This window comes from Mustela lutreola, chromosome 5 (genome assembly GCF_030435805.1).
Source record: "Mustela lutreola isolate mMusLut2 chromosome 5, mMusLut2.pri, whole genome shotgun sequence".
NCBI classification, from domain to species: Eukaryota; Metazoa; Chordata; class Mammalia; order Carnivora; family Mustelidae; genus Mustela; species Mustela lutreola.
This window is the reverse complement of record NC_081294.1, coordinates 52186048-52258136: the sequence shown is the minus strand read 5'-3', so window position 1 is coordinate 52258136 and position 72089 is coordinate 52186048. Positions and strand designations below refer to the sequence as shown.

At 36.6% G+C, this 72089-nt stretch overlaps 1 long non-coding RNA gene across 1 annotated transcript; it reads left to right on the top strand.

The window, feature by feature from the left end:
- Window positions 1-48745: 48745 nt before the first annotated feature.
- On the top strand, window positions 48746-65690 carry LOC131831350 (uncharacterized). Its single transcript, XR_009353609.1, has 3 exons — window positions 48746-48891; window positions 59186-59252; window positions 65561-65690. It is a non-coding gene; the product is annotated as an uncharacterized LOC131831350 (long non-coding RNA).
- The last annotated feature ends 6399 nt before the right edge of the window (window positions 65691-72089 follow it).

Genomic DNA, 72089 nt, shown 5'->3' with positions numbered 1-72089 from the left:
AGTTACTTTTCAATTTCAGAATTAGCTGAATCCACAAGAAATAATTTGCCTATTTTTTTTTTTAATTTATTTTTTTTTTAATTTTTTATTTTTTATAAACATATATTTTTTATATACATATATTTTTATCCCCAGGTAGCCATTTGCAACAACATGGATGGAACTAGAGCGTATCATGCTTAGCGAAATAAGTCAAGCAGAGAAAGACAACTATCATATGATCTCCCTGATATGAGGAAGTGGTGATGCAACATGGAGGCTTAAGTGGGTAGAAGAATAAATGAAACAAGATGGGATTGGGAGGGAGACAAACCATAAGTGACTCTTAATCTCACAAAACAAACTGAGGGTTGCCGGGGGGAGGGGGTTGGGGAGAAGGGGGTGGGATTATGGACATTGGGGAGGGTATGTGATTTGGTGAGTGCTGTGAAGTGTGTAAACCTGGTAATTTGCCTATTTTTAAAATAAGTGTGTGATTTTGTGTGAGCAATAAATAAAAACAAAAGGGGAAAAAAATAACAAATGGAAGAAGGGCTAACACTTTCCTTGAGAAGAGCTTGTGAGTCACCAGAAAAATGTAAGAGAAAACCCAAATATTTTAGTACTAAATTTGTTTAAACTGTATAGCAGTTCCTCTACTCTAATATATGGGAACAGGTAGAAAAAGTGTTGCCAATATTTGCGATTGTAATCCCCAATTTTATCATTCCTTCCCTTTGAAAAATCATGCTAACTCTGAAGTTGTTACACTCCCTTCTCTTTTGAAGCACATTAAGATGTGAAGAGAAATATAGTCTTCAGAGCTCAGCATGTCAAATACCATGCAAAACTAAAATTTTATATAAAAGTCTTAACAGAAAGACTCCTGGACAATATTAAGTAATTATTTGTTCATGCCATTTTTATTGAAAGAAGCCTCAGTAACCATCCTTTGCATAGATCTTTATTTTTATCTAGTTTCCAAATCCAAAACCAAATCTGAGATTTCCTCATTTAACAGCACACTATATGAAAGGACTCACCTGCTCAGGCCTACTATTTTCACTTTTTCATACCCGTTTGCAAAATTCATGTCTATAAGTATTACTGTATTTGAGTTTCCAGAATTTATTTCATACAGAATCTTTACAAATGTACTGAATAATCTAATCAGATTATTTTTAGACCTGTTTAAATCCATTTAAAGTTCTTCTGAGGAGTAAATAGGAACAAAATCATCAAAAAAATTTTAAGAGAAAATTCTAAGGATAGAGATTGTTCTACCAGATATAAAAATGTACATGAAGAAACTATAGTAAATAAACTAAACAGTTCTGGCCCAGATGCAGATGGAAGCTTAATGTAGGATTATCTGTAAATGCCCCTAAAATTAGAGGCATCTTAAATGTCCAAAAATAGGGGAGAAATTGAATAAATTTTAGTACATTCATATCATGAAATTATATGTAGTACTTTAAAAAATGAAGTAAATTTTGACCCATTCACATAAAGTGATACTTGCCATGTATTGCTACATCAAAAAGCAAACATAAATAGTATGATTACTATTTTGCAAAATACATATAATAACAAAATAAAATATAGGCCTGAAATGGTACACATTTCAGATACATAAAGCCATCAACAAAGATCACACCTTTAATTTTATCTTTTCCATATAATATTTTTTTGTTTATGTATACCTTTTGCAAAAATTTTTTTATAAAACAATAACAGAAAGAAAAAAAGAAAAGTGATATGACTTAGCTTCCTGGATACAGAAGAAATGAAACAGTGACACTAACCCCAGAATTCTGTTATTGCAGTTGTTATTGTAATTATCACCCACGAAGAGTTGGATTCTCAAAATTGCTGACATTTCATTCACTTGTCTTGGAAGTTGAAGAGGAAACGGCAGCACAGTGCTAGAAATTCATACTCACTTTCTTCATCTTTCTAATTATATAGTTATCCAGGAGTAAAACTTCTCTTCAGAAATAAGATAGATACTTAGTTCACTATCTTAGGCACTACTCCAAATAAAATGTTTCTAAGTTTACTGTAACCTCAACAATAAATGATAAAAAAAAAAAAAAAAAGGCTGTGAATCAACTAAACAGACATTGGCAAGTATAAAAGACTCTCTGGTGCGTGTTATAAATCCCAGATCATTTTACAATATTACGAGTTTAGAGACCTACACCCACTTTTTTTGTTTGCTTGTTTTGTTTCAGGCAGAATTCATTTTGTGCCTGCTAGATACCCTAGGGAGCATGTGCTTAAGTATGTCACATCACATTGATGGGAACCAAAGTTCTTCACCTGGCTCTCTGCCTATAGCACTTGGAACTCTTCACTAGTCACATAATTCTCACAGTCCTATTGTTAAATGAATCACCTCCTATTCCTTCTGTTGAAGCCATGTGTAAGTTTGGCTGTGTGGTTTTGCACAACAGTTATGTAAGTAAACATCTCCAAATCCCTATTAAGCATGCTCTTTTCTCTCATTTGAAAGGTTCTCTCCCGAGGCCCTGCCCCTGCCCCCTGACACACATGGCCTTAGCAAGAAAAGCAAGTTTTAAATAAAGAGTAAATTTAAATGATTCAAATTTCTTTATTTCACTCCAATAACTGTACTATTATAAGTTAGTGTTTATGGAAACATTCAAGAAAGAGCCTCATGGTCAAGAAAGAAGTATAGTTCTGCTTTGTATCTTTGTATGAAGAAAGAAAAACAATTCTTCCATATATGAATAGCACACAACTTTGGGCATCTCTTTTCTATAGGTTCAAAACCTATTTTTCTCTATCTTTATTCTTTTTTAGAGATTTATTTACTTGAGACAGAGAGAGAGAAGGGAGAGAATCCTCAAGCAGACTCTATACTGAGCACAAAGACAAATGTGGGACCCAATCCCAGGACCCCGAGATCATGACCTGAGCTGAAACCAAGAGTTGAACGTTCAACAAACTTAGCCACCTAGGCACCCCTGAAAACCTAGCTTTCTATTTAAAGGATGGAAAGATCAGTTATTGAAACACTTCTAATAGTAATTATTACATTTACTATTAAGCTTTGGTAGATGAAATTAGCATTTCTTATTTTTCACTTAGCTAAAATAGGTTTGCATTTCAGAAGAGTAGGTAAACAAAGATAAATTTGACAGTTGTGTAGTGTGGGCATGCATCAGTCTCCAGATTGGTTGTTGAAAAAGAGGATTTCCCCTTTTCTCTTGAGATCAAATGAGAGTAGATGGTGGCAGTAGGGCCTAAGTGTCCAGTCTTGGATGGGCATAAAGATGGCAGAGAGGTTCTATTCAAAACTCAATGAAATAAATGTCCAAGAGGAGAACAGCAAAGCAGTTTCAGGGAAACACAGGTCATGTTTGAACTCAGCTAATTACTGAGCTGAGACAAGTTACTTAAGTTTTTTATATTTCCAATTTTTCATCTGAAAATTAAGAGTAAGAGCCAATTTTTTCTTAAGAAGCCTAAATTAGGTAACTTAAATAAAGTGCTTAGCACAGTGCATGGTACATGAGAAATGTTCAATGAATACTTTTTAATGTTACTGATATTAATTCTACTCATTAATATTATATCATCACTATAGTAAAACCTTTCTGATACTGAGTTTCTAAATTTTTATGGATTGAGATTAATATCTCTTCTTCACAGTGAGGTTAGAAATCAATAATCCAAAGGAACTTTTACTATAGCTACTATTACTGGAAACACTGACATTATAATGTTTTTATTTAGGGAATACCACTATGTCACCATCATTTGAGAATTTACAAAATAGCCATGTAAATGGCATACATCAGGGAACACATGTCTCTCTGAATGCACTGTACAATTTAGGATTTAATGGATGAATTCAAGATTCCTAGAAGAAATGATGCCAAGGCATATTAGCATGAACAGTCATTATAGTCTTCAGATAATCTTATCTTAAATACTGCACTCTAGAGTCACTGAGGTTTAAAAAGATTCAGGTTTAGAAATATTGATGTTAAATCAGTCAGAATGCACAATTACTTCTCCTTGGCTCTACGAATCTATGCATAGGTAAAAACAGGTTGATGTTGCAGTATTCAAATTGTGTATGCTCCCTCCTCTTCCCTGTTTCTTTTTGAATATGAAATTCCATGTGTCTTATTGTAATAATTAAGCAAGAAAATTGTTTCCCAGTATACCAGCCCATATATTCCCTCACGCATAAGTGAAGGCCTAACTAAATATTTACAAACATTTGACAGTTGATTCTAGGATTCTACTGGACTAAAATACAATATATAATATATATTTAAAATATAATATATAATACTTTTTAATGTATATAATACATATATAATACAAAATACATATATAATACAAAGTACATATATAATATAATACATATATAATATATATAATACATATATGTGTATGTATATATTATATTATATGTATTATACATATAATGTATTATATATGTATTATTTATTATATATATATTATATGTATTATATATTATATATTATACATATAATGTATTATATATGTATTATACATATAATATAATATATTATATACATTCATATATAATACAAAGTACAAATATAGATTGTATCCCAAGCTATGACAGGCCCATTCCAAATCAAAGTTTTAGAACCATGCTAATTAGGGATATTCTGGTTATTAAAAATTCTAATATTGGGGTGCCTGGGTGGCTCAGTGGTTTAAGCCTCTGCCTTCCGCTCAGGTCATGATTCCAGGGTCCTGGGATCAAGCCCCGGATCAGGCTCTCTGCTTAGCAGGGAGTCTGCTTCCCCCTCCCCCTCTGCCTGCCTTTCTGACTACTTGTGATCTCTCTGTGTCAAATAAATAAATAAAATCTTTAAAAATAATTCTAGTATTAGTGATTCACATGAAGGAGTTCTCAGTGCAATTGTGCATGAACTTTTCCTGCTGGGTTTAATATTTCTAAGTGCTTCAGAAGACACCCAATCCTCCATTCTCATCAGAAAATATGAGTTGACTACCTCCTGCCTATTATACTCCAAGAAGCAGTGGCAACCACTAGAGGCTGTGCTTGCAGGAGTGAGATGGCGTAGGGAATGCTGGTTTTGGAGCTGGAAAACCTGGATTTCCTTATTCACTAACATTAGATTGTAGGTTTCCTGAGAGCCAGAAATGTTCAGAGTAAACAAGTAAATTGGTTAAGTCATAGAAAAGGTAGAATCTAAAACAGAAAAATAGACATTGGGGTGAATTGTGAGTAAGAGTTAAAGTGACTTATTGGGAGGCAATTCTCTATTGTTTTCTAGCATTTCTGCACATATTATAAGCAGAGAAAATGATGCTTTGCTCCAGATTATTTTTTCAAGGATGTTTCTGTAGTAAACCGTCTGAAAGGTAAAGATAGTCTTGCCCTAGAGCATAGGGCAGGGTGCTTCTCATAAATAAGAGATAGGGAATCCTAGGGTGCCTGACTGGCTCAATCGGTACAGCATGCAACTCTTGATCTCATAGTCACGAATTTAAGCTCCATGTAGGGTATGGAGTCAACTAAGAATAAGTAAAATAAAATAAAATCTTAATAAAAAGACATGTGGGTTCCTTAAGTTCCAGATTCCTATCCTATGATGCACTGTGCTCTACAGGCAAGTGCCATCTGGCCCTCTTCCTGTTGCCCTGTGGAAACTGGGGTATGGAGCAGGGATGTAAATGTTATGCTGCTGGTTGTGCTTTGAATAATAAAGCCCTTTGTCTTTGACCAAAGTGTCTTATGTCTTCTGTGTCCATCTAAAGAACTGCAGAAGGGGTTCCTGGGTGGCTCAGTGGGTTAAAGCCTTTGCCTTCGGCTCAGGTCATGATCCCAGGGTTCTGGGATTGAGCCCTGCATCGGGCTCTCTGCTTGGCAGGGAGCCTGTTCCTCCTCTCTCTCTCTGCCTGCCTCTCTGTCTACTTGTGATCTCTGTCTGTCAAATAAATAAATAAAGACTTTTAAAAAAAAATAAAGAACTGCAGAAGAATAAAGCATTAGTTTGCAAGTAAAGTATTAGACACCTCATAGCTCTTGACAGAATATAGAGAAATAAAGGGATGCAGCATAGAAAAGAACTCTAGAAAGATAAAGGAGCAAACACTAGCCTGCAATTCCCTTCCTTCATGTTTAATAAAGGTTCACTTAGCATTAATTCATTTATTCATATACTGAGCACTTTCCAATGGGCAGGAATACAGTACTGACTATGACTGATAATGTCTCTTCTCTCTTGTTACATACCTACTAATAACCAGAGACAAATATAAATAGGTGAACAAATATATTTTACAATTTCAGATGGTCATAAATGTTATAAAGCCAAATAAAAAGTATAATGTAATTAGGGACAACTTCTTTAATTAGAGTAATCAGGGAAAGCCTTCCCTTTTATTTAAATTCAATTTAATTAACATATAGTGTATTCTTTAGATTCAGAGGTAGAATTTAGTGATTCAGCAGTTGCATATAACATCCAATGCTCATTAAATCAAGTAGCCTCTTTAATGCTCATTGTCCAACTACCCCATCCCCTGATCCAAGGGAAGGCCGTTCTGAAGTGATAACATTTGGTATAAGGTCTGTCATGTAGAATTTGGGGGAAAGAACATTCCAGGAGATTAGGGAAAAGGAAGGGAAAGAAAGAAAGTCAGGAGAGAAAAAGGGAAAAAAGAGAGAAACAGAGACAACATGAGTAGAGACAAGGAAACGTGAACAAGAGACATAAAAGCAGTGTTGCTGGAACATGAGTGATGAATGAGAGGAAAAGTAATACTGGATGATTTTAGCAATTTGTGCAGAAGCCAGATCATATTGTAAATTACAGACTACAGTAGGCAATCAGATGAAATAGATGCTGTCTCTTTTCCTTTAGGAAGTTAAATGGGCTCACTTTCTTCATTATTTTTAAAAAGACACAAAGTTTACTGATGCTCTGAGTATTCACAAAATAAGGAATATATTTGCACTGTGTAAGGCAGGTGTTTGGATTTACAGAAAAAATGAAAAAAGTTTTTGCCTAGAAGCCTCTAGAGAACAGAGCTAAGTATATTTGCAACAAAATACTATTAATATTAAACACTAATACTTATATTACTACTAAAAATGACAATATAAAGATAAGGGAAATGATGAGGAAGAAGACAAGAAGAAAAATAGCAAATTATAGAGTCATTACCAGGAATTATGCTTAGTGCTTTATATACTATTTTAAACATCAAAATTATGTTGCAAAAGGCTTTGATGCTCCTTTCATTATTTGGAATTCAGACTCAGAGAGAAGAGGTTTTTGCCTGAGATTTTCCAGCTAGCTTATATCTGAGCCAGGATTTGAACCTTGGAACTATCTTGCTCTAGAACCAGAAACTTTGCAGAATAGGCAGCCCATATTCTAATGCAGCAACTCCATGCTGAAGATGTTCTTTCCTTATAAAGCAGGCAGCTTTGTCATCAGTTGATAGAGAATTGTAGTATCCCAGAGATTGTTAGGTTTAGTCATGGAACAAAATGATTGGTTGTTTTTATCTGCATTGTTTGTAAAGTCTGGCTCTAAATAGAGGCTGAAATACAGCACACAACATTTTTTTTTTTCCAGTGGATGCCATAGCAGACAACAGATGTACAATGTCTATACAATAAGATGGACAAAAATGCCTAAATCGATCATCTAGCATGAGAATATAGCTGACCCATGCTTTTTTTCCAGGTGCTTCTGGACTTTGGTCCTCTGGAAGAAAAAATAATGCATTTTTGGAAAATATCTCTAAAGAGAAAGGATTATTGTCATCCTAAAGAGAATGATTCATAAATGTACAACGTCAAAGGTAAGAGAACAGAAAAAAATATCTGAAAACTAAAAAGGCAGGTTTTGATCTAACAGAAAAATAGAATATCATATCCAAGGGGATCTGGAATATACTTCTTAGGTAATTAGTAACTAAGAACACGTTATATTGGGGAGATATGTCTGAAGCAGATTGTCTAGATGAGTGTTCTCCAAAACTGTTGCAACAAACGCATATTTCTGGAAATGCCAACATTTTATGAAGTTAAGACTTCATTGTTTGGAAAATCTCTAGCAAAATTTATCCAAATTTCTTCTTTCTTATAAAATAAAGAACTCTTATTTAGTTTTATGTGGGGTTGAAGATGGAGGCCAATGGTTTGGTAGGTTCTCCACTGGTGAATTTCAAACATAAGAATGGGAATTTAAGGCAAAGAAAGAGAAAAACAAGAAGCAACCAAGCTCTCTAAAACAAAGGAATGTGGGGAGAGGTGTCCTGGCTCTTTCTCTGGTCCTGTGGCTGGCAGTGTGTTTATTGGAGATAAACAATCTTTGTCTTTGAAGTAGATGCCCCTTTGAAATGGATGTCTCAGCAGTCAAAAGCTTAAGTCAGACACTTGCATCACAAAAAGAAAAGCTAACAGTCAAGGCTTACACTACAAAAACCTGCAGATGAAATTTACTCTGTGACACTGCCTTACCCACCCTGGTGTACCTACATCTTAACTCTTTTTGGGGAGGGGAGTGAAAATATAAATCTTAATGTGTTTAAACAATTGTGACTATATCTCTGTTACATACCAGCAATTGCATGCAATTCTTGATACACACTTTGTGTGTTGTACATCTGTGCACTGTACATTTCACTTAAAGGTTTACAGGCACATTTAGTCACTGAAGACTGGAAATTAATGTCATAAATAATACATTCATAAATAAAACAACTATTAAGAAATTACTATGTGACACTGTGCAAAATGCTGAGGATGTGGGAAACTAAAAGACAGAATGATTGACCCTGAATATGCCATGGAAGTCTTCTTAAAAGAAACTCAGTTAGGTCTTGAGGGGAGAAAAGGAGTTTTCTAAATAGAGAAGAAATAGAAATACAAGACAAGTAGGAAATGTGATAAATGCAAAGAGACAGTAGTATGTCCCAAGAACTTCAGCAACTTTGATAACAGCTGAGGAACAGAAGTCAGTTGGATACATTGTCCTGTGACAGAATTACACTTTTGAAGAGGTAGACAAAGGCCAAACTATGCAAGGCTTTTTATGTCATTCTACTGCACGTAGGTATTATACTCTAGGCAATGTGGCACTATTAAGCAATTTTAGACAACGAGGAACAAAATCAGTTTTGTTTTCTTGAATTACCTCTCTGGCATTAAGGTGCAGCCTAGATAAGGGAGTTTCACTGTGAAAAGTGGGCAAGGTAGGGCATAAAACCAGATAAGAGAACATCAAACTGGATTCCACTCAAGAGGCCATCAGCCACTGCAGTAGTAACCTCTGACTGACAAGCAAAAGGTTACTAGGATTTATTAATAAAACAATACCACTTACATAAAACTATCAACAGTCATAGGAGATAAAGAAATCCTGGCTCCCACACCAATAGAAAGCGTTTGAGGAAACCAATTCCATGAATTAATAAATTTTTGAAAAACTTCCCATTTTCCAATTTTTTTTTTGTTAAAGAACTTTATTTATTTATTTATCTATTGAGAGAGAGAGAGAGAGAGCACACATGTGTGTACATGCATGCATGCACGGGGGGGGGGGGGCGGGAGACGGAGACAGAGACTCTTAAGCAGGCTCCCCACCCAGTGTAGAGCCCAACACAGGGCTTGAGTTCACTACCCTGAGATTATGACCTGATCCAAAATCAGGAGTTGGACACCTAGCCACGCAGGTGCCCCAAGAACAGCTTTTATTTATAAAGAGCACAAAAATACAGATACATCTTTGATCTATAGCTCCATGCTGAAGATAGTTTTGATTTCTTTGCCATTTTGAAGATATCTCACTATTTTGAAATAAGAGAACAGAGTCTGCTCAAGTCTTCATATCTGTAGTCAAGGAGGTTTCCATTTTCCCGGGGGGCCAACATTCCTGACATTGAGAAGAGCTAAGAAACTGTCTACTATGGTATTTACCATTACACTTGCTTGCAGTATTGTGACTGAAGCTAGTATCATTTTCACTGAGGTAGTACCATGGATACTAAGAGCCAATGACTGCAACATCAATAAAAACCTGCACAGTCCTGATTTCAGAGTGATTTCTTTGGGAGAAAATAACACCTTTAGGATTCCTTAGTATCCCTAAAATCAAAACAACTACAACAGCGTGTAACCAGCTTCATGAGTTTTTTTTTTTTTTTTAAGATTTTATTTATTTATTTGACAGAGAGAGATCACAAGTAGGCAGAGAGGCAGGCAGAGAGAGAGGAGGAAGCAGGCTCCCTGCTGAGCAGAGAGCGCGATGCAGGACTCGATCCCAGGACCCTGAGATCATGACCTGAGCCGAAGGCAGCAGCTTAACCCACTGAGCCACCCAGGTGCCCCAGCTTCATGAGTTCTTGTAACAACCTTCTACCACACCAGATTCTGAAGAGATTCTGAGCTTTTAAACAGTCCTACCTCTGCAACCTTTGTGGAAGAGCTGTAAAATATTTCTGAATGAGATTCTTAGATTCCTCTTTTCATCAGTATCTTCCTCTTGAGATGGTTGGAGGTTGGTTATCTTTTTTATTGTGGTTTTGCTGTCATTTCTATCCCACCTGTCACTCTCATCCATTCCACCCTGCCGATTAGATTTCAGGGAGGACTCAGTCAGTGTGTGAAGAATTAAAACTCAAGTTCTCTCCATGCTGCTTTTGCCTACCATCAATATTCTTTTACAAAGATTCCTGCCTCTGATTTTATTCCATTAGGAAACCTTTTTCTTTCAAACACATGAAATAGATCACCTCATGAAGAGAATGTATCTAAGATACTCTGCTCTAAAGGATTTTTGGCAAAATGCATCACTATCTTATCAGATAATTGCAGAGGCTGAGTATACAGATTCGGGGGAGGGGAGTTGTGTGACTGTGCTGAATACCCAGTAAGCTTAATAAATATTTTATTAAAAAGTAATGATTGGAGCATATGACTTGTAGAAAAGAATAAAAGTATATTTTTGTTTATTTTTATTTGGACTTCATTTAGTTCCCAAAGAAAATTAGGAGTGGCTAGTGGTATATACACTCCCTCTGCTTTATTAACTGTTCTACTGAAAGTTTTGCTGATGTCCTAGAGTACAAATTCAAAGGAAAGGACATTATTACACATAGTACTTTCTCCTTTACTGAAATTAAATTCAGCTTTTTTTATTTCTGTAAGAACAATATACTCGATGAGATGAAAAGGCAGTAATAATTTGAGAATCAGGCAGAGAAACAATCATGTGGCTCAGTCTTTGTTTTTCACAAATGGAGAAAAAAATCATTGAGATAAAAATCAGGGTAGTGAACGTTTGAAGGGTTTACATGGCAAATTTTTTCAAGAATTATAGGCATGTCCTAATGTCTAGAAAACATCTTGACTACAGTCTTATAAAATTAGTAAGAATCATGAAATCTCAAAGATCCTGAGATCAGTTTATGGAATGATCATTTTTAGAGAGCATTTAATCCAATGCTTGAACATCACAGTAAGGAAACAAACATCCCAGAGCACTAAAGTGACTTTTCCAATGTCACATTTAATAGTGGCTATTTGGAGGGGGCTATATTTCAAAATTATTACTGTGTGGTGTGCTCCCAGGCAATTTATTCTAGGGGAAAAGCCATGGGCTAGGACGCAGGTTTTCTCCCTTCCACAAAGTAGGTAGGTGTGTGTATAATTTAGAACACACTGATTTCCTGAATTTTGTTAGAAGGTCGAGCCTTGATTTTTGAAAATCTAACAAAAACACCTAAAGTAACAGCATCTGAACCAGTGTCAGAGATCAAAGACTGGAAGGTCCCTTGTTTAGAAACTAATGTGATGTAATTCAAATCATATTTCAAAACTAGGTAGAACACTTTATGTAATTACTTCCCTTAAGGAAGGGAGACATGAGAACACCTTATTTCAACTAAAAAGGCCTTTATTATATTCAGTTGAGGCTCCACCGGTTAAAAGACTAAAAAAACTTCCTTAGGTTTCTGAAATATTTAGTAACCCAGTTTCATAAGATCCCATCACATCACAGCAGGATGCATGTTTGAGAGCTCTTCAGTATAAAAGTTTAGACCAGGGAAAAAGAAGAGCCAATCCAGTGGAGGAAAGTATTCTCTTTTTTAAAGTTTTACCTTTAGTAATTAAATTAATCAAGTAGATATATTCCTTTTCCTTCCATAAAATACAAATTTAAAGACCATTCAAATACAAAATGCTCTCAAAATCATGCTAATTGGCTCTCTGGTAAATCAAGAGATGACTTCTTGATGAAGAAAATAATGATGAGCTCTCAAGGGAATGTAAGGAAATCTGATTTTTAAGAGTAGTCCCACTTATATTTTTTTCAAGTTACAAATAAGAAGAAACACTTTAGAATGGAAGCTTGAGAAGGGTTCCTGAAAGGGAGAGTAATGGTGATAATGCATCATCTCTAAATCTCAGAGTAAAAAGGAGGAAACCTCTGAATTACAACTTACAAGTTGAGTAAGAAGACAAACTCTCAGATAATAGGATGAAGCAAGGTGCCCCACTTAGTTTCACAGTTATGGTTTTCCCCAAATATAAAGACTTTGTAATTGCTCATACTCCATTATTGTATGTGAAAGAGAAGACCATTTCCTACCTCTGTGCTGCAAAAGAAATGCTTAAAATTTATAGCGCAGAGAAATAGAAATGTTCCTGGAATCCAGAAGCCTGGCAGTCTCAGTTGGTTGCCCCATCTGCCTATTTCTTTGCAACAGAACCTCCATTTTTTTGGATATTTACTCTCACATGGTTCAGGGGGAAAAAAAAAAAAAAAGAGGATAATTATGTTAGGTCTCAAACCCTTTGGTTGTGATTGATTAGTTATGAATGTGTGACCCAATCCTGACCAAAGAGCTAGACAGGAAAGTCAATGTAGCTTCACAAACAAACAAACAAAATGATGTGAGAGTTGGGGCACCTTGGTGGCTCAGTGGGTTAAAGCCTCTTTCAGCTCAGGTCATGATCCCAGGGTCCTGGGATTGAGCCCTGCATCAGGCTCTCTGCTCAGCGGGAAGCCTGCTTCCCTTCCTCTCTCTCTGCCTGCCTTTCTGCCTACTTGTGATCTCTGTCTGTCAAATAAATAAATAAAATCTTTTAATGATGCAAGAGTAAAAATATCTTTTTCACTAGATATGGCCATATGTCAAGATGATAACACAAAACTGCTATAAACATCTTGCAACCATAAATAAAAATATTTCCAACTCGCTGAAGATAAGAGAGGACTAACATACTGAGCATCTGGGTCCATGAGATCGTTGACTTGCAAAATCAATTCTGGAATCATCCATTGGCTGAGCACTGAGAAACAATTTTCCATGGGTCTCTTTATTTCTGTACCTCTTGCAAAAAGCAGTACTGACTACCTGTGTTTCTGACGACATTTTCAAGGACGTTTGTATAATGAAGAGGCTTGGAAGATAGAGGTACTGTCTCCTTCTGTAACAGAGCCAGTCTGTTTACTTTTCAGTATGATGAAATTAATGTTTACCTCCACGACAAAGCATAGGCAAGACTGTCAAAAACGATTCAGGTTTCCTAAGTTTAGAGGTCTTCTCTTTTAATGCAACCAACTTTATGGGCACATATTACCTGGACCTTTTAATTTCCATGTGGAAATGGGATGCATGGAACCAGCAAAAACTGATAGTCTGGCTGTTGTTAGTGTTGTTGAGTAATAAAGCCTTTGTTTCTGACCTAGAGTCTGGTGTTCACATGCACTCATGAAAACTGTTACAGGCTATTTTGGCTCAGGTAAAGTGAAATCTCAGACCATTTGCAGTTATTCACATTAAATTTCCTATTGTGTGAAGTAATATCTATCCACAATAATTAATCTCTTTTTAATGGGATATTCTACGGTTCATGGCTAAAATCAACCACTGAGATATTGTCAGAAAACTGTACATTTTTGGAGGAGAGTAACATATTTTGTAGGTATATGTTTCATGCTATCATAAAGTAAGAGGCAGTATATGAAAGAACTGGAAGAACTGGATACCTCTGAGATCTTAGAAAACTATTTGCTCCTTTGGCCTAAGTATTCTCTCTCATTAAATGGTGACAGTAAATATGCTCTACCTATATATGCTCTTATATAAAGGCCAGGCTTTGCAGGCAAGATAGTTGTTTTCACTGAATTAAAAAAATCATACAATTTTACATGATTATTCTCTAGAAATAAACTTAGAACTGTATACAGAATTAGTATCTCAATACAACATTTTTTATTATAACACCAGGGTTCACAAATGGCAAATGTCTTAAATTCTACAATAAACACCTTTAATTTAACATAATTTGGGGGATAGAACTGCAAAGAAATATCTTAGGCACAAGTATAGAACTTTTTTAAAGATTTACTTATTTTAGAGAAAAAGAGAGAGAGAGAGAGAGAGGACACACATGTGACTTGGGGGAGAGGCAGAGGGAGAGGATGTCAAGCAGACTTTATGCTGAGCATGGAGTCCAATGTGGGGCTCGATCCAACAACCCTAAGATCATGACCTGAGCTGAAATCAAGAGTCAGATGCTCAATTGAATGAGCCACCCAGGTGTCTCTAGAATCATTTCTTTAGATAACTCAAATTTAAATATGTGCTCCAAAGGGCAACCAGAAAGAGCTTTTTTTATTTTCCCTTCTTCTTTTCCTTTCTTTTTTCCTGTTGGTATAGCATAGACTTTATTTAATGAATATTTTGTGAAGTACCTGTTAGTGGACAGAAATGGTGTTAAAAATTCTTTATCTTGGGGTGCCTGGGTGGCTCAATGGGTTAAAGCCTCTGCCTTCAGCTCAGATTATGATCCCAGGGTCCTGGGATCAAGCCCCGCATCGGGCTCTCTGCTCGTCGGGGAGCCTGCTTCTCCCTCTCTTTCTCCGCCTGCCTCTTTGCCTACTTGTGATTTCTGTCTATCAAATAAATAATAAAATCTTTAAAAAAAAAATTCTTTACCAGTTTTTCTTTCCTTTGGCTTTCCTTTCTAGAGGAGAACAATATGACAAGTGGCATGTGAGGTAGAGAGGGAGGAAGGAGTTGAAAAACTGCATGGAGGTATGGAATGGCAGGGATGATGGTCAGGTATGTTAGGCAGACTAGAAGATGCGATGACCAACAATGGGAGTAATGAGAAGAAAGTTAGAGATGACAGAAAAGATGGCTGGCATGGCTAGAGTTTGGCTACATGTATGTATTACATAAATAAGCATATTTACTTATTTGCTATATTGAGCAAATAAGTAAATGTACTGAGAATAATATGAAGCCCCTCGAAACAAGAGAAGATATTAACAAAGAAAGGTAAAATGATGGAAAGAAAAATGAGGTGCTAGACTAAAATTAAAGACTCATGATTTTGTAATATATATATACAGCTATGTATATAATAGTTTTAGTTGTATGTATGTATATGTATTCATATACATATACATCCAAGCTCTGCATATTGACAGGGCAATAATACTCTTGTAACAGTCAGTACAGTGAGTGCTAAGACACTGGTTTTCTAACTGCTGACCTCACTAAAAGGAACCGGGGCTTCTTGAAGTACCAACTTTTCCTACAACTAGGACAGGGAAAGTAGGAGATGAGCTTTGACTATCATATTGTGCCTTAAATTAAGGTAATGCTCAATGAATGTTGAGGGTATCCATTAAAGTCCCCAGAGAAAGGATTGTTTCATAAGTGTCTCGTGAGGTGATGCCCCAAGAAGTGTGTAACAACATTTCTGCAGAATTCCTGCCAAAAGTGCATGAACCAAGTCAGGACAGGAAGAATTACCACATGGACTCAGGTTGAGGGTCATAAAGGCCTCCTCTCTTTAAACTTGTCAAATACACAAAAGACAGGAAAAACTCTGAGGGACTGAACCAGGATGGAAGAATCAGAAAAGACCTAACAATTAGATGTCACATGGTATCTTGGATAGGAAACAGAACCAGAATGGGAAAGTTGTCACCGTTGGGGCAATTGACAAAATTCGAATGGGAACTTGGGATTGAGTGGTAATATTGTGCCAATTTAAAATTCCTTATTTTGAGGGTTATGTGATTATTATTCAAGAAAATATAGTTGTTTGGGGAACAGAAATAATGTACTGTTTGGAGTAAGGGGACATTTTGTTCACACCTTACTCTTGAAACTTCAGAAAAAGATAAAAGATAATGGCTGTTTATATACAAAGAGAGAGAGAGAGATTGGGAGACAGACAAAAGTGGCAAAATTAAACAACTGGAAGATCTGATATTTATACACTAATATTGAAGCTCACATAACTATTAGAAAAAATGGTATTATTTCCATTTAAATTTAAGATGGGTACTCAACATATCATTTGTTAGTCCAACAAATATTGGGATTCTGTATTGTTTGTCCCAAATTTTGGGTGCATGACTTACAGAGGGAACAAGAAAAACAACTTAGACTCTAGTAGAATTCATATAACCATGGAGGTTTGTGATTCCTTTTCTGACGTAATTAATTCATTATGACATTATTTTCATTTATGCTATTTTTAGACATTCCAAAGACCCCATGGAAGGCAGTGAGGAAATATGAGCAGAAAGTTATAACATTCAACCAAATAATAAATACATCCACTGAAGCCTGTACTTTATAACAAATGTACTCTATTTCTTAATTTCTGGGGTCTTGAATCTTGAAGGTATGCCATTTCCATTATTGCTACCAGAATTATGAATAGAGGTTGCTTTTTTCTTTTTTTTTGAAGTTTTTCAAAGACCTTTGTAACTATGATCTCGTTTGTCAGGGCTGAAAGCAGTCTAGTAGTGCACTGCCTCTTCAAATAATAAATACTGTATTTCTTTCCTTCCAGCTCCCAGTTCCTTAAATTTCAAAGGTCAGCAGCATTCTGAATAAAAGAGTAAAGACTAAAAACCTTTATAAATTGTGGTGAAGGCCCTTAGTGGAAACATTATTTTTAAAGTGTTTAAATCAAAACAATAAAAAAGGTGGTTTCTACAATATTTTAACACATTTCTTCCAACTCCAATTTTTTAAACAATAAAACTTTTATTGACTTTAATTTTTTCTTATTCTGTTCTGTATCTATCATAAGTATAGATTTCCAAAACCACAAAATATATTAAAATTCTTAAAAATATTTGCAATCTCACAAAGGGTCTATATTTTATTTCCCTTTGTTTTGTTAAGTTGCAATACCTTTTGCCACTGTAGTGTGACAAATGACTAATAAGAATTATCCTGGATTCCCTATTACTGCATATTGTGAATTTACTTGATTTCTCTGTGAATAGTAGTTATTCGAAATATATGCATAGATGAAAAGTCGATTTCAACCTAGAACATATTTGTCTAATGGCTGAACTATCTCAGGCCCAATGCTACTATACACATGAAACATAAAACAAATGAAAAAAAAAAAAAAAAAAGTAATCCTTCAACCAGAAACTCATTTTGGTAATAAATGAATAAGAATCCAGTAAAGAAATCTATTAATATATTCATAAATTAGGGGTAGAGAAAATTTAGAGAAAAGTGTGACTCTCTAATTAAGGAAGTACCAGGGATGGCTTTCTGTGGAAGAGAAAAATAGCCAAGGTTTTAAAAACGAGTAGAAGTTCATTAAACCAAAAACTAGGAGTACCCAAAGATACAGAAGAATAAGACAATAATAGATAATAATAGACAATAATAGAATATATTCATTACTGCCTCAACACAGAGTATGGGTGCATGTGAGATGGATGGGGAGGACTGTGTATAAATGTGAGAATGGAGAGAGATGTAGGGGCCAGATCCTGAAGAACTTTGAATGCCTGCATTTTATCCTACAAAGTAAAAGAAAATGAGGAGCTAATAAAGAACATTAGATGGAAGGATCACATGGTCCTAGGAAAAAAAATTAAAGAAAACCATACTTAGCAACTGGGTAGTATACTGGAATAAAGTGCGTACTAACAATGGAAAATATGTAAGTCATCATTACACACTGAATATTTTATGTATGAAATTATATCTAGGTTCAGTGTTTCATTCAAATTAGAGTTGCCACCTGTACAGCAGGGTCCTAGTCCATGTGAGGCTGCTCATGCTGCAGAAGTCAGGCAGTTGGACCAAGAAAAAAGGAGACATATCATTTGGTGTTCAGAGACATGGGATGCAATCATTAACTTGTGTCACCATGTGCCAAGTTCTATGCAAAATCCTCTTTTTCCCCATCCTATAAACCCAAAGGCAGCACGTGGGGTGTGCAGGTATATGTGTGCACATGTATATTTTGCCCATTCCTAGTTCATTCTCCACACAACAGTTAGAGTGACTAGTTCAAAACCTCAAAAACTCAAATCAGATCATCTTACTCTACTAGCATAAAACTTCCAGTGGCTTCTACTGCACCTGGAATAAAATGTGAATTCCCTTATATAGCCTACAGCATCATGCAGTATCTAGACCTTGCCTAATTCTCAAACACTCTCCTTGTCACCCACTAATTTCTGACCATTTTGTCATCCTGTAGCATAACCCAGGCTCTCCCCTAAAATAAGGCCTTTGACCTTACTGACTTTTTTGCATAAGATGTCTTTCCTACTAGCAGAGTGGCTGCTTTATATACTTTATGTTAGAGATTAAATGTCACTCAGCTCTGAAAGGCAAATCTATATGGTTCAAACTAATATAACATAATGTTGTTTTTCATGGCCATGGTGACATTAAATGTTGGAAAAAAGATAGAAACAGTTGGCACAATGGGATGCCCATAGGGATTGGGCCCAAATCTGTAGTAAAGATTGCAATTGTGCAACTTACGAACTGTGACTGGATAAATTCCTTAACAATCTCTTAGCTTCATTCATTCAATTTTGCATTCACAGGTTCATTCATTTGTTCACCCAAGCACTGTTATAGACAGTGAGGATTAAGCAGGGACCAAGACAGATAATACCTCTGCATTTTTGAAGCTTCCACTGATAATAGGGGAGATAGATAGATAATTATAATTTCAGAGAGTGATGAGTGATATGACTTGGATACAGCCTCTTTTCTACAGTTTGACAAAGAAAGGCTTCCTTAGAAAGCATTTTGGCTAAGTGAAAAATGTTATATAGTGAAATTAGTGACAGAATGTCAACAAGCACAAATCCAAAAACAATAATGGAGATACTGGAGTGCTTTGGGAATAAAATTTATAGATATTGAGACCATTTTACAAGGTTTCTATTTTAGGAATTAAGTGTAAGTATACAGCATTGTACATGAAACCTGATCAGTATTCAATGTTAGTTTCCTTCCTTGTTTATTATGGGACTAATGAAGACTGAGAAAAAGATAAAATCACACTGATATTGGGCCAGCACTGTTATTACTTGCAAACTCATACTTTCATACTTTGTGTGTACCTAAATGTGCCAACTTATATGAATCACTGAAATATATTATACAGTAGGGAAAAAGTTATTTTTTCCAAATTCTTGATCATATTTCTAATAGTATATTGATAACCATTTCTAGCAATAAGAACTTCCTAGAAATATAATGTTAAAAAAAAAGGGATTTAATTCAAACCAATTTTATTTTGAGTCTATGATCCATCATTTGCTAGTTATGTAAACTTTGTTTAAAGCACCTCATCTATGTGCTATGGTGAGTGCTGTGAAGTGTGTAAACCTGGAGATTCACAGACGTATACCCCTGGGGCTAATAATACATTATATGTTTATAAAAAAAATTTAAAATAAAAAAAATCAATGTGTGAACTCAGTAATAAAAATATCATTTAATTATAAAAAAATAAAACACCTCATCTTTTTGCTTAATTTTCTTATCTATAAAAGAATTTCAATCATAAAGCTAACATTTAGTGTGCCTATAATGTCTCATTCCACAAAAGCATGTTACGTGTGCTAAGATATATTACTCACAGCCACCTTCCGATATATTCATATGATTCTTATTCCCACTGTACAGATGAGGAATCTGATGTACAAAGGAGGAATCTGATTTACAGATAGGTCACTTGCCCAATGTCACACCATGTGAGTTTAAGAACAAATATTTGAAAAAAAAAGAACAAACACTTGAAACTAGTCTACATATGGTACGAGTGAAAAATTAATATCTGTCATTATAAACTATTGAGATCTTGTGGTTGTTCATTATCACAACACAGCTGTTGTGTTGTTGGAGTTTTAATACACTCATGCATTATGACTCTAAAGAGACAGCTACTGTATAAGCATTTCTCAAACATATTTAACATACTCAATATAACAATTATTACATATAGGCAGTGTTCTAAGAACTTTATAACTAACTTGTTTAATTTTCATATCAACACAAGGAGAAAAGTACCACTTAAAGCTATATAGTATGTATATAGTATGCAGCATATTTCCCTTAGAGCTGAGGGTACTGAGTCACAGAGCAATTAACTTGCTCGAGTTCGCATAGCTATGATGTTGCAGAACCAGGCCGTTAAACTAGGGTACTTGAGTATGTGTTCCTGATCACAAGCTATTACAACTTCTATGTATTGATAACATGCTCCACAAAGCTTGTGCTTCTTCCTTGCAGAATTCATGTAGCAAATTTCTGAATGTTGGAAATGTGGTTATCTTGAGTACAGAAGGATCTCAGATAAATAAGTCTCTGAAGGACTACCATGAGCTTATGTAGGTTTCTGTTAGAGAATTAATTCTTCCCTTGAAGAAGAAAGATGTTATATATCTTTCTTATTCTCAACAATAATCTTTATTATATCTTCCTATTAGATGTTGTATACTCAAAAGATTTGGATGACTAAAAGTTTAAATGAGGCTACTTGATGTTTTATCATAATTTGAATACAGCTCTTAACTCTTGTTCCTGAAAGATTTCACTAGCATTTGTCAATTTGTGGCATTATGGTACAGAAAATGAAATTATTTTCTTTAACTTTCTTATTTTAAAAAGTTCGGAGTTAATCCAAGTTAAAATTGGATAAAAAATCCAATTTTAAAGCAATTGGATTGCTTTAAAAACATAATCTATTGGCAAATGATGTGTATGAGCATGGTACAACATAAGTGGGAAAACTTCAAATTTTGCATGATGCTGACCAAATAATGTAAAATTTATGCAATCTATGAAGTCTAAAGCAAAGATATATATATGTATATACATATATCACTGTGACATAAGAAGACAAAATATGTATTTTAGAAACAGTCTGAATTCTGATTTTCTCCCTTAGGGTCTTCTATACCTTCCATCTACTTGGTGAGACATTGAGTTAGTATCAGGACGGATAGCTTGAAAAGAAGTATTGTCGGTATTTCATCCCGTGTCACCACACAAAAACATTTAAAAAGAAAAAAATGTTTACCCTCCATGTTGCACCTTCCAATAGGTCTTCACATGACCCTTTTAAATCAGTATTTGCCGAGTATCTCAGGAGAAAGAAGACTGTCACGCTGAATATGTCAACATCTTTTTAAAAGTTTTAAACCACAGTGGACTGTAAATTTCTGCAATAATGGTAATTGCTGTGTTTGCAGAAAGGTCAGTAGAGGGCTGTTCTTGAAAGTGGTAAGGAACGTTGGTACACTCAAGGTTATTTATAGTTCAACCATACCATTTACTTACTAAGGATCACATGAGCTTGTTTATCCAATTCCATCCCTCTCTCCCTAAATATACTTGGTGTCCATGCTAGTATTATGATAAATAGTTTTTTAAAAAGAACTTTTTTCTTTTTAGATTCACAATAGATTTGGAAGTAAATACAGAGATTTTCCATATATCCCCTGCACCCCACAATCTCCCCTATTTTCAACATCCCCTACCAAAGTGGTACATTTGCAATCAAAGTTCGTATGCAGCATTTTCAGATAGTTTTCTTTCACTTAGTAGTATGCCTATTTAAAGTTCCTCCAAGTCTTTTCATGGTTTGATAGCTCATTTCTCTTTAGCACTGAATAATGTTTCATTGTCTAGATGCACCAAGTTTACTCCTCCATTCACTTGCTACAAGACATCTTGGTTGCTTCCAACTTTTGGTAGCTATGAATGAAGCGGCTATAAATGTTCATGTACAGAATTTTACATGGATGTAAGTTTTCACCTCTTTTGGGTGAGTACCAAAGAGCATGATTGCTGGATCATATGATAAGAGAAGGTTTAGTTTTGTAACATACCATTAGACGGTCTTCCAAATGGTTTTGTCATTTTAAGTTTCCACTCCTGACAGTGTCTTTTGCAGAGCTAAAAATTTTTATTTTAATAAGGTATAACTTACTATTTATTCATAGATCATGCATTTGGTGTGATACCTAAAAATTCATAGCCATACCCAAGGTCATCTAGATTTTCTCCTATGTTATCTTCTAGGAATTTTATAGTTTTGTACTTTAAACTTAGGTCTGTAATCCATTTTGAGGAAATTTTCATGAAGAGTTTAAGGTTCATGTCTATGTTTTTTTTTTTTTTTTGCATGTAGATTCCAAGTTCTCATGACACCATTTTTTGAAAAGACTAAATTTTCTCCCCTATATTGTTTGTTCCCTTGTCAAAGGTCAGTTAACTGTATTTATGGGGATCTGCTTCTGGGTTCTTTATTCTGTTTTATTGATCTGGGTATTCTTTTGCCAATATCCTGCTGTCTTGATTACTGTGTATTTATAGTTAAGTCTTGAGGTCAGGGAGTGTCGGTTCTCCAACTTTCTCTTCTAATATTGTGTTGGCTATTCTAGGTCTTTGCCTCTTCCCATAAATCTTAGAATCGGCTTGTCAATACCTATGAATAACTTACTGAGCTTTTCATTGGGATTGCATTGATCCATGTTAGTATTATGATAAACAAATTTTATAGATTTCTAAGTGCTGTTTCTACACTGAAGTGTGAAACAAACTTGAGATTTTGTTTTAGTTTAGACCTAAGGACAGGAGTGCCATCTGCTGCATTATTGTTCACCTCTCCTATCTTGCCCAGATTAAAATGTGAAGACATCAAAACCTGGAATAAGATCATGTGATACCTAAGGGTCCCATAAACCTCAAAGCATGATGGAGAGCTGATACTTTTTTTTTTCATTTTAATTATATATTAAAGATTTTATTTATTTATTCATGAGAGACAGAGAAAGAGAGGCAGAGGCAGAGGGAGAAGCAGGCTCTCCTTGGAGCAGGGAGCTTGATGTGGGACTCATGACCTGAGCTGAAGGAAAATGCTTAACCAACCAAGTCACCCAGGTGTCCCACACTGGCACTTTTTAGTGTACAATTAAACCACTAAATTTGTCATCTTTAATAAATGTTTCCTTAAAGTTTAAGTTTTTAATTATTTTGTGGTATTTTATGAGGCATCCTCAAACACGTCTTTCTGGCTCTAAATTACATAAAGGAATGAACATTTTTTCATGTGTCTGTAAGCCATTTATATGTCTTCTTTGGAGAAGTGTCTGTTCATGTCTTCTGCCCATTTTCTGACACGATTATCTGTTTTTTGAGTGTTGAGTTTGAGGAGTTCTTTATAGATCTTGGATGTCAGCCCTTTGCCTGTAGTGTCATTTGCGAGTATCCTCTCCCATTCCGTGGGTTGCCTCTTTGTTTTGTTGACTGTTTCCTTCGCTGTGCAGAAGCTTTTGATCTTGATGAAGTCCCAAAAGTTCATTTTTGCTTTTGTTTCCTTTGCCTTTGGAGACATGTCTCGACATAGGTTGCTGTGGCTGATGTCAAAGAGGTTACTGCCTACTTTCTCATCTAGGATTCTGATAGATTTCTGCCTCAAGTTTATCATCATTAGCCATCAGGGAGATTCAAATCAAAACCACATTGAGATACCAACTTACATTAGTTAGAATGGCCAAAATTAACAAGACAGTAAACAACAAGCATTGGAGAGGATGTGGAAAAAGGGGAACCCTCTTACACTGTTGGTGGGAATGCAAGTAGGTACAGCCACTTTGGAAAGCACTTAAGAAATTTACAAATAGAGCTACCCTATGACCCTGCAATTGCACTACTGGATATTTACCCCAAAGACACAGATGTAGTGAAAAGAAGGGCCATCTGTACTGCAATGTTCATAGCGGCAATGGCCACAATCATCAAACTGTGGAAAGAGCCAAGATGCCCTTCAACAGACAAATAGATAAAGAATATGTGGTCCATATATACAATATTATGCAGCCATCAGACAGGATGAATACCCAACTTTTATATCAACATCAATGGGACTGGAGGAGATTATGCTGAGTGAAATAAGTCAAGCAGAGAAAATTAACTATCATATGGTTTCACTTACTTGTGGAGCATAAGGAATAACACAGAGGATATTAGGAGAAGGAAAGGAAAAGTGAACTGGGGGAAATCAGAAGGGGAGAAAAACCATGAGAGACTGTGGACTCTGAGAAACAAACTGAGGGCTTTGGAGGGGGTGAGGGGTTAGGTGACCCTGGTGGTGGGTATTAAGGAGGGCACATATTCCATGGAGCAGTGGGTATGGTGCATAAACAATGAATCTTGGAACACTGAAAATATAAAATTAAAAAGTAAATTACATATGGGGAAAAATCTACCAAGTGACTCAGAAATCATTTTAAGTTTCAGTGTTGTTTTGCCTATTTTTCAGTTATGGTTCTTTTTCCAAATAGATGCAATACATACTAAACCTAACATAGTGAAAAGTGTAGTAACTGAAACATGGAAAAAATATAATGATAATCTCACTGTTCAAGTATGCCTGCCATTAATATTTTATTTCTCATTCTCTTCAACTTTTGTTATTAATAGAGAAATACCTACACATAGAAATTAATCTTTTTTCCTCTTCATAAATGTCATAAAATAATGAACACTTTGGAAATGCATATTCAAGGTACTAAACAGTATGCCAATCTGGCACTACAGTTAGTTCAATATCTCCTAAACTGGATGGATTTACATTTGAGGTTGGCAGGAATTTAACAAACATTTTATATAATTAATCTTATTATAATGCTTCTGGATTTAAAAAAAAAGATTTTTATTTATTTATTTGACAGACAGATCACAAGTAGGCAGAGAGGCAGGCAGAGAGAGAGAGGAGGAAGCAGGCTTCCCACTGAGCAGAGAGCCCAATGTGGGGCTCCAGAGGCTTTAACCCACTGAGCCACCCAGGTGCCCCTGCTTCTGGATTTTTAAGCATACCTTACCAGAACTAGAATCTTTCAAAAATTCAGTTACTATCATTTAATTCCAGATTCATAACTTTTTTCAAGTATGCAAAATTGATTTGATTAGTAAACCCTCTCATTTAATATTTTCCAAATGGCATTTTCAATTCAGCTTAACAGATGAGTCCTCACTACTTGCTAAGGAAGATGCATATTATTAAGTATAGAACATTGTCCTTTCTTGTATGCTCATTATACTGAGAATAAGGCAAAATAAACACACAGACATACAAACACCCACAAAGCAGTGAAATAATATGAGATTGCTGAGATTTGGTGAAAATAAATAAGTAAAACAGAAACCTCATTGTTCCCTTCATCTGCAGCAGTATACACAACATGTTTCTGAGATCAGAAATGAGAATTGTCTTGTGTAGAGTCAGGGATACTTTCTAAAGAAGAGCCATTGCTCACCTGGTTTCCAGTCCTGTGGCACTGTATTTCCTACTGTACCCCTGTGGGTCAGAAAGAGGGACAGAAAACGTAATTCTACAATATACAGACTGGTTACTTAAGGAGCAAGCTGAAGCTAGATTTAGAGACAAATGGATGAAAATGAAGGAAGGAGAGCCCTCTAGATGTACTGCATCACACACTCTGTGCCTACTCTTCAGTGTAGGTGGTCAACAGCATTTGTTGAATGAGCTAGTGAGTCAGGTTTAAAATTTTCTTGATGACTAGGAAGAAAAGCCGGCCTTATCAATAGGAATTATTTACATTGAGCTGATGAAGTTTTACTCTAAAATACATGTGCCTATGGAATATGAGCATTTTCAACTCCTAGTAACATGAGTAAGTATAAATTCAAGATTCAAAGGTTTTTTATCTGCAGGCTGTAGAATGTTGACTTTTCAATTAAAAAGGTGATTTACTTATTTATTGTTAAAGATTTTATTTATTTGAGAGAGCGAGAGAGCGCCTGAGAGAGAGAGATCATGAACAGGGGGTAGGGGTAGAGGGCCAATGCAGGTTTAGATCCCAGGACACTGGGATCATGACTTGAGCTGATGGCAGATGCTTAACAGACTGAGCTACCCAGGCACCTGAGGGGTGATTTAAATGATGTTTAATTCTATGTAAATTTATGCAAAATTATGTTTAATTTTAGGTAAATAGTATTTAAATGACATGGCTTTTTCCTAATGAAGCTACTGTGCAGGGAGGAAGGTGGGGATAAAATCAGACATGGAACACAATCAAGGAGGTATACTTTCTGACTTATGATCTCCTGAGCAAACTTCCCCAGCTCTAATTCCTTTTATCAGAGTAGACTTAGAGGATTTAAAGAAATTCCTAGTTTTTTTGGAAATAGTTTTTCATAATCTCTAAATAAATTAACCCCCATCAGTATTGCTATGACATGCTATTTCTGCTATGGTTACTTTTTTTTTTTTTTTTTTTTTAAGAGCATAAGAAGAAACTAAAAATAAAAAATCATTAGTTTAAATTCATTTAGTTAAGGAAATCTGCATGAAGATTTTTTTTTAACAGTCTTCTTCCTTGAAGCAGATTCTTAACATACAATCTTATCTAAAAGTTTTCCATATTATATCACACGGCAATTCCAAGACCACTATAATAATCAAGAGGCTGACAGAGAGGTGTCTCATTAAAAAAGTAAAGAAAAATTCAAGACTGAAAATAATGTTTGACAGTAAGTAACAGTTAATAAATGAGGTTAGAATTCTGCAATACATTTAACTACCTCTATAAGTTTGGGCTCATCACTTCCTTTCTCTGAATCTGTTTCCTGATCAATAAAGCAAAGATAGAAATAGAAGTGATCTATAAAATCTCTTCTATCTAAACCAAATAATCTACCTGACTTTCGGGGGGAAATCCTGTAACACCACCTACAGTTTCTGTCCCCCCCGCTTTTCCCATTTTGCAGTCTTTGGGTCAGAAATAACTACTTGAGCAGCACATTGATTACACCTCTGTAATAGCATGTATGGCCTCCTGTCTTATTTGACAAATTGTTTCCATGCCAGCCAATACTTATCAATGCTTAAGACACTTGTGAACTTCACAGATACAAGGATCATCATATATAGAGAGCAATACTGTGAGGTACCACCCAGCTCCCAAAGGTCAGGGTATCACCACACATGCCTGGACTGTCGAGTTGTTATTTCCCATAGACTGTAAGTTGCATGAGGACTGAGATCCCGTTTTACTCCTCCTGTGATAATACAAAGCCTAGTTCAATGCTTTGTACATACTGAATGAATAAATGAAGGATAAATTAAATGTATTATCCTTTATTGAGCAATTAGTTCCTAGTTAGGCTTAATGTGGAAAACAAATTCATAGAATGTCTCTCTGAAAACAGATTTTAGGGGGCTCCTGGGTGGCTCAGTGGGTTAAAGCCTCTGCCTTCCGCTCAGGTCATGATCCCAGGATCCTGGGATTGAGCCCCACATTGGGCTCTCTGCTTGGCAGGGAGCCTGCTTCCTCCTCCCTCTCTCTCTGCCTGCTTCTCTGCCTACTTGTGATCTCTATCTGTCAAATAAAAATAAATAAAATCTTAAAAAAAAAAAGAGAGAAAACAGATTTTAGGAAACTAGATCCTCTGCCAGTGAACACAGGCAGATAAACACAGGTGGGAGAGAAGAGGAGGGAAAAAAAAAAAAGCCATGAGGTGGGGGGAAGCCATGAAATCTGAAACTACAATGCTTATTTATTTTTTTCAGGATGTAATTTTTTTTTTTTTTTCTCTTTCTCTTTTCTGTTTCAGGTGTTTTGAGCTAATGACTGAAACTAGGTAAAACTCTTCTAATTTCTTTTGGGTCTTTTAAAAATGTAACTAAAAAAATCCTCTTGTCCTCTTGTTATTGGGAAAATATTTTGATAGCAAGAATATTCTCTAAGCTAAAATATAACTTGCAAAACTGAAATTTTAGAAGATTTCAGGAACTGATGCCCAAATCAATGATAAATTATTCAGTTTAAAATTGATGCAGACTGCTTAATTTTTAAATAATTGTCTAAATAGGGAATTATAATATTATAAGTATTTAGACAGATATCCTTGGTTGTTAGACTTCTGTTGATTTGTAGCTTACCAAAATAAATCTAAGTATGTAGTTATATTTATCCATTAAAAATTTCTTGTGGTAATAGCATTCATTCAACATATTTGTATATATTCCCATTATGTGTAAGACAGTGTTCTAGGTGCTGGTTATTATTATTAAAACAGCAGCCCAAATTTTCTCTCCACAAAGCACTTTCATCCTAGTGGGAAGACATCACATAAACAATATAAAAATTCTATACTTGATTACAAGGTATTAAGAGAAAGGTATTAAAGGGGGGGGGGAAGGCAAAAAGGCGGTATAAATATATATAGGAAGGATAGATAGGTAGGTGACATTTAAGTGGAATGACCATAGAAGACCTCACAGAAGATGATACCTGAGCAACCTCTTGAAGTGAGTGAGGGAGAAAGTCCTGTGATGGTCTGAGGAAGTGTTACAGACAAAAGGAACAGCAGGGGCAAAGGTGTAACACACAATGCCCCATGTGTTAAAGATGCAAGGTGGCTTATGAAAAATGAGAAACTTTAAAAAAATAATTTTAAGGATTATTGACAAATAAAGAAAAAAAATCTTTCTCTTAAAATTGTCACACATGGCACAAATACAAAAGCAGTAAGTCATGTGTCTACTCCCAAATTTTATATCAGAATACTGCAGGAACAGAGAACAGGTACTGTCTAATCATAACCACTAAGGAAGAACAAAAGCTGGAATTATACTCACAGAATATATGTTCAAGACAAAGGTTTATAACTGAGATCAAGGATCAGGAAGTTTTTTGCTTCAACTTTCTTCTCCCTCTATCCATACGGCATAAAATAATGTGTCTCTGTATTAACCTATATAGAACCCAGCCACAGAAAATATGTGATTCTGTATTTTTTTTCCTGACATTGTTCCAAAGATTGTGTCCCTGCTTGAAAAATAAAGCAGACCATTATGATGCTATCTGCACAATATAAGCAGGCAAAAATCCCATTAGTCTGAGTTGCTGAGATAACTTAGGCAGGTCACTGCTTTCACTGTTTTTCTGCCCATTGCACAACAAAGCGATGTTAGGTCTTTGTTTCTTCTCTCTGCCTCTTCTTGTAACAATCCTATACACAATAAATCATTTATGTGGAATCCAGATAGTCAAACATACCCAAAGAAATTACCAGACCAAAGTTGCAGCCCCCTCAGAGGCTCTCACTGGACCTCACTTTCATGTTACTTGAACACTGTACCCCCCCTCGCTTTTGCTTTAGTCTCTTTCAGGTCAGCTCTCTCAACCAAACATCTAAATCTATTCCCTGAAATTTCATTCTGATTTTTCATAATGAAGAAGAGCTTTAGATGGCTGACTTTCTCACCTGGCCTGTTATTTTCTGTCACCTGGGCATTCTCTAAAACAAGCCAGGTTCCTGGATAAAAGGAAGAAAAAGTATTAGCCCAACCCACTTTTTTCTTATGCTTTGTATCAGAGTCAGATAAACAAAGGAGCAGAGGATGCCAGTTATCTGTCAAGAAAGATATAGGGAAGATATTTATCTGTAGGTAGATATTTGGGCTGAAAGTATGATACAATGGCATAAAAAATATTTAAAACTGAACTTTGGAAAAACTTAGATTTACAAGAGAAAATTTCCAAGATATAAGAATAAGACATAAGATATAAGCATGCTATAATGTGGTATGTCTTTATAAATATATGTACTCATGCATCTAAATAAAAATACATATATAGGAATGTACAGATATAGAGACAAATATATGTACATAAAAGAAATAAAACATTATCATTAGTAGTAAAATTACAGGTAAATTTTGGGGATATTTTTACATTATTCTGTATTTCCCAAATGTATATAATTCATCTGTAGAGCTAGTTTAATTTCTTTCTTTCCTTAGAGATTCACACAAAAAACAAACATTTAAACAAGTAAGAAAAACCTGTTGGAACTAGTAAGTGAATTGATAAAATTGTAGGATACAAAGTTAATATACAAAAATCAGTTGTATTTCTGTATACTAACAGCAACCAATGTGAAAAGAAAACTAAGGAAACAATTCATTTACATTGATAAGCATCAAAAAGAGTAAAATACTTAGGAATAAATTAACCAAGGAGGTGAAAGACTCGAGCATGGAAAACTACAAAATATTGATGAGAGAAATAAAAATAACAACAACAGATAAATAGGAGGATATCCTATGTTCATGGACTGGAAGAATTAATATATTTTTTTAAATCTCCATATTACCCAAAGTGACTTGTAGATTCAGTTCACTCTTTTTTAAAAAAAATTTTTAATTAATTTATTTTTTTAAATAAACATATTATGTATTTTTATCCCTAGGGGTACAGGTGAATCACCAGGTTTACACATTTCATAGCACTCACCATAGCACATACCCTCCCCAAAGTCCATAACTCCACCACCCTTTCCCAAACTCCCTCCCCCCAGCAAACCTCAGTATGTTTTGTGAGATTAAGAGTCACTTATGGTTTGTCTCTCTCCCAATCCCAACTTCTACCCACGTAAGCCCCCAATGTTGCATCTCCACTTCCTCATATCAAGGAGATCATATGATAGTTGTTTTTCTCCAATTGACTTATTTCGCTAAGTGTGATACCCTCTAGTTCCATCCACGTCATCGCAAATGCCAAGATTTCATTTCTTTTGATGGCTGCATAGTATTCCATTGTGTATATATACCACCTCTTCTTTATCCATTCATCTGCTGAAGGACATCTAGGTTCTTTCCATAGTTTGGCTATTGTAGACATTGCTGCTATAAACATTCAGGTACAAGTGCCCCTTTGGATGACTACGTTTGTATCTTTAGGGTAAATACGCAGTAGTGTGATTGCTGGGTCATAGGGTAGTTCTATTTTCAACATTACGAGGAACCTCCATGCTGTTTTCCAGAGTGGTTGCACCAGCTTGCATTCCCACCAACAGTGTAGGAGGGTTCCCCTTTCTCCGCATCCTCGCCAGCATCTGTCGTTTTCTGACTTGTTAATTTTAGCCATTCTGACTGGTGTGAGGTGATATATCATTGTGGTTTTGATTTGTATTTCCCTGATGCTGAGTGATATGGAGCACTTTTTCATGTGTCTGTTGGCCATCTGGATGTCTTCTTTGCAGAAATGTCTGTTCATGTCCTCTGCCCATTTCTTGATTGGATTATTTGTTCTTTGGGTGTTGAGTTTGCTAAGTATTTTATAGATTTTGGACACTAGCCCTTTAACTGATATGTCATTTGCAAATATCTTCTCCCATTCTGTCAGTTGTCTTTTGGTTTTGTTAACTGTTTCCTTTGCTGTGCAAAAGCTTTTGATCTTGATGAAATCCCAATAGTTCATGTTTTCCCTTGCTTCCTTTGCCTTTGGCGATGTTCCTAGGAAGAAGTTGCTGCGGCTGAGGTCGAAGAGGTTGCTGCCTGTGTTCTCATCAAGGATTTTGATGGATTCCTTTCTCACATTGAGGTCCTTCATCCATTTTGAGTCTATTTTCCTGTGTGGTGTAAGGAAATGGTCCAATTTCATTTTTCTGCATGTGGCTGTCCAATTTTCCCAACACCATTTGTTGAAGAGGCTGTCTTTTTTTCCATTGGACATTCTTTCCTGCTTTGTCGAAGATGAGTTGACCATAGAGTTGAGGGTCTATTTCTGGGCTCTCTATTCTGTTCCATTGATCTATGTGTCTGGTTTTGTGCCAGTACCATGCTGTTTTGACGATGACAGCTTTGTAATAAAGCTTGAAGTCCGGAATTGTGGTGCCACCAACTTTGGCTTTCTTTTTCAATATTCCTTTGGCTATTCGAGGTATTTTCTGGCTCCATATAAATTTTAGGATTATTTGTTCCATTTATTTGAAAAATGTGGATGGTATTTTAATAGGAATTGCATTAAACGTGTAGATTGCTTTAGGTAGCATAGACATTTTCACAATATTTGTTCTTCCAATCCAGGAGCATGGAACATTTTCCCATTTCTTTGTGTCTTCCTCAATTTCTTTCATGAGTACTTTATAGTTTTCTGAGTGTAGATTCTTAGCCTCTTTGGTTAGGTTTATTCCTACGTATCTTATAGTTTTGGGTGCAATTGTAAATGGGATTGACTCCTTAATTTCTCTTTCTTCTGTCTTGTTGATGGTATAGAGAAATGCAACTGATTTCTGTGCATTGATTTTATATCCTGACACTTTACTGAATTCCTGTACAAGTTCTAGCAGTTTTGGAGTGGAGTCTTTTGGGCTTTCCACATATAGTATCATATCATCTGCAAAGAGTGATAGTTTGACTTCTTCTTTGCCGATTTGGATGCCTTTAATTTCCTTTTGTTGTCTGATTGCTGAGGCTAGGACTTCTAGTACTATGTTGAATAGCAGTGGTGATAATGGACAGCCCTGCCATGTTCCTGACCTTAGCGGAAAAGCTTTCAGTTTTTCTCCACTGAGAATGATATTTGCAGTGGGTTTTTCATAGATGGCTTTGATGATATTGAGGTATGTATCCTCTATCTCTACATTTTGAAGAATTTTGATCAAGAAGGGATGCTGTACTTTGTCAAGTGCTTTTTCAGCATCTTTTAGAATATCATATGGTTCTTGTTCTTTCTTTTATTAATGTGTTATATCACTTTGATTGATTTGCGGATGTTGAACCAACCTTGCAAACCTGGAATAAATCCTACTTGGTCGTGGTGAATAATCCTTTTAATGTACTGTTGAATCCTATTGGCTAATATTTTGGTGAGAATTTTCGCATCTGTGTTCATCAAGGATATTGGTTTGTAGTTCTCTTTTTTGATGGGATCCTTGTCCGGTTTTGGGATCAAGGTGATGCTGGCCTCATACAATGAGTTTGGAAGTTTTCCTTCCATTTCTATTTTTTGGAACAGTTTCAGGAGAATAGGAATTAGTTCTTCTTTAAATGTTTGGTAGATTTCCCCTGGAAAGCCGTCTGGCCCTGGGCTTTTGTTTATTTGGAGATTTTTGATGACTGCTTCAATCTCCTTACTGGTTATGGGTCTGTTCAGGTTTTCTCTTTCTTCCTGTTTATTTTTGGTAGTTTACATGTCTCTAGGAATGCATCCATTTCTTCCAGATTGTCAAATTCGTTGGCATAGAGTTGCTCATAGTATGTTCTTATAATTGTTTGTATTTCTTTGCTGTTAGTTGTGATCTCTCCTCTTTCATTCATGATTTTATTTATTTGGGTCCTTTCTCTTTTCTTTTTGATCAGTTTGGCCAGGAGTTTATCAGTCTTATTAATTCTTTCAAAGATCCAGCTCCTATTTTTGTTGATTTGTTCTATTGGTTTTTTTTTTTTTTTTTTTTTTTTGGTTTGTATTTCATTGATTTCTGCTCTGATCTTTATGATTTCTCTTCTCCTTCTGGGTTTAGGGTTTCTTTCTTGTTCTTTATCCAGCTCCTTTAGGTGCAGGTTTAGGTTGTGTGCTTGAGACCTTTCTTGTTTCTTGAGAAACCTTGTACCACATATATTTTCCTCTCAGGACTGCCCTTGTTGTGTCCCACAGATTTTGAGCTGTTACGTTTTCATTATCATTTGTTTCCATGAATTTTTTCAATTCTTCTTTAATTTCCTGGTTGACCCATTTATTCTTTAGAAGAATGCTGTTTAGTCTCCATGTATTTGGGTTCTTTCCAAATTTCCTCTCGTGATTGATTTCTAGCTTTAGCGCATTGTGGTCTGAAAATATGCAGGGAATGATCCCAATCTTTTGATACTGGTTGAGACCTGACTTAGGACCTAGGATGTGCTCATTCTGGAGAATGTTCCGTGTTCACTAGAGAAGAATGTGTATTCTGTTGATTTGGGATGAAATGTTCTGAATATATCTGTGATGTCCATCTGGTCTAGTGTGTCATTTAAGGCCTTTATTTCCTTGTTGATTTTTTGCTTGGATGATCTGTCCATTTCAGTGAGGGGAGTGTTAAAGTCCCCTACTATTATTGTATTATTGTTGATGTGTTTCTTTGATTTTGTTATTGGTTTATATAATTGGCTGCTCCCAAGTTAGGGCCATAGATATTTATAATTGTTAGATCTTCTTGTTGGACAGACCCTTTGAGTTTGCTATAGTGTCCTTCCTCATCTCTTATTATAGTCTTTGGCTTAAAATATATTTGATCTGGTATAAGGATTGCCACCCCTATTTCTTCTGATGTCCATTAGCATGGTAAATTAAAGCATTTTAAATCTGGAGGTGTCTTCGGGTCTAAAATGAGTTTCTTGGAGGCAACGTATAGATGGGTTTTGTTTTTTTATCCATTCTGATACCCTGTGTCTTTTGACAGGAGCACTTAGCCCATTAACATTCAGGGTAACTATTGAGAGATATGAATTTAGTGCCATTGTATTGCCTGTAAGATGACTGTTACTGTATATTGTCTCTGGTCCTTTCTGATCTACTACTTTTAGGCCCTCTCTTTGCTTAGAGGACCCCTTTCAATATTTCCTGTAGAGCTGGTTTGGTGTTTGCAAATTCTTTCAGTTTTTGTTTGTCCTGGAAGCTTTTTATCTCTCCTTCTATTTTCAATGATAGCCTACTTAGATATAGTATTCTTGGCTGCATGTTTTTCTCATTTAGTGCTCTGAATATATCATGCCAGCTCTTTCTGGCCTGCCAGGTCTCTGTGGATAAGTCTGCTGCCAATCTAATATTTTTACTATTGTATTTTACAGACTTCTTTTCCCGGGCTGCTTTCAGGATTTTCTCTTTGTCACTAAGGCTTGTAAATTCTACTATTAGGTGATGGGGTGTGGACCTATTCTTGTTGATTTTGAGGGGGGTTCTCTGCATCTCCTGGATTTTGATGCTTGTTCCCTTTGCCATATTAGGGAAATTCTCTCCAATAATTCTCTCCAATATACCTTCTGCTCCCCTCTCTCTTTCTTTTCCTTCTGGGATTCCAATTATTCTAACGTTGTTTTGTCTTATGGTGTCACTTATCTCTCAAATTCTTCTGTCGTGGTCCAGTAGTTGTTTGTCCCTCTTTTGCTCAGCTTCTTTATCTCTGACATTTGGTCTTCTATATCACTAATTCTTTCTTCTGCCTCATTTATCCTAGCAGTGAAAGCTTCCATTTTTGATTGCACCTCATTAATAGCTTTTTTTTAATTTCAACTTGGTTAGATTTTAGTTCTTTTATTTCTCCAGAGAGGGCTTTTATATTTCCCTAGAAGGTTTCTCTAATATCTTCCAAGCCTTTTTCGAGCCTGGCTAGAACCTTGAGAATCGTCATTCTGAACTCTAGGTCTGACATATTACCAATGTCAGTACTGATTAGGTCCCTAGCCTTCAGTACTGCCTCTTCTTTTTTTTTGTGGTGAATTTTCTCGCCTTGTCATTTGTCCAGATAAGAGTACATGAAGGAGCAAGTAAAATACTCAAAGGGTGGCAACAACCCCAGGAAAATAAGCTTTAACCAAATCAGAAGAGACCCCAAATCATAGCGGGGAGAAAGGGGATACAAAGAAGTTCAGGAAAAAAAAAAAAAAAAGAAACAAAAAAAGAAAACAAAGAAAAAATATAAAAAGGAAAAAATATATATATATTAGATAAACTAGTTAAAATGTTAAAAAAAAAAGAAAGGGGTAAAAGTTAAAAAAAATTTAGCAGAAGAACAAAAAAAATTGAAAAAAAAATTAACTGCAAGACTAAAGAATCATGGGGAGAAATCCATGAGTTCCATGCTTTTCTTTCTCCTCCTCTGGAATTCTGCTGCTCTCCTTGGTACTGAACCTGCACTCCTTGGTAGGTGAACTTGGTCCTGGCTGGATTTCTTTTTTTTTTTTTTTTTTTTTTTTTTTTTTTTTTTTCCAAAGATTTTATTTATTTTTTTGACAGACAGAAATCACAAGTAGGCAGAGAGGCAGGCAGAGAGAGAGGGGGAAGCAGGCTCCCCACTGAGCAGAGAGCCTGATGCGGGGCTCGATCCCAGGACCCTGGGATCATGACCTGAGCCGAAGGCAGAGGCTTTAACCCACTGAGCCACCCAGGCGCCCCTGGCTGGATTTCTTGATCTTTCGAGGGAGGGGCCTGTTGTAGTGATTCTCAATTGTCTACGCCCCAGGCGGAATTGCACCGCCCTTACCAGGGGCCGGGTTGAGTAATCCGCTCGGATTTTTTTCGGGAGTTTTTGTTCCCTGAGAGCTTTCCATAGAGTTCCGGAGGACGGGAATGAAAATGGTGGCCTCCCAGTCTCCGTCCCCGAGCAACCGAGGGCTCGGGGCCCCACTCCTCAGTGCGCCCTCAAAGAATAGCGCCCAATCACTCCCGTCTCCCTGGCCTCCAGCCGCACTCTGAGCTCACCCAGCCTGCGACCAGTTCAAGGTAACCCCGAGCTGAGAGCTCACTCCTTGGGCTCCGTCTCTGTAGCCGGCTTCCCATTCTAATACCTGCAAGCTCTGTGACACTCAGACATCCCCGATCCTTCTGTGACCCTGCAGGACCTGCGGCCACGCTGACCCCGCATAGGCTTCACCCCGGTTTAGCCTCTGGAGCAATTTCCCTCAGCAGAACAGACTTTTAAAAATCCCGATTTTGTGCTCTGTTGCTCCACCGCTTGCCAGGAGCCAGCCCCTCCCCACCAACGGTATATCTTCCCGTGGCTTTGGATTCACTTCTCCGCCAGTCCTACCTTTCAGAAAGTGGTTGATTTTCTGTTTCTAGAATTGCTTTCCTTCTCTTTGATTTTCCATTGGATTGTAGGTGTTTGCAATGTTTAGATAAGCTCTCTAGCTGATCTCCTGCTAGCTGAAGTAGTCTCAGCCTCCTACTTCTCCACCATCTTGACTCCTCCCATTCAGTTCACGGTATCAAAATCCCACTGGCATTTCTTTTTTACAGAAATAGAAAAAATTCTAAATTTCATATAGAACCATGAAAGTCCTTGAAGTATTAAAGCAATTTTGAACAAGAACAGGGTCAGAGGCACCACACTTCCTGGTTTCAAAATATATTACAAAGCTACAGTCATTAAAACGGTATGGTTATAGCATAAAAATAACCATATAGACTAATGGAAGAGAATCAAAAGCCCAGAAATAAAACATATTCATATACAGTCAGCTGATCATTGACAGATTTCAAGAACACACAGTGGAGAAAAGACAGTCTCTTCAATATGGTATTGGGAAAACAGGCTACCCATATGCAAAAGATTGAAATTGGATCCTTAATTATGAGTTCATACAAATATAAACTCAAAATGTGTTAAAGATTTAAGCATAAAATCTGAAAGAATAAAACTCTTAGAAGAAAACTTAGGGAAAAACTACTTGACATTGGACTGCATAATGATTTCTTGCATATGACATCAAAAACACAGGCAAAGGGGTGCCTGGGTGGCTCTGTGGGTTAAGCCTCTGCCTTCAGCTCAGGTCATGATCTCAGGATCCTGGGATCAAGTCCCACATCAGGCTCTCTGCTCAGTGGGGAGCCTGCTTCCTCCTCTCTTTCTCTCTCTCACTCTCTGCCTACCTCTCTGCTTACTTGTGATGTCAAATAAATAATAAAATCTTTGAAAAAAGAGGAAAAAATAGACAAGTGGGATTATGTCAAACTAAAAAGCTTCTGTGAAGCAAAGAAAGCAACAAAATGAAAAGGGAACCTATAGAGTGGGAGAAAATATTTGCAAACCATTTATTTCAAAAGGAGTTAATATACAAAATATATAGGGGATTCCTCAATACCATAGCAAAAAAAAAAAAAATTAAAAAATGAGAAAAGGATCTAAAGAGACATCTATCTAAATATGACATATAAATGGCCAGTAGATACAACATGACTAGTCATCATGGAAATACAAATTAAAACCACAATGAGCTATCACTTCACACTTATTAGGATATTTTCAGAAAAACAAAATAAAAAAAAAAAAAGGATAGCAACTGTTGGTAAGGATGTGGAGAAAAAAGAATCCTCATACACTCTTGGTAGGAATGTAAATTGGTAAGAGCCATTATGGAAAATAATATGGAAGTTCCTCAAAAAGTTAAAAATATGATCCCAACCATCCTAACTCTGGGTACATATCCAAAGGAATTAATATCTTGAAGAGATATCTGCATCCCTGTTCACTGTAACATAATTCATAATAGCAAAATATATAAATAATCTAAATGTCCATCAGTATGAGTGTGGAAGAAAAATTTATATATATATATATATATATATATATATATATATATACACACACACACACACACACACACACACACACACACCGGAATATTGGTAAGCCTTAAAAGAAAAGGAAATCAGACTACGTGTGACAACATGGATGGATTTGGAGGATATGATGGTAAGTGAAATAAGCCAGACAAAGAAAGACAAATGTTGCATGATCTCACTTTTATATGGAATCTAAATAGTCAAACACAAAGAAGCAAAGAATAGAATTCAGATCTAAGAGGATAGATCCTATGTTAAGTATTCTAAACACAAAAGGAAAAATAGGGGAGTAGCAGAGGAAACTTTTGGAAATGACGGATGAGTTTATGACACTGATAGTGATAATGCTTTCGCAGGTATATATTTATCTTCATACACACCAGCTTATAGAAATTAAATATTTACAGTTTTGTGGATGTTAATCATATCTCAATAGATCAGTTAAGATTGTAGTGTTTACAATTTAAATTTTACAATCAGGGAAAATGATCTTTTCAGATAATATATTGTATTATCTGCATTATTGTTTTGCTTCTGTCCTTAACAGAGAACAAAATGTGTGTGTTAAATAGGAACCTCTCTTAAAGGCATAAATTCCTTACAGGGGAGAAGAAAATCTTACCATCAGATAGCTTCTCTCCAGCCTCTATGGCACCAACGACAGAGGTTCATTAAGTTGCTAAGGTCAAGGAGCATGTGACCGCTACTGTGTGTGAACCTGTCCCCAAGGGGATAATTCAGAGGACACAGCCTGGTGAATATGGCACACAAATGTCCTATTTTCTTAGTCTGCTGCAACCCTTAAATGTATTTGGCAGCATAAGCACACAGTTTCTTTCTGAAGGAGGTTTTCTGCTGAAGGTTATGCTGTACATTCCATTAAAACATAAATCTGTTGGCTGTTTGTTAAGCCTCTTGTACAACGAAATCAAAGCAATCATCAATGGATATGGTTCACTGGAAAAATGTAAACTGGCTTCTCCACCCCAAGAGAAATGGATTAAGTTATGCAGGAGGTTTTGCACATATTCTCTACACACATAATCTCTCTTTGTAAGGGAAAGCTTTCCTGCAACACTTATTGCACCTGCCAACTCCCTCTTTTCTCCTGAAAGCACAAATCCCCATTCTACATCGAAGAATGATTAAGGCCTCTCAGTGCCCAGAATGTGTTTGTAATAATTGATATTTCATCCCTGGTGCCAGGCTACATGAATAGAGTCCTTTATGTTGAAGGCTCAGGAATGTGCTTTTATCTCTTTAGTACTGTAGGGGAGGAAAACCTCCCTTCTTCTCTTCTAGGTTCTTTGGCTGGCCTCATGATTAAATTGACATAAGACAGATAACAGGAGAAAAGCAAATTTAATTTTGTTTGTACACAAGTCCCATAAGACACGAGAGGCTCACTGACAGGTAATTGAGGTTTATATGCCATCTTGAGCTACAGAGAAGGGGATAGGGGTATAAGACTTCAAAGGGGAGGAAGGCAATTCATAAATAAATAAATGTTTAGCATGTCTTGCAGAGAGGCCTTTCTTATGTTAAAAAAAGTTATCTTTGGTAATGGCTCTCTTCAGTGTATAAGCTCTTTACCTAAAATTCTTTCAGGAAGTTAAGGGAGAGGTAAAAGCTCCTGAGTTTTTGGGCTCTGATCATTCTCAGTTTGAAATAATCCACATGAAAATGTGGTACATTCTGGGGTACCCTGAACCCTATTGGTATCCTGCCCAGATTAAGTATGCCCACAATCTATGTGGGGCCACTGCAACCCAAGCACACAGGACAGGCAGCTGACAGAACACAGGAGGACCAGAGTCTTACATAATGTATCAGAGATATAAAATTTTCTTTGGAGAAGATAAAATATGGTTTAGAAAATACCTGGGGGAATAAAAACACCTCAGTTTTTATAAGTCTGATCTTTATTAATAGGGATATCATGGCATGAAATTAAGACTCCAAAGTTTATTATACTTCTAAAGCTCCTTGTTTAAATCAGGTATTGTAATTTACTGTTATAAATTGCCTCTGCTCTTCATCCAAGCTATCTCCACTGCTATATTTTACATCAGTGTTTAATTATAAAAACAGATAGCTCTTACTCTAAGTGATTTTACCACGATTATCTGCCACAGTGACAAAAGAGAATAAAAGAGTGGGAAAGGAAAAATGACCTTAAAAATAATTTGATAGTTGGTATATGAAGAATCAATTATCTTTCCAATACTTGGTATTTAGGAAAGAAAAAACTTTTATCATCATATGAATCTCATCTATCACTTTATGAATATAGCTCTGTTATTTAAATAATTCTTAACCATTTACTTAAACTTCTCTTGGATATTCATGACTGTGAAATACGAATTATAAGCATTGAGAATGAAAACTGATATCTGTCTCTGGGTAATTCTAAAAATTGCCTAGTTGGTGACAGTTGGTTATTGTGTATTAATAATTAATTGGTTGATAAATTATTAGCATTTTTCTGTTCCCTAAACAGTTCCACCTCCCCTATCTATCCCATCCCCACATCTTCACAATGTGGTATTTTTGCCAAATCAAGAAAAGGATACCCTAAGCCTGACCCTAAAATGTCATCAACTGAAAGTCAAAGTACCTATTTTGCATCCTTTGAAGATATCTCCAATTGTCATTCCTGGAGAGTCTGAAAGAACTGTTGGCAAAAGAAATGTTAAAAAAAAAAAAAAAAGAGCAACAACAAAATTGACTTATTAGGTGTTTGTTATGTTCATTTCTCCCTTAATGGAACATGTACATAGTTTTATCTGAGCACCACTGAAATTCTTACAGAATTCCCAATCTCAAGGGCTCAACTCTGTACCACGGCCAAAGTCTTCAATGGAGCCTCTCAGGAGTAAAACCATTTGGGCGTATGGACTACTTGACTTAAGCACAGCTGAACACCAACAATAAAATATCTGAAAAAGAAATGTTTGCATGTATAGACAATTAATATTTGAGAGGGGAGCCAAGGATACTTAATAGGGAAAGGATATTCTCTTCAATAAACAGTAATGGAAAGTTGGATAAGCATATGCAAAAGAATGATACTGAACTTCTATTAACAAAAATTAATTCCAAATATATTCAAGATTTAAAAATAAGACCTGAAAATGTACAACCTCTAGCATAAAACAGGGAAAAAAGCTCCTGGACAATTGGTTTTAATAGTGACTGCCTGCATGTGTCACAAAAAACACAAGCAACGAAAGCAAAAATCAATGTGGGACTCCATGAAACTAAAAAGCTTGTGAACAGCAAAAGAAACAACACAATGAAAAGGCAATCTATAAAGTAGAGAAAATATTTGCTAATGGTCGATCTGATAATGGATTAATACCCAAAATATATAAGCAACTCATACAACTCAACAACAACCCCAAACCGTTTAATTAAAAATAGTCAAAGAAAATGAACAGACATTTTTCCAAATAAGACATACAAATGGCCAATAGGCATATGATAATTTTCTCAATATATCTAAACATCAGGGAAATGACATCAAAACCATAATGAGGTATCAATTTCAGAAGGACAGTTATCTAAAACCTGAAAAATAACAAGTGTTGGCTATGATGTGGAGAAAAGGGCACTGATGATGGGAATGTAAATTGGTCCAACCACTATGGAAAACATTATAAAGTTTCCTCAAAAAATTAAAAATAGGGCGCCTGGGTGGCTCAGTGGGTTGTGCCGCTGCCTTCGGCTCAGGTCATGATCTCAGGGTCCTGGGATCGAGTCCCGCATCGGGCTCTCTGCTCAGCAGGGAGCCTGCTTCCCTATCTCTCTCTCTCTCTCTCTGGCTGCCTCTCCATCTACTTGTGATTTCTCTCTGTCAAATTAATAAATAAAAGCTAAAAAAAAATTAAAAATAGATCTGCCATATGATTCAGCAATCCTACTTATGGATGTATATTTAAAAAAAGTGAAATCAGGATTTCAAAGAGATACATGCCTTCCCATGTTCACCGCAGCATTATTCACTATAGCTCACATATGGAAATAACCTAAATGGCCATCTACAGATAAATGGATAAAGATGTGATAGGCATATTCCACAATATTCAGCCATGAGAAGAAGGAAATCCTTCCATTTGTGACAATATGGATGGAACCCAAGGGCATTATATTAAGATAAGTCAGACAGAGAAAGACAAATACTGCAAAATCTCACTTACATGTGGAATTTAAAAAGCCAAACTCACAGAGACAGAGTACAATTGTAGTTGTCACGGTTTGGGTGGTGCATAGGGAAAATGCAGACATGTTGGTCAAAGGGAGCAAACTTTAAGTTGAGTAAATTCTAGAAATCCATTGTACAGCATTGTATTACATACTTGAAATTGCTAAGAGGGTAGATCTTAAACATTTTCACCACACACACACAGACATACACATGGGTAATGATGTGAGATGATGAAAGTGTTGTGACACTATGTCAATCATTTCATAGTATGATGCATGTGCTAAAGTCATCACCCGTACACCTTAAACATACACAGGTTATATATCAATTATATCTCAATAAATCTGGAAAAATACATAGTTGAAACCACTTTTCTTGAGTTCTGCATTTGATATTTGTCCCTACCCAGGTTCTAGTCTAACTTCCTTAAGCCTTAAATCTGTACTCCAGTTTTTTTCTTCCAGGTTACTTAACTAGGCCTGAGCCCAATTTAATTTACTAATCTAATCATGTATCTTATGCCATGAAATCTAATTTTTGAATTTCAAGCTTCTATGAAAGGACATTGCTTGGTACACGATGTTGAAATGGGAAGAAGAATAGCTAGGTAAATAGAGACTGGCTGTCAGAAAAGAGATGGGCAGTAAGCTGCAGTTACAGCAGATGATTTGAAAAATGATGGCCAATATCACATACAAGGAAACATCCTCTGGAGTGCAGAAAATGGCAATGAGAGAGTTTGAGAACAGGTATTACATAGATAATAGGACTGGCTTTATTCATCATAAAATTCAAGAATTAGATGTATAATGATTGAAGTATTTTATGAGAATAAAACATCTTAACAATCACCTTTCTATATTTCACACATTTGTGATTTATGAAAGGAAGAGTGATGGTACTCACACAGACCTATAGTATAGTTTACCACAGGAACGTGGCTCCTGCAGATTTCAGCCAATAGCCTGACTGTTTTCATCAGTCTAGATTTTGTATAATTTCAGTGGATAAAGCTACTATTACTTGAAATATTAGTCCTCTTACAAAATTTAAAATATTAGTAGTATTTACTTTTTATTACGGTCAGTATAACCACTGACATTAGCTTGGGCTTTAAAAATCATTCATTCATTCCTTTTTTAAAAACTCACTGCAGAAAACAAGTATTTGTTAGTTGTTTAGAGATTTATGCTACTCACTGGTGATATAAAAGTGAATCAAATTGGTGATGTTTCTTCTCTCAGTATCCTAACAGTCAAATAGGGGAAACAGACTTTAATCAAATAATCATAGAAAAACTGTAGTTGAAAAATTTGCTAAGTTCTGTGACTACTAATAATTAACATCACTTGGATTTTTCTGTGCCAGACATGGGTATAAATACTTTAACAGGATTAATTCATTTAATTCTCACCACCACCCTAAGTGGTTTATCCTAGTATTATTTCCATTTTACAAGTGAAATCACTGAGGCCAGAGATAGTAAATCATGTGGTATCTTAGAACACAAAATAAAATACCAAGTAACAGAATGGACACTGACTACAGAAGCTTAATCTTAAGGGCCTGTCTTATATTACCATACTCTTCCTCTCATGTTAAAAAAAAGTATGCTATGACAATGCATGAGTCAGCTTTCACTATATTATGCTGAAATAACAAATATATCCCCAAGTTTCTGTGGCTTATAACAATAAAGATTGGTTTATTTATTGCTCATGTCAATGTCCCTTCTAGGTCAGTTTCAACTCTGTTCCATATCCTTTTCTTTCTGGAATCCAGGAGAAAACAAAATTTCCAGCTTTAGCTGTAAGACTCAAAACCTCTTTGTAGACATGACATCACTTCTATTCACATGCTACTGTACAAAACAAGCCTTATTATAAAATTGGGCATCAGTGGGGAAAGAAATATCGGGGCACCTGAGTGGCTCAGTGGGTTGAGCCTCTGCCTTTGGCTCGGGTCATAGTCTCAGGGTCCTGGGATTGAGCCTGGCATTGGGCTCCCTGCTCAGTGGGGAGTCTTCTTCCCCCTCCCCCTCTTCCTGCCTCTCACCTACTTGTGATCTCTCTCTCTCTCTCTCTCTCTCTCTCTCTCTGTGTTAAATAAATAACACACAGAGGAGGAGGAGGAGGAGGAGGAGAAGGAGAAGAAGAAGAGGAGGAGGAGGAGGAGGAGACTCCAGGGAAAGGTCCTACCAGGGTGAGTCAAGAAAGCAGTGGATATATATATTTTTTATAAACATATATTTTTATCCCCAGGGGTACAGGTCTGTGAATCGCCCAGTTTACACACTTCACAGCACTCACCAAAGCACATACCTTCCCCAATGTCCATAATCCCACCCCCCTTCTCCCAACCACCCCTCCTCCCAGCAACCCTGTTTGTTTTGTGAGATAAAGAGTCACTTATGGTTTGTCTCGCTCCTAGTCCCATCTTGTTTCATTTATTCTTCCCGTACCCCTTAACCCCCCATGTTGCATCTCCACTTCCTCATATCAGGGAGATCATATGATAGTTGTCTTTCTCTGCTTGACTTATTTCGCGAAGCATGATACACTCTAGTTCCATCCACGTTGTCACAAATGGCAAGATTTCATTTCTTTTGATGGCTGCATAGTATTCCATTGTGTATATATACCACATCTTCTTTATCCATTCATCTGTTGATGGACATCTAGGCTCTTTCCATAGTTTGACTATTGTGGACATTGCTGCTATAAACGTTTGGGTGCATGTGCCCCTTCGGATCACGTTTGTATCTTTAGGGTAAATACTCAGTAGTGCTATTGCTGGGTCATAGGGTAGTTCTATTTTCAACATCGCGAGGAACCTCCATGTTGTCTTCCAGAGAGGTTGCACCAGCTTGCATTCCCACCAACAGTGTAGGAGGGTTCCCCTTTCTCCCCATCCTCACCAGCATCTGTCATTTCCTGACTTGTTATTATTATTTTTTTTAAGATTTTAGTTAGTTATTTGACAGGCAGAGATCACAAGTAGGCAGAGAGGCAGGCAGAGAGAGGAGAGGAAGCAGGCTCCCTGCGGAGCAAAGAGCCCGATGTGGGGCTCGATTCTGGAACACTGGGATCACGATCTAAGCCGAAGGCAGAGGCTTAACCCATGGAGCCACCCAGGTGCCCCCCTGACTTGTTAATTTTAGCCATTCTGACTGGTGTGAGGTGATATATCATTGTGGTTTTGATTTGTATTTCCCTGATGCTGAGTGATATGGAGCACTTTTTCATGTGTCTGTTGGCCATCTGGATGTCTTCTTTGCAGAAATGTCTGTTCATGTCCTCTGCCCATTTCTTGATTGGATTATTTGTTCTTTGGGTGTTGAGTTTGCTAAGTATTTTATAGATTTTGGACACTAGCCCTTCAACTGATATGTCATTTGCAAATATCTTCTCCCATTCTGTCAGTTGTCTTTTGGTTTTGTTAACTGTTTCCTTTGCTGTGCAAAAGCTTTTGATCTTGATGAAATCCCAATAGTTCATGTTTTCCCTTGCTTCCTTTGCCTTTGGCGATGTTCCTAGGAAGAAGTTGCTGCGGCTGAGGTCGAAGAGGTTGCTGCCTGTGTTCTCATCAAGGATTTTGATGGATTCCTTTCTCACATTGAGGTCCTTCATCCATTTTGAGTCTATTTTCCTGTGTGGTGTAAGGAAATGGTCCAATTTCATTTTTCTGCATGTGGCTGTCCAATTTTCCCAACACCATTTGTTGAAGAGGCTGTCTTTTTTTCCATTGGACATTCTTTCCTGCTTTGTCGAAGATGAGTTGACCATAGAGTTGAGGGTCTATTTCTGGGCTCTCTATTCTGTTCCATTGATCTATGTGTCTGGTTTTGTGCCAGTACCATGCTGTTTTGACGATGACAGCTTTGTAATAAAGCTTGAAGTCCGGAATTGTGGTGCCACCAACTTTGGCTTTCTTTTTCAATATTCCTTTGGCTATTCGAGGTATTTTCTGGCTCCATATAAATTTTAGGATTATTTGTTCCATTTATTTGAAAAATGTGGATGGTATTTTAATAGGAATTGCATTAAACGTGTAGATTGCTTTAGGTAGCATAGACATTTTCACAATATTTGTTCTTCCAATCCAGGAGCATGGAACATTTTCCCATTTCTTTGTGTCTTCCTCAATTTCTTTCATGAGTACTTTATAGTTTTCTGAGTGTAGATTCTTAGCCTCTTTGGTTAGGTTTATTCCTACGTATCTTATAGTTTTGGGTGCAATTGTAAATGGGATTGACTCCTTAATTTCTCTTTCTTCTGTCTTGTTGATGGTATAGAGAAATGCAACTGATTTCTGTGCATTGATTTTATATCCTGACACTTTACTGAATTCCTGTACAAGTTCTAGCAGTTTTGGAGTGGAGTCTTTTGGGCTTTCCACATATAGTATCATATCATCTGCAAAGAGTGATAGTTTGACTTCTTCTTTGCCGATTTGGATGCCTTTAATTTCCTTTTGTTGTCTGATTGCTGAGGCTAGGACTTCTAGTACTATGTTGAATAGCAGTGGTGATAATAGACATCCTTTCCGTGTTCCTGACGTTAGCGGAAAAGCTTTCAATTTTTCTCCATTGAGAATGATATTTGCGATTATATTGAGGTATGTGCCCTCTATCCCTACACTTTGAAGAGTTTTGATCAGGAAGGGATGCTGTACTTTGTCAAAAGGCAGTGAATATTTTTGACAACTAATACAGCCCACAAAATATATGTAATGTAAGAAAAATCCTTAATGTAGTCAGAGAGTCAAAGTTTGAGGTACTGTCTTAGTAGTGTTCTAATGGATAAAATATGATTGCCTAAAAGCTGTGGTCCACAGAGAACATCCCACATAGTAGAAATGGCAGGTACAAATATCATGTGATGCAAGTAAGCATGGCTTTTTAAAGAATTGAAAGAAATAAGGCTGAAGTAAAGACCATAACGACAGGGGAGATTGTCCTGAGATGAGTATGTAGAAGTAAGCAACAGCAAGATTACACAGGCCCTTCTTCATTCAGATTGCACGTTTATCTTGATAGAAGTATACTAAAGTATTTTAAATAAAGGAATGACTTCCCTGGTGGTTTTGGCAGCTTTAAGAAAGAATCATTCTAGGTGAGCTTCACTAACCTAAAGATGTCATCATCTTCCTAATACTATTGTAACTGTTTAAGAAGAGAAAGTAGAGCTAGCTTTTCTACTAAGTTACCCCTAGTTCACTTTCAGATTCATCCAAATACAGTGATTCAGAACAGAGTTAGTAACTTCCCCCTTTCTCTCAGAGAACAGTTTATACCCTGTCACCTCTATGGTTCAAGTTCTTCCCAGTCACAGAAATCCTTCTGTGTTCCCCTCTTGTCCCTGAGGAGCTGAAAAGGGAGCCAACAGTGACAAGGAAAGTCTGGATAGGAGGCCCTTTGCCCTTTATAGTAAGGAGTAGTACTCAGCTGGGAACTGTAATAGTTTAGAATAGGAAATATGTGCAAATTACTTCTAATAGAGTATTCAATTTGGAAAAGGTGCAGCATGTGCTTTAGATGTTTTTAGTAGAAACAAATGCCACCACTCCATTGTCATGGCATCCATCATTCCATTCTGATGTGAACACATGTCTGCCTCAGGCACTCCATGCAGAATTGTGCCATCCCCCAAATGGTGTACAGCCAGTCCTTGCCTGTCTTCCTGTTACTGGTAATATAGGTCCATTTTATCTGTCTCTTCAACTCCTAACATTAATTTCTGGATGCTGTCAGTTAAGAAGAAAACAAAAAAAACAAGGGGAAAAGCATCCACAATATCTTTCACTACTGCAATACCTGGAAAAAGTTATCAGTCAATATTTGTATCAGCTACAGAGAACATATCATATTTGTTAGAATAGTGCCAGGTTCTACCACTGTGAAGCATCAAAATTCCAAATTCCACTCATTAACTGATCATAAATGCAAGTGAACACTTTTTTTTTTTTAAAGATTTTATTTATTTATTTGACAGACAGAGATCACAAGGAGGCAGAGAGGCAGGCAGAGAGAGAAGGGAAGCAGGTTCCCTGCTGAGCAGAGATCCCAACGTGTGACTTGATCCCAGGACCCTGGGATCATGACCTGAGCCAAAGGCAGAGGCTTTAACCCGCTGAGCCCTTCAGGCGCCCCACAAGTGAACACTTCTAAATGATCATTCAGGAAGCCAGCATCCTTCCAGCTTGTGAGTCTACTACCCCTGAAATCCTCTCATTGGTCCTCTCATTATTCACTAGGTAAGGAGAAAACATGGATGAACCCTCAATGCATGTATTTTATGAAGTAAGTATGGAAGGGGAGTGTGTTACCTTCTGCTCACACACCACATGCCATGAGCTGCAACCCAGCCATATGGCCATACTGAACTAATGGAACAGCTGGGAAATAAAGTATAGTTGTAAGTACAGGAAACAGAAGAAACAGATTTGGAGAACAGCTAAGTACTCTACCACACACGTTACGTCTTTATTTAATCTTAAAATTTGGAAATGAAATGGTAATTTTTATGTTATATGCATTTTACTACCACCACAACAGAAAATATTGGGGGAAAGGATCTTCAGGAACAGTCAATTTCTGGTTCATTAACTAAAAAATATCCTTTGGGTGGTACTGTTGAAAGTGAAATTCAATGAACTCATTTTCTTCTCTTATTTAGCATAATACAGTCTACAATTTTTGGTATTCAGACTGAAGTTCCAGAGGGTGATTTTAAAAATCACTTGAAGTCATACTAACTATAAGTGACTTTATGTTTTTTTTTTCCTTCAACATCCACTATTTTGTTTATTTTTCCAACGAGGATCTATTGATTGCCCATTATATATACAGAAACTGTATGAGACAATGGGTACACAGAAATCCCTAACCTGACCTTGAGGAGGTTCTATTCTTCAGAGATAGAAGAATATTACAGAAGGGAAAAGGCCAGTTTATGAACAACTATATGATCTTTGTTACAAAGCACACAGCCTGTCCTAACAATGTAGAGCTAGAAAAACAGCTGTGGTCTGTGCAGCCAGCAGAATTTAGTTGAAAGAGAAGGAAAGTAGATGGAAAGGCATTTCAGGCACTGCTGGTACAAAGACTCTAGTTGGGAAGGGGGGTAGCAACAATAGAACAGTGTGAGGGAGAGGGAAAGGGACAGGATATAATAATGGGAAATTAGGTAAGGCCAGATTAAGCACGGACATAAAATTCTAAAGGATTTTAAACTTGTTTCTGAGTGCAATGTAGAGTCATTGAAATTTTGGAGGAAGCTATCAGTTACCATTTGGAAAGATGACCCCAGTTGGCCTTTTTGTTTTGTTTTGTTTTGTTTCCGGTTATTGTTTTTCTAAATTTTTTACTTAAATTCAATTTAATTAACATACAGTGTATTATTAGTTTCATATCCTTTAATTACTTCAAACTAAGTAAAGCCCAAACTGACCCATCCTGGCTCTGCATTATATCCACAGATCCACCACCTACTAATAAACCCACTAAAAATTTTCAGCTCCCATATCTCTAAAATTCACATCTAATTGGTGGATAAACATCATTTTATTTACCTCCTAAATATTTCCAAGTCTCTTCACTGCTTTCCAAGACCTCAGCACTATCAGCTTTCTTCACCTTTCTCTGGGTTGTTCCAACAATCTCTAACTTGTCTTATCCTTCAGTGGCTTGTTCTTGCTTTCAAGATAAACTCTAAACTATTTGAAATAGCAGAGACATTTCTCCAGCTGGCCAAATCTCTCCTTTGTCTTCTCCAGCTACAAGCTTAACCAGTTTGTGTTTCTTTGATAAGAATTTCAGTATTAATAAGAGTATTTTCCCTAAGAAGCCTCCCTTGCTTGTTTCTTGTGGCAGATTTAGCCGTTTCTTCCTCTTGGAATCCACAGCTCTGCGTGCATTCTTCTTCCTTTTTTTTTTTTTTTAAACTATTACTTGTACTATTACATCATAATAGGTTGTTTCCATGTCTGGATATGGGCTTCGGATTTGGACCTATGGCAAAATATTTTACTCATATTTGTGTGCCTAGTACCTCACACCACCTAGGCTTACAGTATATATCTAATATTTCTGAGAATGAAAAATATAGGTAAACAGATAATTAAATTAAAAATATGGAGAGTTGTATTGATGGTGCAGTGCATGTTATTGTGTGTACAAGCCTGATTGCAGGAAATTGGGGGTCAGTAAAGATGATGAATTTCTAAGAGAGATTACATAATCACTTAAATCTGTGTTTTTAGGGGAATAGGAATATATATAAGCAATCATAAATGTGAGATTTATAAAAATACATAGAGTGAGGAGCACCTGCATGGCTCAGTGGGTTAAGCCTCTGCCTTCAGCTCAGGTCATGATCTCAGGGTCTTGGGATCAAGCCCCACATTGGGCTCTCTCCTCTGCAGGGAGCCTACTTCTCCCTCTCTCTGCCTGTCTCTCTAGCCACTTGTGATTTCTCTGTCAAATAAATAAATAAAATCTTTAAAAAATATATATAGAGTGAGATCCCACATTTAAAAAATTTTTAATTAATTTATTTTCAGAAAAACAGTATTCATTATTTTTTCACCACACCCAGTACTCCATGCAATCCCTGCCCTCTATAATACCCACCACCTGGTACCCCAACCTCCCACCCCCCCACCACTTCAAACCCCTCAGATTGTTTTTCAGAGTCCATAGTCTCTCATGATTCACCTCCCCTTCCAATTTACCCCAACCCCCTTCTCCTCTCTAACACCCCTTGTCCTCCATGCTTTTTGTTATGCTCCACAAATAAGTGAAACCATATGATAATTGACTCTCTCTGCTTGACTTATTTCACTCAACAAAAATAAAGCTGGGGGCATAATGTTACCTGATTTCAAGCTTTACTACAAAGCTGTGATCACCAAGACAGCATGGTATTGGCATAAAAACAGACACATAGACCAGTGGAACAGAGTAGAGAGCACAGATATGGACCCTCAACTCTATGGTCAATTAATCTTCGACAAAACAGGAAAAAATATACAGTGGAAAAAAGTCTCTTCAATAAATGGTACTGGGAAAACTGGACAGCTATAAGTAGAATGAAACTCGACCATTCTCTTACACCATACACAAAGATAAACTCAAAATGGATAAAAGACCTCAACGTGAGACAGGAGTCCATCAGAATCCTAGAGGAGAACATAGGCAGTAATCTCTTCGATATCAGCCACAGCAACTTCTTTCAAGATATGTCTCCAAAGGCAAAGGAAACAAAAGCAAAAATAAACTTTTGGGACTTCATCAAAATCAAAAGCTTCTGCACAGCAAAGGAAACAGTCAAGAAAACAAAGAGGCAACCCACGGAATGGGAGAAGATATTTGCAAATGACAGTACAGACAAAAGGTTGATATCCAGGATCTATAATGAACCCCATATATTTTTAAAAAGTATGTGCATAGTATTAGAAATATATGCACGAAAATAGACTGGAGGAAAATGTACCAGAGTAATACAGTAATTCAGTGATATGATGATAATCATGAATTTTATTTAACCACTGATTTAATAATCTAAAAAAATAGCCAATAAGTACATGTTCTCACTAGTTGTATTTTATACCTGCCCACTTTCCCAGGATTTCTTCTCAGAAATTTGTTAACTGTTGATAGTCCTATTGAAATGTCAACATGCTACATAGCCCTGAGTCAAAAATTGCCTTTATGTTGGGTAGCTAGTTACTTACTTACAAGATATTTCACTTCGCATTTTTGTTTTAAAGATTTATTTATTTTAGAGAGAGAGAGCTCACAAGCAGGGGAAGGGGCAGAGAGAGAGGGAGAGAAGCAGACTCCCTGCTAAGGACAGAGCCCATGCAGGGCTTGATCCCAGGACACTGAGATCATGACCTGAGCTGAAATCAAAAGGTGGTCTCTTATCTGACTTAGCCACCCAGGTGTCCCTTCACTTGGCACTTTAAAGATAAGATATTGAGGGTGTTAGCATTTGGAACGGAAGTACAAGTGTTTTAATAAAGGAGGAGGCAATGAAAACAAAAGGAAGTAAAAGGAAACTGCAGTGATGATTGATGTATTAAGAGCACAAAGAAGCAGAGGCAATGATCTGGTATTGAGAGAGAGCTTGACTAGGCAAGACTAGCAAAGCTGCACTGTCTGCCCTTCAGCTCCTGAGAGGGATAGATAGAGCTGGGTCTGTTTTTGAAAGTTTTCCTGTTTCTGTGATTCCTGGCTGTATAGTGATCTCTGTACCTCAATCCCAAAGAAATATATGTCTCATTATGATAAATTCCCTTTCCCTCCTTTGAGATTACTTGTCTCACTGTTCTTGCACCCAGAAAAATTCTAAATAAATAAGCCTTTTCCAGTTCATAAAGGCAGGATATAGAACTACTGCTCATTGAAAGATTTAATGAATCTCCATTTCTGCTGACTTCACCTCTTGTTATTAATTTCACTCATCACAGAGAACTTGAGCCCTTCATTATAGCACTTGGGATATTTGACTTTGCAATAAAACTGTTTCTATACCATAATTTCCAATAGAGGACAAGGTCCATGCCTTTGTTCACTGTCTTTTATTTTATTCATTTTATTTATTCTATCCACAAAGATTTATTGACCACCTATTTTTTCAAGGACCTAACACTGCGTGAGGTACTGGGGATACACTAGGAAACAAGGCAAACATTTCTGATATTGTGGAGCTTATAGTACAGTGCAGGGGACTAAATTCTGGGGGTACATTGAATAAAGACTAAGTTAAACATTACTCTTTTTTATTTTAATTCAATTAATTAACATATAGTATGTTATTGGTTTCAGAGGCAGAGATCAGTGATTCATCAGTTGTATATAATACCTAGTGTTAATTACATCACCTTGCCTTCCTTAACAACCATCACCCAATTACTCCATTCCCCCACCATCCTTCCCCCACAGCAAACCTCAGTCTGTTTCCTATGATTAAGAGTCTCTGAGTCCCTTATGGTTTGTCTTCCTCTCTGCTTTTTCTTGTTTTATTTTTTTCTTCATTTCCCTATGTTCCTCTGTTTTGTTTTTTAAATCTCATATATGAGTGAAATCATTTAATTGTCTTTCTCTGACTTTTCACTTAGCATAATACCCTCTAGTTCTATGCACATCATTGCAAATGGCAAGATTTCATTCTTTTTTTTAAGACTGAGTAATATTCCAATGTATATATATACCACATCTTCTTTATCCATATCTGTTGATGGACATTTGGGCTCTTTACATAATTTGGCTATGGTGGATATCTGCACCCCAGTGCAGATATCCCTTTGGATCACTACATTTGTATCTTCGGAGTAAATACCCAGTAGTGCTATTGCTGGATTATAGGGTAGCTCTATTTTCAACTTTTTGAAGAACCTCTGTACTGTTTTCCAGAGTGGCTGCACCAGCTTGCATTCCACCAACAGCATAAAAGGATAGTCCTTTTTCCCCATCCTCCCCAACATCTGTTTTTCCTGACTTGGTAATTTTAGCCATTCTGACTGGTGTGAGGTGGTATCTCATTTTGGTTTTGATTTGTACTTCCAAGATGCCACGTGATGTGAGCGTTTTTGTGCGTCTGCTGACCATTTGGCTGTCTTCTTTGGAGAAATGTCTGTTTTTGTATTTTGTCCATTTCTTGATTGGATTATTTTTTTCTATGGGTATTGAGTTTGATAACTTTTTTTTACAAATTTTGGACACTAGCCTCTTATCTGATAAAACTTTTGCAAATATCTTTTCCCATTCTGTAGGCTGCCTTTTGGTTTTGTCAACTATTTCCTTTGCTGTGCAAAACCTTTTAATTTTGATGAAGTCCCAAAAGTTCATTTTTGCCTGCTGTGGCCAAGGTCAAAAGAGGTTACTCCCTGTGTGCTGCTCAAGGATTTTGGATACCTATTCTTCTGAAACTGTTCCAAAAAATACTAATGGAAGGAAAACTTCCAAACTCATCTTATGAGGCCAGCATTACCTTGATCCCAAAACCAAAACCAGAGATCCTATCAAAAAGGAGAATTACAGACCAATATCCCTAATGAACATGGATGCAAAAATTCTCACCAAAATACTAGCCAATAGGATCCAATAGTACATTAAAAGGATTATTCACCATGACCAAGTGGGATTTATTCCTGGGCTGCAAGGTTGGTTCAACATCCACAAATCAATCAATGTGATATAATATATTAATAAAAGAAAGAACAAGATCCATATGATACTCTCAATAGATGTTGAAAAAGCACTTGACAAAGTACAGGATCCTTTCTTGATCAAAACTCTTCAAAGTGTAGGGATAGAGGGTACCTACCTCAATATCGTAAAAGCCATTTATTAAAAACCCACAGGGAATACCATTCTCAATGAAGAAATGTAAGAGCTTTCCCCCCTAAGGTCAGAAACATGGCAGGGAAGTTCACAATCACCACTACTATTCAACAGAAGTCCTAGCCTCAGCAATCAGACAACAACAAGAAAAAAAAAAAAAAAAGGCATCCAAATCGGCAAAGAAGTCATCGAACTCTCACTCCTTGCAGGTGATATGATACTTTATGTGGAAAACCCAAAAGACTCCACTCCAAAACTGCTAGAAAGCATTCAGGAATTCAGTAGTGTCAGGATATAAAATCAATGCACAGAAATCAGTTGCATATCTTTTTTTTTATTCATTTGAGAGAGAAAGAGAGAGTCAGAGCACAAGCAGAGGGAGAGGCAGAGGGAGAAGCAGGCTCCCCACTGAGCTGGGAGCCTGATGTGGGGCTCAATCCCAGGACTAGAAATCATGACCTGAGCTCAAGGCAAATGCTCAACCATCTAAGCCACCCAGATGCCCCATCAGTTGCATTTCTATACACCAACAGCAAGACAAGAAAGAGAAATTAAGGAGTCGATCCCATTTACAATTCCATCCAAAACATAAGACACCTAAGAGTAAATCTAACCAAAGAGACAAAGCATCTGGCTCAGAAAACTATAGAATACTCATGAAGGAAATTGAGAAAGACACAAAGAAATGGAAAAACGTCCCATGCTCATGCACTGGAAGAACAAATATTGTTAAAATATCTATGCTACCTAGAGCAATCTATACATTCACTGCAATCCCTATCAAAATACCTACAACATTTTTCACAGAGCTGGAACAAATAATCCTAAAATTTGTGTGGAGCCAGAAAAGACCCTGAATAACCGGAGGAATGTTGAAAAAGAAAACTAAAGCTGGTGACATCACAATTATGGACTTCAAGGTCTATTACAAAGCTGTAATAATCAAGCCAGTATGGTACTGGCATAAAAACAGATACATAGATCAGTGGAACAGAACAGAGAACTCAGAAATGGACACTTAACTCTATGATAATCTTCAATGAAGCATGAAAGAATATCCAGTGGAAAAAAGACACTCTTCAACAAACGGTGCTGGGAAAACTGGACAGCCAGTTTTGTATAAACACGCAAAAGAATGAAAAAAAAAAAAAAGACAGCCAGTTTTGTATAAACATGCAAAAGAATGAAACTGGACCATTTATTTACACCATACACAAGAAATAGACTCAAAATGGATGAAAGACCTAAATGTGAAACTGAAACAAATATTAAGGATAAATTTATTTCTAATAGTACACTCTGTCCCTAATAGTACACTCTATTCCCTTAGAAAACCATACTACCATTTTCTGATTTCCCATAAAATCGCCAGTGTATCCACCAGGATTCACTGATGAACACTCCAAGTTTTAAATGTTGGGAGCATGGTATACTGGAAAGAAGACAAGAAGCCTGAGTCAGGAAATTTGGGTTTTTCTCTTGCTTCTGCCACTAATTTAGGTACTTGACCTCATATAAGCATAGAACCATCATGGGCTTGGTTTCCATCATCTGCAGAGTGAGAAGAATGAACCTAAACATCTATTCAAAAGATTTGCCACCTTTTTTTTTTTTTTTTGGTCCTAACTTACATTGACAAATGAAATGGTTTTGATTGGATACTAGCTAATGGCAAGGAAAGGGACAAGGTGAACGGGCAGGTTTATCTCCAGAGATACCAGAATTGCTGTATCTTGTGGTAGCTGAGGGATGATGAGAAAAAGCACAGAGAAACATCATTTGTTTCATTAACTTACTTATTTTCAAGTTAATGTTTTGCAGTGGTCATTAAAATAAACACTGCAAAGGGAACTGGGATGCTTTACCTACTAATTTTTTTATTATCTTACAGTTTTCTAATTTCATCTCTATAAGGATCCTTTCTTTCTTCAGGTAAAAAATGTATTCATTTTGCTCAACACTAGAAAAAAAAATCCAATTTAAAAATGAGCAGAGGACTTGATATTTTTCCAAAGAAGACTCACAGGTGGCTAAAGACAGGAAAAAATGCTCAATATCACTCATCATCAGGGAAATACAAATCAAAACCACCATGAGATATTACCTCATACCTGTCAGAATGACTAAAATCAAAGACAAGAAACACTAAGGATTGGCGAAGATGTGGAGAAAAAGGAATCCTTGTGCACTGTTGGTGGGAATATAAACTGGTAAAGCCCCCGTGGAAAACAGTATGTAGGTTCCTCAAATAATTAAAACTAGAAATACCATATGATCCAATAATTCCTTTATTGGGTATTTACCCAGGAAAAATGAAACATGAACTGAGAAAGGTATATGCACTCCTTTGCTTACTGTTTACTGCTACATTATTTGTACACGTACACACACACACACACACACACACACACACACACACACACAGAGGAATATCACGCAGCCATAACAAGGATCAGATCATACCATTTGAAGCAACATGGATGGACCTAGAGGGCATTAAGCTAAGTGAAATAAATCAGACTGGGAAAGATAAATACCATATGACTCCACTCATAAACGAAATCTTTAAGAAAGTGAAAAAAAAAAAGCATAATTAGGGCTATAAATAGAAAAACTGATGATTGCCAGAGGGGAGAGGGGCTGGAGGTTTGGCAAAATGAGTGAAAGAGAGAGAAGGAGATACAGGCCTCCAGTTATGGAATAAGTCATGGGAATAAACAACAGAGCACAAGAAAAATAGTGGTATTGTAATAGCAATGGAATGGGAGAAATGGCAGCTACACTTGTGGTGAGCATGGCATAATGTATAAACTTGTCAAATCACTAAGTTGTGCACCTGCAACTAATGTAACACTGTGTGTCAAATATACTCAAATTTTAAAAATAATCAACACAATAAAGGCTATATTTTCTGACTATAAAAAAATCTACTGGGCGCCTCGGTGGCTCAGTGGGTTGAGCCACTGCCTTCGGCTCGGGTCATGATCTCGGGGTCCTGGGATGGAGTCCCGCATCGGGCTCTCTGCTCAGCGGGGAGCCTGCTTCCCTCTCTCTCTCTCTCTCTCTCTCTCTGCCTGCCTCTCCATCTACTTGTGATCTCTCTCTGACAAATAAATAAATAAATAAAATCTTTAAAAAAAAATCTACTCACCTTATTCTTTTTTTTTTAAGATTTTGTTTATTTATTGGACAGAGAGAGAGAGATCACAAGTAGGCAGAGAAGCAGGCAGAGAAAGAGAGAGGAGGAAGCAGGCTCTCCGCTAAGCAGAGAGCCCGATGTGGGGTTCGATCCCAGGACCCTGAGATCATGACCTGAGCCGAAGGCAGAGGCTTTAACCCACTGAGCCACCCAGGCGCCCCTACTCACCTTATTCTTAAGCATTAATGTCATCTCCCATATTTTTCTTTTTTTCCTCTTTTATATATATCCTTGAATAAAAGGATATATTTTATTATATATCTTTGAATAAATGAAAGATATTATATATCCTTGAATAAAATAAAATAAAATAAAAAGAGTGGGTCTTGGGGATGACAAAATTAACCCTTTGGCAATCAACACAGTTGTTCAGTTACTTTCTTAACATGCTCTTATGCAGGACAAGTTTAGTGAAAGGAAAATTATGATAGCAAAAATTAACATTCCAATTGTATTTTCTCCTCCCCTGTCATTTTTTCCCTATACAAATAAATACATTTATATTTGATTAACTATCCAAATAAGGTATGACTATAATTCTTTGTTGGTTATTTACTATTTTCAAACAAATAGTTGGTGCTAATGATTTCTTACAATATGGTAGTTTATAATCCTCAAATGTCGTTTACTATACTTTTTCTTAGGCATCAAAAATTCCTGAGAAGTTCCAAGGAAATAAGGTCTCCAATGTACAGATGATGAAGTGAACATCTTAAGATGCTAATTATTTTTCCTAATTAACTAGCTAATTATATGGCCAGTCAGCCCAGATTTTATAATAAAATGAGACTCACTCTATTTTTTGCTTCTTTTTCCCCCATCTTTTTGGCCTTATGTTTTCTAAATCACCATTCAATTTATTTTCTGGCAGAAAAATTATGAAGTTAAAATACGTCCAGATATTTGCAAGTATGAGTAAAATGTGCTTCGGGTGAGAAAATTTAACTATTTCAGTTCACAGTATTCCTGTATTCACAATTAACACTTGTTTCTCATCATAGTGGTGCTGTCTGGTCAGTGAGATGCTAGGAACACAACAGAGTATCTGAACTCCAACAAACTCCCCAGGTAAGGTACAACTGTCACATGCATGGTTAAGACTGATGTCACAGACACTGGAAAATGATCTGAAGTTCTTTCACGTAGGTGTCTTTACAACCCGGCTCACAGAGAGCACGTGTAAGGCAGGGGAGTGCTGCAGCCTGTGTCCTTGAATATCCGGTATGGTGCCTAGCTGCCACTGATCCCACAAAATTAGTGTAAAGATCCTTGTCAAGAATTTTGGTCTTATGAAGCTGACTGGCAGGTGCTGAAGGAGGATATCTTCCGATTATTTCCCACTGATTTTGACACACTTACATGAGTGCTTATTGGGTCAAATAACAACCTTTGTGTATGGTGTAAGAGAATGGTCAAGTTTCATTCTTCTACACATAGCTATCCAATTTTCCCAGCACCATTTATTGAAGAGGCTGTCTTTTTTCCACTGTATATTTTTTCCTGCCTTGTCAAAGATTATTTGACCATAGAGTTGAGGGTCCATAATCTGAGCTCTATACTCTGTTCCACTGGTCTATGTGTCTGTTTTTGTGCTAGAGCCATACTGTCTTAGTGAACACAGCTTTGTAGTAAAGCTTGAAATCAGGTAACGTGATACCCCCAGTTTTATTTTGTTTTGTTTTTCAACATTTCCTTAGCAATTCGGGTTCTCTTCTGGTTCCATACAAATTTTAGGATTGTTTGTTTCAGTTCTTTGAAAAATGTCTGTGGAATTTTGATCAGGATGGCACCGAAAGTATAGATGGCTCTAGGCAGTATAATTTTAACAATGAGCATGGAATGCTCTTCCATCTTTTTGTGTCTTCTTCAATTTCTTTCATGAGTGTTCTTTATCTTATGGTTCTTGATGCTATAGTAAATGGAATCGATTCTCTAATTACCATTTCTATTTTTTCATTGTTAGCATATATGAAAGCAACTGATTTCTGTACATTGATTTTTGTATCTTGTCACATTTGAATTGCTGTATAAGTTCTAGTAGTTTGGGGGTGGAGTCTTCTGTCACATTGATTTGCAAATGTTGAACCACCCTTGCATCCCATGGATAAATCCCACCTGGTCATGGTGGATAATTTTTTTAATGTACTGTTGGATCCTATTAGCAAGGATCTTGTTAAGAATCTTGGCAACCATATTCATCAGGATATTGGACTGAAATTCTCCTTTTTGGTGGGTTCTTTTCCTGGTTTGGGGATCAGGGTAATGCTGGCTTCATAAAAAGAGTCTGGAACTTTTCCTACTATTTCTTTCTTTCTTTCCTTTGTCTTTTCTTTTTTTTTAAACAGCTACAAAGAATTGATATTATTTCTTTTTTGAATGTTTGGTAGAACTCTCCAGGGAATCTGTTAGGTCCTGGGCTCTTGTTTTTTTGGGAGATTTTTGATCACTGTTTCAACTCATTACTAGATACTGGTCTATTCAAATTGTCATTTTCTTCCTGATTCAGTTTTGGAAGTTTATAATTTCCAGGAATGTATCCATTTCGTCTAGGTTGCTTAACTTATTGGCATATAACTGTTGATAATTTCTGATGATTGTTTCTATTTTCTTGATGTTAGTCATGATCTCTCCCTTTTCATTCATAATTTTATTAATTTGAGTCCTCTCTTTTTTCTTTTGGATTAGTTTGCCCAATGGTTTATCGATCTTATTGATTCTTTAAAAAAAAAAAAAAAAAACAGCTTCTGGTTTTGTTGATGTGTTCTACTGTATCTCTAGTTTTTATCTCATTGATCTTTGTTATAATCTTGATAATTTCCCTTCTTGTGCGTGGGGTTGGCTTAATTTGTTGTTGATTCCTCAGTTCTTTAAGGTGTAAAGAGAGCTGGTGTATTCTGGATCTTTCAATTTTTTTGAGGGAGATGTATTTCCCCCTTAGGACTGCTTTTGCCCTATCCTATAGGTTTTAGACCAAAGTTTCTTCATTCTCATTGGTTTCCACAAATTATTTAAGTTCTCTTTGATTTCCTGGTTGATCCAAACATTCTTAAGCAGGGTGGTCTTTAGCTTTTAAGTGTTTGAAGTCCTTCCAAACTTTTTCTTGTGGTTGAGTTCCAGTTTCAAAGCATTGTGGTCTGAGAATATGCAGGGAATAATCTTAATCTTTTGGTATTGGTTGAACCCTGATTTGTAACCCCATATGTGGTCTATTCTGGAGAAACTTCTATGTGCACTCGAGAAGAATGAGTATTCTGTTGTTTTAGTGTGGAATGTTCTGTATATATCTATGAGGTCCATATGGTCCAATGTGTCATTCAATGTTCTTGTTTCTTTATTGATTTTCTGCTTGGATGATCTATTACTGAGAGTGGTGTGTTAAGATCCCCTACTATTAATGTATTCATATTGATATGACTCTTTATCTTGATTAACAGTTGTCTTATGTAGTTGGCTGCTCCCCTATTGGGGGCATAAATATTTATAATTGTTAGATCTTCTGGGTGGATAGACCCTTTAAGAATGATGTAGTGTCCTTCTTTATCCCTGAGTACAGTATTTAGTTTAAAATCTAATTTATCTGCTATGAGAATCACTACCCCAGCTTTCTTTTGAGGCCCACTGGCATGAAGGATGCTTCTCCATCCCTTCACTTTCAGTCTGGATGTATCCTTAGACTCAAAATGAGTCTCTTGTAGACAACATATGGGCAGGTCCTATTGTTTTATCCAATCTGCAACACTGTGCCGTTTTATGGGAGCATTTAGGCCGTTCACGTTCAGAGTGATTACTGAAAGATGTTTTTATTGACATCATACTGCCTGTGAAGTCCTTGTTTCTATAGATTGTATCTGTAAATTTCTGTTCTATGACACTCTTGAGTTCTTTCTTCTTTTATAGACGCCCCCCCCCTTAATATTTCTTGTAGTGCTGGCTTGGTGGTCACATACTCTTTTAAACCTCACCAGTCTTGGAAGCTCTTTATCTCTCCATCTATTTTGAATGTAAATCTTGCTGGATAAAGTATTCTTGGCTGCATGCTCTTCTCATTTAGTGCCCTGAATATGTCTTGCCAGCCCTTTCCGTCTTGCCAGGATTCTGTGGACAGGTCTGATGTTATTCTGATGGACCTTCCACTGTACATAAGGAATTTCTTACCCTTAGTTGCTCTCAAAAGCTCTTGTCTAAAATTATGATTCATCATTATGATTCATGCTTTGAGGTCTTTCTAGATTTGTTAATCTTGGGGGGTATTCTTTCTACCTCTAGGACATGAATGCTGGTTCCACTCCCCATACACAAAGATAAACTCAAAATGGATAAAAGGCCTCAGTGTGAGGCAGGAATCTATCAAAATCCTAGAGGAGAACATAGGAGTAACCTCTTCAATAACAGCCACAGCAACTTCTTCTAAGATACATCTCCAAAGGCAAAGGAAACAAAAGCGAAAATGAACTTTTGGGACTTCATCAAGATCAAAAGTTTCTGCACAGCAAAGGAAACAGTCAATGAAACAAAGAGGCAAACCACGGAATGGGAGAAGATATTTGCAAATGACATTTGAGGAATGGGAGAAGATATTACACAAATGACTACAGATGAAGGATTGATAGCAACGATCTATAAAGAACCCCTCAAACTCAACACACACAAAACAGATTATCACGTCAAAACATGGGCAGAAGACATGAACAGACACTTTTCCAAAGAAGACATAGAAATGGCTAACAGACACATGAAAAAATGTTCATCATTAGCCATCAGGGAAGTTCAAAACAAAACCACGTTGAGATACCAACTTACACCAGTTAGAATGGCCAAAATTAACAAGACAGTAAACAAAAAGTGTTGAAGAGGAACCCTCTTACACCGTTGGTGGAGAATGCAAGTTGGTGTAGCCACTTTGGAGAACAGTGTGGAGATTCCTTAAGAAATTAAAAATAGAGCGACCCTATGATCCTGCAATTGCACTTCTGGGTATTATTGACCCTAAAGATACAGATGTAGTGAAAAGAAGGGCCATCTGTACCCCAATGTTCATTCAACAATAGCAGAACCAAGATGCCCTTCAATGGACGAATGGATAAAGAAGATATGGTCCAGGGGCACCTGCGTGGCTCAGTGGGTTAAGCCTCTGCCTTTGGCTCAGGTCATGATCTCAGGGTCCTGGGATCAAGCCCCACATCAGGCCCTCTGCTCGGCAGGGGGCCTGCTTCCCTTCCTCTCTCTCTGCCTGCCTCTCTGCCTACTTGTGATCTCTGCCAAATGAATAAATAAAATCTTAAAAAAAAAAAAGATATGGTCCATATATACAATAGAGTATTATGCCTCCATCAGAAAGGATGAATACCCAACTTTTGTATAAACATGGATGGGACTGGAAGAGATTATGCTGAGTGAAATAAGTCAAGCAGAGAGAATCAAGTATCATATGGTTTCACCTGTGGAGCATAAGGAATAACAAGGAAGACATTGGGAGATGGAGAGGAGTGAGTTGGGGGAATTTGGAGGGGGAGACAAACCATGAGAAACTGTGGACTCTGAGAAACAAACTGAGGGTTTTGGAGGGGGTAGGGGGTTGGGTGAGCCTGGTGGTGGGTATTATGGAGGGTACGTATTGCAATGGACCACTGGGTGTGGTGCATGAACAATGAATTTTGGAACACTGAAAAAAATTAAATTAAAAACAAAACAAACAAACAAACAAACAAAAAGAACCACCAATGTCACTGAATCATGATTTCCTAAAGGATTTCATCCTGGGCAAGGAGATTTGAGTCTACTGAAGATCTTTCTGATGTAAATTAACTAGACTGATATCTCTTGGCTGTCACTTGTACTAGAAGTAGTAAGAATACAGTCAGGACTCACAAAGTAGTTATAAAATTTAAGGACCCTTCTGTGTGCTACTTTATTTTCTGGGTCAGTAAAAATAGCCATCTGACTTTTGTGACAGGTAACTAAGTTTTCTGCTAGACTTTCTGTTCACTGGAAACTTCATTTAACCAGATGCCTATTCTCAGCATCGTTCAGGGCATTCTGTCTATGCTTACATAGATTGATATCTGTGTTCACCTACCAAGACTCCTCAAAATACAGTATTTTCTTTGTTTGCTTTCTTGGTTTTGATGAGTGCCAGTGGGGGTAGACTTTCAAACACCATGTTCCATGTAGGGGAAATTCTTAAATAGTAATGCTATGTGCAATGCTAATTCTTTTGAAAGGTTAAAAAAAAAACCTCTATGTGCCTTATATAACATGATCTATTTATATTCTGTCACTGAGGAGAGTCAGCTGCATTTATGTTTGGGGTGAACAGAACAATTTATTTGTACCTTCTCATCTAACTGATCACTACCAATACTCCGGGTTAGGTTATGGGAAGTTATTAGAAGCATTAATATATTTGGAACTGAAGTATTTAGCATAAAAATATTTAACATGAGAATTTCACTAACAGAGAAATTTAAGCACCAGAGTTTCTGTATCTTCTTCCAGTATCAGCTAAAATATTAAGTTCTGTCAGAGGATATTATACATGACAACAGTTACTAAGAGACTCCTGCAGTTGCAATGCCAAACTGGATGCTTTCAAAACTCCTTCAGTATTTCCAGCACCTGGTAGTAACTACTGACAGCCCATGTGTTTGTTTGAACCAATAAAAAGCTCTTTAACTGACTCTAAAGCAAATTACTGAATTGTGAATTGTGACCATAACAGAAAATTCAGGAAGGGGGAGACACATATTCTGGATTGTGTAGCTTCTTAAACCAAAATTTGACTATGATTTACTAAGACTATTAATTACATCTCCTTCATTTATGTGTGGAAGCCACTACAATACATCAAATGTTACTATTTTTACATCCCTTTCTTCTCTAGGCCTTTCATTGTTTCTATATGTTCTTAGTACTTATTTGACGTTTAGCATATACTCTCTTCTGTTTTAAATTTCCTCATAATAGCTTATTGTATGGTGTACTGTATAGAGCACATTACATGCTATGTTTCCACAAAGTGTCAAAACAAATCTTATGCAGTAGGAACTATTGTTATACCCATTCACGGAGGTAGAAACTGAGGTTTAGAAAGTTGTAACTTGCCTAAAGTGATACAGCATGTAACTGATAGAAGATTTGAGCCCTACCTGCCTTCAGCTTCCACATTCTTACTCTCCTTCCCCCTTCCCTCATTTTTCTCCCTCCGCTCATCCCAACATGACAGCAAAATCAAGGTACTGGGCATTTGAAGAACAAAGAACAAATTGAAGCCAGAGTCTACATAATGGAAGTCACTGACAGGATTAAAAATAAATTATTTTAGAATTAGACTGTATTTCCATGCTTCCTAATTTTTTTCTCTCTTCTCAATCCCATAGATAGGAGGATGCCACTGTCGTGTACATGGACCACACAGTTCTCCTCTTACCTGACTGCAGAGACACTAGAAAATCTAGCATGCTGAAAAGCACTGCCAGGCTTCCCACCTGAGTCAAACATTTATTACAAAAGGGGGACTCTTTGAAGATTTGCTATTAAATTTGCTATTAAATACTTCAAGTTTTTTTTGTGTGTGTTGTTTCATATCTCACTAATGAGTTTAATTCAGTTTTATTTATTCTTTGCTTATTTTATTACAGTAAAAAGATGCCATTTATAATCTCACAAATTATATCCTTCTTTCTATTTGTGTTGTGTAAGTCTTTTGGTAAACCTTACAAAGCAAGGTGTAATGAAAAACAGCCTCCAATTCAAGAAACTAATACAAAGAAAAAGGTTCTTAGAGAATGTACACATAAACAAATGAGGAATAAATTGGCAAAGTGCATTGTCATAACCATACATCTTTAAGACATTAAATTACACATAATTTTAAATTCTGCAAATTAGTTACTTAAGGATGGCAGATAGCTTTAAATGTGTAATATTTTTCCAAGAGAATGAAGCTAAGGTTGGCATTTTTCTTACTATTATCTTCTATATTTTTTCTTCAAAAATGATAATATTTCCATGTATTTTAATAATACATACTTCTATCTCCACCAAACTAAGAAATAGATATGAATTAGATACTGCAAAATTACATCAGACAATTTACATATATACCTCTGAGATTTTATCAGACTAAAATAATAGATAGGCTACAATGAATATATCCACCTTTAAAACAATCTAAAATGTAACAGATTTATAAAGTTGCAAACATTAAAAAAAAAAACTGGCTCTAAACTTTCTCATAATTTCAAAGCTCATGCAGTCTTAAGACTTTCTCTACAGTATAAACATTATTTGAACTGCAATGAGCTCAATAAGGAAATTGTACAAAAAGGGGTGTGAAGAGTCAGGATATAGAGTATTTGCATAAATTTGCATCACTTACACATCCAGAAAAATTTCACTCACCAGCCAAATTTAGTTTAACAGATGAGAGCATTTCGATTCAAGCTCCAATTTCTGATTGCAACATTTGCTTCAGAGAGCCATGTATCCCCTACTCCTATAAAGGGTTTTGTTGCTTCTTCTGCACACATACCACAATCTACTGCACAAATTTGGGGGAAGGTATTTGATAAATGCCTGTTTTCTTCTATTGCAATAGTAAATTCCACAAGGGCAAAACTGTTGCCAAGTCTCTCTCTGTACCTCCCAGTGCCCTATGTAGTGCTGAGCATACAGCGGATGTTCAATAAATAGTTTTTAAATGAACAAATGAATACATTGGTTGTCTCATTAAACTTCTCAGAAGCAAAAAGCAGATCATCTACTGGCCTAATTTAAGTCCTTTTATTTTGGTGTTATACTGGTTCTTTGATGAGTCTGGTTCATTTTGATGACTAGGAACAGCATGGTTTGAAGTAATCTGAACTGAGCAAGGGAATTAGAGCTAGAGAGATACAGTGTGTAGTTTTGATTCAGAATAGATTTTAAAACTGTTTAGACAGCATTCAGTTTTGGTAAGTTAATATTAGAATTTTTAATGGCACTATAAAAATGTTTTGAACTGTGGTAAGGTTTAGATTTCAGTTTTGAGGATGGTTTAGTTTTAGTTAATTGAATTAGGTTTCCAAGTAATAACCTACTTTCCAGCATGCTTCTTAGAGCAAACTTGTATGTGTGTGTGTGTGTGTGTGTGTGTGTATATACACACACACACACACACACACACACACACACATATGCGTGTGTATGTATATACACATATATATCATGTACCATATACACGTATATATACATGTACCACTCTGGGTCCCCGCACCTATCTCTTCTGGAGTCTTGATATTGTCAAAATAATGTAGGAGGCAGGGGCACCTGGGTGGCTCAGTCTGTTAACATCTGACTCTTGATTTTGGCTCAGGTCATGATTAGGGTTGTGAGATGGAACCCCACATTAGGCTCTGTGCTGGGCATGAAGCCTACTTAAGATTCTCTCTCTCCTTCTCCCTCTGTCCCCTTCTGCCTCCCCACTGCCACCAAAAAAAAAAAAAAAAAAAAAAGAAAGCACTTTGAGGCACCTGGGTGGTGCAATCAGTTAAGCAGGTAAGCATCTGACTCTTGGTTTTGGTTCAGGTGGTGGTCTCAGGGTTGGGAGATCAAGCCCCACATGGGGCTCTACACTCAGCACAAAGTCCCTTAAGACTCTTTCTTCCTCTCCCTCTGCCCCTTCCACAGCTATCTCTCTCTCTAATAAATAAATAAATCTTTTAAAAAAGTCATAAGATAGAAGGCAGAATTAGGGGACCTCTTTGTACACATTGAGTTACTGCTGCCTGTGTCCTTTATATAGCATACGAAGACAAAGATGATCAAGTCAATGACATGGAGGTTTCCTTTAAACATTAAAATTCTGGGGGCGCCTGGGTGACTCAGTGGGTTAAAGCCTCTGCCTTTGGCTCAGGTCATGATCCTGTAGTCCTGGGACTGAGCCCCACATCAGGCTCTCTGCTTGGCAAGGAGCCTGAATCCCCCCGCCACTTGTGATCTCTATCTCTGTCAAATAAAAAAAAAAAATTAAAATTCTGAAAAACATCTGTGTAGCCTATACTCACATTTTTAAAGAGTACACATTGACATTAAAGTATGCCAAATAGTATCCATATATCCAAGATTATAAATACATACCAATTTCCATATATAAACAATATTACAAATCCTCTACTTGTTTTAAAAAATAATAGATTTATTCTATCTAGTTGTATAGTTTTATTTCTCTCCAAGGTATTTTATTAACTAAATTAATTTCTGATTTATAGAATCAAAGAATTTTCTCTGTATTAATTTCTAATGCCTAATTTCACTTAGCATTTCTGAGACAGAACTTAGAATCGCTTCACTGGGTAATCTCCATTCCTTACCACCATCATCAGTTCTATCTAGATGGAGACCAATTTGCATGTCTCTTTCTTTAGAAATGACCAAAGATAATAAAGAACAATAATTAAGTAATGAGTTCAATTAATTAATATGTATGTTTTAATACTTCATTTCTTTGGTTTTACTGTTTTCTTCCAAGGTTGTCTTTTTTTTTTTTTTTAATTTATTTGACAGACAGAGATCACAAGTAGGCAGAGAGGCAGGCAGAGAGAGAGGAAGGAAAGCAGGCTCCCTGCTGAGCAGAGAGCCCGATATGGGACTTGATCCCAGGACCCTGAGATCATGACCTGAGCCGAAAGCAGAGGCTTTAACCCACTGAGCCACCCAGGTGCCCCCCAAGGTTGTCTTTTTGAGCTCTGCAAAGTGACCAATTTCCTACTTTTTCTTCCTGTGTCTCTTCTAATTCAAACATGCAAATGTGTTATTGTGTTGCTTGCTTTTAAGCATTCAAACATTTTTCAAACTGAGCCTGGACTCAGCCATAAATATATGCTTCAGCATATGTGAATCCGAGGAACCACCTTAAATCACTACCACCCACTGTGACCTCACTCCTTCTGAATTCACAGTGTGTGAACTTCTCGTGACACTCACTCAGCAATTAATCATGCCTGCCTTGTGACATTTCTGATGATGTATATTTAACATCACATAGTTATATAATTTGTCAGTGTATCCCCGCCCAGCCGCCTCATTTGAACTGCAAGCTCCTTGAGGCAGATTCAGTGTTGGCCCTACAGAATGCCCTATAAACAAGGAAAATATGTGCTGATTGATTATTTGATTGTATGCATTTAGTTATGAAGGAAGTCAAGCAGCATGAACAATGGAAAGTTAAAAATGTCTCCCCTGGGTGCCTGGGTGGCTCAGTTCATTGGGTGACTGCCTTCTGCCCAGGTCATGATCCTGAAGTCCTAGGATGGAGTCCTGCATTAGACTTCCAGCTCCATGGGGAGTCTGCTTCTCCCTCTCACCTTCTCCCCCTCTCATGCTCTTTCTCTCAAATAAATAAATCTTTAAAAATAAAAGTCTCCCCCAGTTAGGTCGTCTTGGTTATATTAGCGTCTAGGAAGCAATTGTGACAGTTCTCAATAAAGAGTCCATAGATTTCTTTGCCTTTGAAAAGTGAAGAACAAGAATGAGGTATGAACTGCCATGGGATGAACATTATGCTTTATTTCTTTAGATGACTTGATACATGTTGAGTCCAAATCTTTCTAAACTGAGCTGCCATTTCCTAGAAATTGTGCCCAGTGAAGTTAACAGTGTGACTTCAAATAATGGGACCAAGAGTCAAATAAATTTGAGAAAAACTACCAAAAATAACATTAAACAGATTTCCACCCAGTCAGAATTCACAGAGCTTTTAATATTCTCATACTTCCCAAGGTTTGAGACAGAGACTACAGTACACCTCTTAACCCAAATTTGTGTAAGCACTGATTTCTTTTTAAAGCATCTTATAAAATTTGTGTGCCATAGTGGTCACTTTTAGAAACACTGAAGTAGAAATTTCATGCACATCTTACACAATTCATAATGCCTAAAAATGGTTTATCAGCTGAAGAAGACCATTTCTTATTTTGGAGGCAAAAGTCCAATATTAAATTGACTTTGGTTCTTTACTCCCTTGGTATTTTAAAGGTCGACAGAAGATCCTTCAACTTCTTTCCTTTGTGGCCATTTCCTCCCACTATGTTAATGAGGTTTCTGTATTTTGACACTGTGTTACTGCTTTTTTAAAATTCATCTCATTTCAGGGCGCTTAGGTGGCTCAGTGGGTTGAAGCCTCTGCCTTCAGCTCAGGTCATGATCCCGTGGTCCTGGGATCGAGCCCTTCATCAGGCTCTCTGCTCAGCGGGGAGCCTGCTTCCTCCTCTCTCTCTCTCTGCCTGCCTCTCTGCCTACTTGTGATCTCTGTCAAATAAATAAATAAAATATTTGAAAAAAATTCATCTCATTTAACCAACTGGATTTTAGAAACCTTTATCATTTTTGTCTTTTTCTTCCACTGCACTGTGATGTCCTTTGCAGATTGTTTAAGCATGTCTGCCTGTGTTGGATAGCAAGCAATGTTAAAGATCCACAGCAAAGTCCTAGCCTACAGCCATTAGATGTATGACCTAACTTGTCACTTCCCCTTCTAGGTCTCAGCTTTGTTCTCTGCATAAAGATAAAAAATTATAAAAAGGAGAGTAAACCAAAAAATTCTTTGCACATGCAAGGTATTATTTTGATGTCATTTTACAATCAATTTCTTATATTTATTCCTACTTTGGTTAATGAGAAACTGTTACTAGTTAAGTCTGGGGTGTGAAACAGGAAGTGGTAAAAAGCACAAGGGAAATTTCTATGGTATACCTTTCTGTGTTTTTTAGAAATTTTATTTTTTTATTCTAAATATATTTTTCCAAATATACATATATAAAAATAATATAAACCCAAACCAGGTGCCATCATACTATCTATTTCAAGTGACACAAGCCTAAAACTCTAACTTAAACAAATGTGGAATCTGCAAGGACAGGACCAAATATTGATCAAAATGTTAGTAGCCTATTCAGTTCTTTACAACTCTAGATGAAAAAAAAAAGAAGCTAGTGCCATATCTAAAGGGTATGCACAAATGATCTGCCAAAGCACAGTTCTCATCCTTGCACATCTTTGATGGGAGAAGGGAATGTCCTCTCCATTTTCTTTTAAGGATGTGACAAAAACATTAATCACAGCTTTTGTTTGTACTATGAGAGCATCATTTTTTAGAGGAACCTCCCGTATTTCTCACATTCAGATGCTAATCAATTATGTCCTTTTTTGCCTTTGGATAAAAATCAAACAAAACATCCATTAGCAAATTATCTTCATTAGACTCTGGGGAAATTTTGAATAACACTTTTAGAGACTCATGGTGCTCCCATGGGAGAGAGTTGTTAAAGAAGCACTGATCATGGAATTAATATTAGTAAAAATTTACTCTTACTACTGAAGATTTGTATGACAAATGGTGTTTTAGTTTACTGAGACAGATTTCCCAGATTAGAAAGACTTCTTCTACATTAAAAAAAAAAAAAAAAACTTTTATAGAACTGAAGAAATAAGTCTGCCTTATTGCTTATGTCAAGAAATTGGATTACATTTTGTCAATGTTAATAGGAAGAAAATTACCAAATAGATTTTCTTCTAAAGGTAGAAACATCCATATATATAATAAGTGCAATAAGTAATGTAAATATCTGTAGCTCTGGATGGACTTCTCTGCATATAACTCAGGTCTGACTACATTGCAGCACCAGAATCAAGTGTTTATCAAGAAGTTTGGAAAGTTTATACTTTATTTTTTAAAGATTTACTTATTTATCTTGGAGAAAGAGAGAAAGAGAGAGAGAGAGAGAGAGAGAGAGAGAGAGAGAGAGAAAGCAAGCGTGGTGGGGAGGAGCAGAGGGAGAGAGAATCTTAAGACTCTGCTGAGCACAGAGCTCACGATGCTGAGGTCATGAACTGACTGGAAACCAAGAGGCCATGCTTCACCAACTGAGC